This window comes from Coregonus clupeaformis, chromosome 18 (assembly GCF_020615455.1).
Source record: "Coregonus clupeaformis isolate EN_2021a chromosome 18, ASM2061545v1, whole genome shotgun sequence".
In the NCBI taxonomy this organism is placed as follows: Eukaryota; Metazoa; Chordata; class Actinopteri; order Salmoniformes; family Salmonidae; genus Coregonus; species Coregonus clupeaformis.
Window position 1 is genome coordinate 57,537,741 of NC_059209.1, and position 72,089 is coordinate 57,609,829.

Sequence of the window (72,089 nt, forward strand, 5' to 3'; positions counted from 1 at the left end):
GTCACAGCATCTCTTATGGTTTATAAATGTTCTCAACCAGCGTGATTAAGATCAGGCTAACAGTCATTACACTAATGGGAATGTATTTTAATTAATGACATCCTCATTTGCATTGTGTGTTAATTATCTAAATCACTTAGTCTCATCTGCACATTCTAATTAGTACCTACAGCTTCAATGAATTTGACAATTTCTCTTAGATAAAGATACTCCACTCCCTATTTTTGCTGAGTTACATAAGCTTGGCTAAACTGAGTAAAGTCACTTTAATTTTGGAGACAGCAAAAACACTGAGATAACAAATAAATCAGCACTAACAGCCAAGCTGCCAAACATTACAAATTCCCTACAATACTTGGCAAACAATCTGGGCTTACTAATTGAATTACAACAAGGGTGTACTGCAGAAAGTTAATTAAAACAAATATTCACTCTGTAATACAGCATTGCAGAGACACTTTGTATGAAGATATGCACAGGTCTAATGAATAACCTTTAATATAAGAATATGCTAATGTATTGTCTTACCTTAGGGTGAACATTTCCACAGGAGAGAAGGCCGAGGCAGTGATGAAGGCGGAGACAGTGTCCCTCTGCCTCATGGGCGTGGTCGGCACCATGACCAGAAAGTTACTATCCAGCCTGTGTTCAGTCAAGGCCGGGGCGGCAGGGCTCTGGTACAGACGCACACTGCCGATCCTCTTCATGGGGGTGGAGGTGGACGAGCCAAACAGACCCTCCTGATCCGAGCGGATGGAGTTGCCTTTCCGGGCCTCCTCCGAGTGGCACTCCCCTGCCTCTGTTGATTGTAACATGTAGTAGAGCTCCACCGTGGTCCCCTCGGCCAGCTCTATGGTCCTCTGGCGCCCAGGCACCACGCTGGGGGGGCTGAACCAGCTGGCCAGGGGCTCCAGCTCAGCCGCACACAGCCCCAGCTCCCCCTTCAACTGGCAGGTGCCACGCACCTCCTGGGTCTCGTGGAAGGCAAACATGCGTACGCAGGGCAGCTTGTCGATGGTGCTGTAGTCATCCCAGTCCCTGCCCGCCACGTAGAACAGCACCTGGACCCTGGGATTGGACAGGTAGATCCTGTCCTGGATGATGAAAGTCTGCACCTTCCAGTTGAAGGTGAACATGGAAGAGGCCACGAAGGCCCCAGGGTTCTGGATGAGCTCCAGGGGAACAGGCTGCTCCACAAAGAGGGGGCCATAGCTGGCATTTACTGAGGGCATGCTGCGGGCCTGGTAGATGAAGAAGGGCTCTGTCCGCGACAGCAGGCTGGAGTTTCTCATGAACTCCTGGTTGGCCTCCTTCAGGAAGAAGGCAGACTCTGCGTTGATCACTTGGTAGTTGACAGGCAAGTAGGTGGGGATGGATGAAAACCTCTGCAATCCCTCCAAGACTCGACAGTCTGCTACTACAAGACAGAAAAGAAGAGCTGAGTCAGGGCAAGCTCAGTCAGTGCTCACTTGTTGTACAACCTGTACATTTCCTCTAAAACTTCCCTCAGTAAAACTAGAATGGCTGTAATGAGTGACAGCCATTTGGAGTGGAGCTTACCAGACAGACCTGATAGAACTACACACAGTTGTGCACCGGGGCCTCCCACTCCTCTTTCTATTCTGTTTAGAGCCAGTTTGCGCTGTTCTGTGAAGGGAGTAGTACACAGCATTTTACGAGATCTTCAGTTTTTTGGCAATTTCTCGCATGGAATAGCCTTCATTTCTCAGAACATGAATAGACTGACGAGTTTCAGAAGAAAGTTATTTGTTTCTGGCCATTTTGAGCCTGTAATCGAACCCACAATTGCTGATGCTCTAGATATCCAACTAGTCTCAAGAAGGTCAGTTGTATTGCTTCTTTAGTCAGCACAACAGTTTTCAGCTGTGCTAACATAATTGCAAAAGGGTTTTCTAATGATCAACTAGCCTTTTAAAATGATAAACTTGGATTAGCAAACACAACGTGCCATTGGAACACAGGACTGATGGTTGCTGATAATGGGCCTCTGTACGCCTATGTAGATATTCCATTAAAAATCAGCCGTTTCCAGATACAATAGCCATTTACAACATTAACAATGTCTACACTGTATTTCTGATCAATTTGATGTTATTTTAATGGACAAAAAAATAGCTTTTCTTTTGAAAACAAGGACATTTCTAAGTGACCCCAAACTTTTGAACGGTAGTATATATATATATATATATATATATATATATATTTTTTTTTTTTTTAAGAAGATCTAATAATACATATTGATTTCAAATTCACAAAGAGGGAAATGGTCACATTTATGGCAACCACATCTTGAATAACCACATCATAAGTTTTGGTCACTGATATTCAACTTAGTATTAGTAAAAAAAGAAAGAAAAAGCTTTGCTGCCCCCACCCTCGCCATTTTCGCTGCACCTAATACTAAAGATATTCTGCTCTAAAAATTGAATGAGATCCAATTATATTGAACCTCTGGTAAATCTTATCAACAGATGAGCTAAGCTCAGTCTCCAGATGGATGGGAAATATGCAAAACTCTAGTGTGAGGACAAGGAGTACTGCACAAATACAGAGGTTCCAACAGAGAGTAGACGCACCAACAGAGAATACACCTATCATGATGATAAGATTATCATCACAGATTAAGTTGTGATAAAACAAAAACAAGCAAACATGAAATATTTATATAATTCATGAAGAGCTCAGGTATCATTAACATATTGCAACTAATATGAAAGATAACTTAAAGTGGCCTACAATCCACAAGTTGTTCAATAAGACGTACATTAAAGTATGAATGAATGTAATCACTGTATAAACACTTTAACACACTCTGAACATTTACATTTTGTGAACATTTATCACAAATACTCAGGTCTGATAAAGTATGTTCATTTCAATGTGGAGTAATCATGAGTTGTTTCTGATGGGCCATTGCTAACAGGTCCCACTCCACGGTAGCCTGTGTGATGAGGGAGAAAACATTACACGTCCAAATAGGTGTTAATCACCCAAAGAGTGGGCTATGACCTTCCTCTCAAGAGCAATCTGCTGTGTGATTACTTATTACGCTATCTCTCCCTCCCTTCCTGCCTGCCTGCACACCACACTCCCATCTTAGACCCAGCCTTGTAAATCAATGTCCCGAACAATTTACAAATCAGCCAGAGATTTGTGATTCATGATGCCCACTTGACCTCGGCCCTGTCTGTCCCATGGAGGCAGTATGGAGACAGCAAGGGACGCAGCCTGCCTGCCTCCACATCTGAAGGGAACACAACACTCTCTCTCTCTGCTCAGCCCAATCACCCCATAGATTACATTTACATTTTTGTAATTTTAGCAGACGCTCTTATCCAGAGCGACTTACAGTTAGTGAGTGCATAAATTTTTCATACTGGGCCCCCGTAGGAAACGAACCCACAACCCTGGCGTTGCAAGCGCCATGCTCTACCAACTGAGCTACAGGGGACATAGATCGCTATGTATCGCTAACATTTCCACTTAAGCATCACTTAGCTCCTTCAAAGTAAACACCAGCACCCATATGGGGCTTTTACAATAGAGGACAGAAACCATAGAAAAATGCTATACCGCAGTGTAATTTGATATTTTCTCAACAAACTCGAGAAGTGGTATGTACACAAGAAGCATTGTTGCAGATGGTAAGATGGTACAATGACACTGACAAATGAAAAGCTTGATGGTCCACCAAGAGCAATACAAGACAGAAAAATCAGGAACAAAGTCTCATCCTCTGCGGTCCCATGGTGACAATGTTTCTACTCGCATCTCAGGGGCGGTCTCAATCCAGCACACCTTCTAAAACAAAGCACTCGCTCCAAAGGCCTTAGCATTTTTTTGATGTCTCTACTACAATGAGATTTATCATCTGTGCTTTGCAGATTACATAACATTCAATGTCCCTATGTGCCTCACATTCAGTACATACAGTTGAAGTCGGAAGTTTACATACACCTTAGCCAAATACATTTAAACTCAGTTTTTCACAATTCCTGACATTTAATCCTAGTAAAAATTCCCTGTCTTAGGTCAGTTAGGATCACCACTTTATTTTAAGAATTTGAAATGTCAGAATAATAGTAGAGAGAATGATTTATTTCAGCTTTTTTTTATTTCATCACATTCCCAGTGGGTCAGAAGTTTACCTACACTCAATTAGTTTTTGGTAGCATTGCCTTTAAATTGTTTAACTTGGGTCAAACGTTTCGGGTAGCCTTCCACAAGCTTCCCACAATAAGTTGGGTGAATTTTGGCCCATTCCTCCAGACAGAGCTGGTGTAACTGAGTCAGGTTTGTAGGCCTCCTTGCTCTCACACGCTTTTTCACATTTTCTATAGGATTGAGGTCAGGGCTTTGTGATGGCCACTCCAATACCTTGACTTTGTTGTCCTTAAGCCATTTTGCCACAACTTTGGAAGTATGCTTGGGGTCATTGTCCATTTGGAAGACCCATTTGCAACCAAGCTTTAACTTCCTGACTGATGTCTTGAGATGTTGCTTCAATATATCCACATAATTTTCCTTCCTCATGATGCCATCTATTTTGTGAAGTGTACCAGTCCCTCCTGCAGAAAAACACCCCCACAGAATGATGCTGCCACACCCGTGCTTCACGGTTGGGATGGTGTTCTTCGGCTTGCAAGCATCCCCCTTTTTCCTCCAAACATAACGATGGTCATTATGGCCAAACAGTTATATTTTTGTTTCATCAGACCAGAGGACATTTCTCCAAAAAGTACGATCTTTGTCCCTATGTGCAGTTGCAAACCGTAGTCTGGCATTTTTATGGAGGTTTTGGAGCAGTGGCTTCTTCTTTGCTGAGCGGCCTTTCAGGTTATGTCGATATAGGACTCGTTTTACTGTGGATATAGATACTTTTGTACCTGCTTCCTCCAGCACCTTCACAAGGTCCTTTGCTGTTGTTCTGGGATTGATTTGCACTTTTCACACCAAAGTACTTTCATCTCTAGGAGACAGAACGCATCTCCTTCCTGAGCGGTATGACGGCTGCGTGGTCCCATGGTGTTTATACTTGCGTACTATTGTTTGTACAGATGAACGTGGTACCTTCAGGCGTTTGGAAATTGCTCCCAAGGATGAACCTGACTTGTGGAGGTCTAAAATGTTTCTTCTGAGGTCTTGGCTGATTTCTTTTGATATTCCCATGATGTCAAGCAAAGAGGCATTGAGTTTGAAGGTAGGCCTTGAAATACATCCACAGGTACACCTCCAATTGACTAGAATTATGTCAATTAGCCAATCAAGCTTCTAAAGTGAATTATAAGTGAAATAATCTGTCTGTAAACAATTGTTGGAAAAATTACTTGTGTTATGCACAAAGTAGATGTCCTAACCGACTTGCCAAAACTATAGTTTGTTAACAATACATTTGTGGAGTGGTTGAAAAACAAATTTTAATGACTCCAACCTAAGTGTATGTAAACTTCCAACTTCAACTGTAGGCTAAAGGACACACTACAAAGTGCAAGTATAGAAATTTACGAATGGGATAACTATTGTCTTCTTAGTCAATTATGAAAGATTGTTTTTAAAGTCAGTCAAATGTATTCCCTTGTTACGAGCTGTCAAATGGCAATTTTCTAACCGTTAGGCCATTTTCTAACCATGAATGACAGATAACATACACTGCACAGGCAACATTTTGGCATCTATGGAGTCGACATAAGTGTGAGAAATTTTCTGGAGAAGGAAATACAGTGGCTTGCGAAAGTATTCACCCCCCTTGGCATTTTTCCTATTTTGTTGCCTTACAACCTGGAATTAAAATGGATTTTGGGGGGGGGTTGTATCATTTGATTTACACAACATGCCTACCACTTTGAAGATATTTTTTATTGTGAAAAACAAGAAATAAGACAAAAAAACAGAAAACTTGAGCGTGCATAACTATTCACCCCCATCCCCTGACGGCCCCACCCCATCCTCAATCTCGGTCAACAGATACAGTGTCTTCAGAAAGTATTCACACCCCTTGACTTTTTCCACATTTTGTTGTGTTACAGCCTGAATTTAAAATGGATTCAATTGAGATTTAGTGTCACTGGCCTACACACACAACACACAATACCCCATAATGTCAAAGTGGAATTATGTTTTAAGACATTTTCACAAATTAATTTAAAAAATGAATAGCTGAAATCTCTTGAGTCAATAAGTATTTAACCCCTTTGTTATGGCAAGCCTAAATAAGTTCAGGAGTAGAAATTTGCTTAACAAGTCACATAATAAGTTGCATGAATCACTCTGTGTGCATTAATAGTGTTTGACAAATTTTTTAATGACTACCTCATCTCTGTACCCCACACATACAATTATCTGTATGGTCCCTCAGTCGAGCAGGGAATTTCAACCACAGATTCAACCACAAAGACCAGGGAGGTTTTTGGCTGGGTTTCGGTATAAGTACTTTGTGACATCTGCTGATGTAAAAAGGACTTTATAAATACATTTGATTGATTGATTGATTGATTGGCAAGCTAGTTTTTTAGGATAAAAATAAATGGAATAGAGCTAAGCACAGGCAAAATCCTAGAGAAAAATCTGGTTCAGTCTGCTATCCAACAGATACTGGGAGACAAATTCACCTTTCAGCAGGACAATAACCTAACACAAAAGGCCAAATATACACTGGAGTTGCTTACCAAGACGACATTGAATGTTCCTGAGTGGCCTAGTTAAAGTTTTTACTTAATTCTACTTGAAAATCTATGGCAAGACCTGAAAATGGTTGTCTAGCAATGATCAACAACCAATTCAACAGAGATTTAAGAATTTTGAAAATAATAATGGGCAAATATTGCACAATCCAGGTGAGTTGCTTCCCACAGTTGTGTCAAGTTGGTTGGATGTCCTTTTGGTGGTGGACCATTCTTGATACACACGGGAAACTGTTGAGCGCCTGGCACCTACTACTATACCCCGTTCAAAGGCACTTCAATATTTTGTCTTGCTCATTCACCCTCTAAATGGCATACATACACAATTCATTTCTCAATTGTCTCAAGGTTTAAAAATCCTTCTTTAACCTGTCTCCTCCCCTTCATCTACACTGAATGAAGTGGATTTAACAAGTAATAAGGGATTGTAGCTTTCACATACGTTCTTTTACATTTCGTTCTTTTACATTTACAAAAATCATAACAAAGCGCCTATGCAAAGCCCTCACTCTGTCACTCAGAAATGTATTCCAGTGTCTGCCTGCCAGCTGGAAATCTTTGCCAGTGGGTGTGCATGTGTGTGTAGGCTACTTGCCCCTCCCCTCTGAAGCATAGAGTAGGTTACTGTAGCCTACTGACAACGTTACAAGTGTAATTCAGAAATAAGGGAGAAATGTTTAATTAAAGAAGAATGGATTGACTTTTTCAATGCAAGTTAAGGATACTATAGTTATCACGTTTCACATTGGATTTATTAACTACAAAAAGGTAAGACGTGTTTTCAATTGTAGCACACACAAGCTTGTTTACTCTGGTCCGGCGTTAAACCAACTCGAAAATACATTAAAAGTTCCTCCATAAAAGCCGCTCCTCCATAGGTATAATTCAGTGGACCTAATTCAGATAATGCATGTCATAACAAGATGCCCAGCGCTTCAAGGGAAGCTTCCTCCATCCTCTCTCACACTCTCCTCACCCTCAACATTTCAGTTGCATCTCACGCCCTACACTGTGACTGGCAGCACAGTGTGTGTGTGTTTGTCTTTCATTATGATTAAACCATGCTGTTACTGCAAAATACAATTTTCTCTTAACAACTTTCCTATACAGATGAAATCGCTTAACCGCTCCACAGCAAGCTTCTCCATCTGCACTGATTGGTGAAGTCATTTAATGTCGAGCTAAATGTAAACAAAAAAATTATTTCAGAGGTTTAAAAAGGAACAGAAAGGAACAATATAAAGTACCTCTTTGGGGGTGAACTGGTTCAGAACTTGATTTTGCTGGTCATAACAGTGGAACAGAATGAAAAAAACAAAGGTTCTGTTCAGAACTATACTATGGAAAATAATTTTGATTCCAACCCCTGATGCAAATATTGTACATTCCAGGTGTGCAAACCTCTTACAGACTTACCCAGATAGACTCACAGCTGTAATCGCTGCCAAATGTGATTTTAACATGTATTAACTCAGGGGTGTGAATACTTATGTAAATGAGATATTTCTGTATTTCATTTTCAATAACTTTCTAAAAAAAATTATAAAAACAATGTTTTCACTTCGTCATTATGGGGTATTGTGTGTAGATGGGGCAGATTGTTAAAAAAAAATTGTATCCATTTTATTCAGGCTGTAACACAACAAAATGTGAAATAAGTCAAGGGGTATGAATACTTTCTGAAGGCTCTGTATATCTAATAACAAAAACATACAGATCAACAACAAACACTTCAATACTTTAATCTGTTTGTGACTGAATTTAGTAGTATGATTTCTAAACTTAGAGGATAAAAGTTTAAAGGAAGAAAAAAAGGAATGTTATGTATAAATCATTGCAGCTTATTGAATTCCATTCAAAGAACCAGCAACCGATAGAACCCCTGTGTGCACATTAAATCTACCAATAAAGAATAGTTATGAACTTCCTCTGCAATCTTTGTAAGGTAGCCTTGTAGAAAGACGAAGCCTATCTATGCTCATTCTAAAATAATATGTTGAAGATCGAGGAATTGACTTAAGTAATCAATGAGGTTTGAATTGTATGTTTACAACAAAAACATATTGAATTTGTTATTACATCAGAAAATAAGGCTCAAACCTTTTACACTAATGCTTTTTTCATTTGTTTTTTTCAAAGAGCAGCTTGAAACCACCAACCTTTAAGTAGGTAAGTATGTGACAATGTGGTAGAGTAACTGCAGCATAATGCAAGGTACAATATGCTTACACCTGCAGACAACTGTGAAATCAATTTCCCAGACTGTGGGTATTTGTATGCAAATCTCTAATGCAATCAGTCTCTGGAATTGGCTCTGAATTGACAACCTTTAAAAAAAACACCCATCAAGAGTCAAAGGGAAAATAAAGAGAGATGGGAGAACTTTAAACCCAAATCCACAGTAATAAAGAGTCAGCAGTGGATTTGGACATATAAATATCTTCAGGGTTACTGGAATCTTTATATGCTCCCAGTTGTGTCCTGTTTAAGAGGTGAAGGAAGTGGACTGGGGACCACAGTACTGTTATCTTTAGTCTCTTTCAAACCTTTCAGTTTCTCATTCAATGTTGTGCTCCTACATGGAGAAATAGGGCATAACATGGTTTGATGTTATTGTAGAAATAATTTTGCCCACTTCAACTACAGTAAAGATGGAACTGAGTGTTCCTAATGTCCAGACAGACATGGGCCAGAGAGGCCAGCATGTCAGTCAGTGTCCCTCCTCTGAGTCACCAACCAACCTGCCTGCTGTGCCAGGATCATCTTAATGTTAATCTGAAATACGATACAGCATTATGCTGAGTCATAGTTAAATAGGTTCAATTTTTTTTCCGCAGACAACACATCCAGGCACTTATCAGTGAATGTGTGGCAGTTTCATGTGTATTTAGCAACATATTTTCTGGTCAGTGTTATTAGCAAGAGATGGACTAATCATCACATAAGCATTATCATAGTACAGCGTTCTAAAGGAGCGACCATAAAAAGCAAAAGCATGCAAATGATGGTGAGTGTGTATGTTTCTTTTAGAGCGGGACCACTCCAAACGCTTTTGAGGCATTTCTTCTTTCCGAGAAGAGCTGACCACTCATTCTACTGTCGGCATGGGGATGGGTGTGGGGAGAGCTACACAATGTTTGAGCCGTCATGACAGACAGACAGGGCAGGTGGACAGGCTCCCAACAAGAGTGTGCAGCAGAACCCTGACTAACCAAGCAGCACTCCTCATCCACACATGCTCAGCAATGCTATCACACAGGCTCCAGACCAGACCAGTGTGTGTGTACAGCTGAAGCAGGACTGACAGAGCGGGCAGGGAAGAGCAGCAGCCTTCACACATGGATGAGGCTGGGTAAATGACTGGCCACTGGAGAGGACACCAGGAATGGAGACAATGTTCCTGCTGCCCACTACCTTGTCTAATGATATGGGTGGCCACTGGAGGGCCACTGGAGGGAGGGGCTGGCTGGCTGCCTTTCTGCTCCTTGCAAAGGAGACAGTAGGATTAGTATGCCTAATGCAGAGCCAAAAATGGAGCCGGGGTGTAAGAGAGTGGGAGACAAAATTTTAACAGCACAGAAGGAACATTTAGCAAAGAGAAAGAACTCCACAAGATATAAATGTCAAAAGAAAAGTCAGGAAAAGAGCATGAGGATCTGACAGAAACAAACAGAGGGGAGGAGCTCTCTGTAGGTAATAAGAACAAGGCTATAATGGTTGACTTTGAAAGTTCCCCCTCCTCTCTTCTCCTCCTCTCCCTGGGTGTGTACCTCTCTCTGACTCCCACAGTCCCCAGCCCTGACTTTACTCCTAATGGGACATTCCTTAAATATGAAGAATGACAGAAAGCTCTCTCGTCCCTATGTATTACCCACAGCGTATATATCATCATATCTAATTAAGAAGGGTTATTGAATTTGTGTCCAAATGTCAAGAATAATAAATATAGTTGTTATTTCAAGCATCAATTGAAAATGATCTACTGTATGTTGTTGAGTCACCAAGAAATGTAAGAAAGTGGCAAAGGCACTAGTGGACGAATCAATACACAATATAATATGATATTACTTTCTGCTTGTTTATAGTGCATTCAGAAATATTCATACTCCTTGACTTATTCCACATTTTGTTGTGTTACAGCCTGAATTCAAAATGAATTCAATATTTTTGTATTCTTCACCCATCTACACACAATACCCCATAATGACAAAGTGAAAACATGTTTTTAGAAATGTTAGCAAATGTATTGAAAATGAAATACAGAAATATCTCATTTACATAAGTATTCACACCCCTGGCAGTGATTACAGCTGTCTTTCTGAGTAAGTCTCTAAGAACTTTCCACACCTGGATTGTGCAATATTTGCCCATTATTATTTTCAAACTTCTTAAATCTCTGTCGAGTTGGTTGTTGATCATTGCTAGACAACCATTTTCAGGTCTTGCCATAGATTTTCAAGCAAATTTAAGTCAAAACTGTAACCCGTCCACTCAGAAACATTCACTTTCTTCTTGGTAAGCAACTCCAGTGTAGATTTGGCCTTGTGTTTTAGGTTATTGTCCTGCTGAAAGGTGCATTCTCCTCCCAGTGTCTGGTGGAAAGCAGATTGAATCAGGTTTTCCTCTAGGATTTTGCCTGTGTGCTTAGCTCCATTTAGTTTCTTTTTATCCTGAAAAACTCCCCAGTCCATAACAATTACAAGCATACCCATAACATGATGCAGCCACCACTATACTTGAAAATATGGAGAGCGGTACTTAGTAATGTGTTGTATTGGATTTGCCCCAAACATAACACTTTGCAGTATTACTTTAGTGCCTTGTTGCAAACAGGATGCATGTTTTGGAATATTTTTATTCTGTACAGGCTTCCTTCTTTTCATTCTGTCAATTAGGTTAGTATTGTGGAGTAACTACAATGTTGTTGATCCATCCTCAGTTTTTCCCTAACACAGCCATTAAACTCTGTAACTGTTTTAAAGTCACTATTGGCCTCATTGTGAAATCCCTAAGCAGTTTCCTTCCTCTTGGGCAACTGAGTTAGGAAGGATGCCTGTATCTTTGTAGTGACTGGGTGTATTGATACACCATCCAAAGTGTAATTAATAACTTCACCATGCTCAAAGGGACATTCAACGTCTGCTTTTTTAATTTTTACCCATTTACCAATAGGTGCCTTTCTTTGCGAGGCATTGGAAAACCTCCATGGTCGTTGTGGTGGTTGAATGTGTGTTTGAAATTCACTGCTCGACTGAGGGACCTTACAGATAACTGTATGTGTGGGGTACAGAGATGAGGTAGTCATTCAAAAATCATGTTTAACATTATTATTGCACAAAGAGTGAGTCCATGCAACTTATTATTTGACTTGTTAAGCAAAGTTTTACTCCTGGACTTATTAAGGCTTGCCATAACAAAGGGGTTGAATACTTATTGACTCAAGACATTTCATCTTTTCATTTGTAATTAATTTGTAAAAATGTAAAAAAAACAAAAAATAAACATAATTCCACTTTGACTTTATGGGGTATTGTGTGTAGGCCTTTGACAAAAATATATATCTTTAATCCATTTTAAATTCAGGCTGTAACACAACAAAATGTGGAAAAAGTCAAGGGGTCACTTTAAACTGACATTTTCCCTAGGTGCTTTTACCCCTCTCTATCCCTGAGATTAGCTAGATTAAATCTATAATAACTACTCATGAATAAGGGGCAAAAATGCTGTGTGTAGAACAGTTTCCTCTTCAACTATAGTGAGGGACCTGCTGTGGCTGTTTGTTGTCTGACCTCTAATTGATGGCCACCACAGGTGGCTGGTTGCACCTTCATTGGGGAGGAAGGGCTCATAGTAATGACTGGAACGGAATTAATGGAATGGTATCAAACATATCAAACACATGGTTTCCATGTGTTTGATACCATTCCATTCTATTTACTCCATTCCAGACATTACTATGAGCCGTCATCCCCTCAGCAGCCTCCTGTGATTGTTGGCCACAGTTAAGACAGTTAGAGGTAATAAAGAGTAATGGGCCTGTGGCTTCACTAAGGGAAGAGCTATTTTCGAGTTCATGAGAGAAAGCATCATCTTGGGGATTAAAGAGTATCGACCAGGGAAGAGTAAACAACAGCAGCAGTAGCAGCACTCCTTGGATGTGTAAAGCTGTGGGGAGGAGAAGAGAAGAACCCCGGCCACCACATTCTGGTCCCCATGTGGGCCCACCATTAGGGGCTAAAAAGGAACCTTTAGGTGGTGAGGCCTGTGTGTCTGGAACACAGTTATCACAGCAGGGTATCAGTCAGTGAGTGGCCTGGGCTGGGCTGTAGACATTGCTGGTCTCCTGGGTGCAGAGAAGAATGGCTCCATTGTGCCAGAGCAGGCAGCACACACGGCTGTAGGGGAGGAGGACAGGCCAGGCCAGAGAGCTTTTGGCCTGGACAGGGAGAATGAGACAAGCATGGATTTGTGTGCCAATCAGTATTCTCAGAGCCACTCCGGACTTTTCTAAAACATAAACTGTCCGCCTAATGAATGTCTTCCCCTCACACTGCCCTTCATTGCAAAGCGATATCGTAAATCAGGACAAACATAGGGCCTATTGCAGGGTAGAGTGAGTGGGCCTCTTTGTGTGTACTGAGGGACATTTAACAATGAGAGCAGAGCTCCGTCACGACCAAGAGAACAAGTGGACACAAACCCACCAAAGCCCGGTGCAGTGCACAATAGTTGTAAAACAACAAGTATGTAACTGAATAGAAATGTTCCAGTAAACATAATGAGGGATGAGATGAAGAAAATCCAAATTGTGTGAAAAATAGTGGATATACAGTTCTATTCTCCCCAGGTCTCACTACAGGAAACAGCGCATACTGACATTTCTATTCTCATCACATCTGATTAAGCACAGGAAAAAAAAAGGCTGAATACGCTTTCATATCACCCCAAAGGATTGCTCTCAGAACACAACTTGGTTCTCTGTGATATTCAGTCGAGAAGGCTTACGATGCAAAATATAAATAAAAAAAAGATCAGATACTTGCTGTAATATAAGGAATTGTACTGACTGTCGTCATTGGAGCGTTACATTAGTAAAACATAAATAAAAGGAAAGCTCTCTGCTGTCCAAAAGCTGAGGGATGAGGCTGGAGAAATGTAACCAGTCGCACATTTATTGACAGCGCTATGGACGCAAGGACTGACCATCCATGATATCAAAATTATAGTTTTAACCATGATTTGGAGGTATACAGTGTTTGTTTACATTTACTTTATATTTGGGGTTCTGATGAGGTACGAAGGTTGAACTAAGCTCATGAGGCATTTGTAAATTATATTATTCAAGAATCAATGGGTACAAAAATGTATGTAGCAACTGCAGATGTTCCCTTTAATTTGCTGTTGCAGCAACAGTCTTGTCTGTCAAGGATAGTCCTTGCCAGAGTCATATGGAGGGACTCTATATGACTCTGGTTCTTACCAGCTACAAGTGTCCCTGACAATCCCCTTCACTCTCTCTTCATTGGACAGAACAACAGCTCCAGTACAAGTTGACCTCTTGTTCTCTTTTCACCACAAATCAGGAAATGTACAGAACATTGAAAAAACAATGATGTCAATGATGATAAGTAATCAAAGCTACTTTTAACGATTAGGAGTAAGAGGATCTGTGGAACAATGACCTCGCCTGAGAGACCTGAGGACAATAGCTACTTCTCCAGTCAGAGGCTAAGCCTCTAGCTGGGCATGTAACACACATACCCCGGCAGTCTAAAAAGGACATATCCAATAGGTGGCGGTGTGATGTCAGGCAAGAAAGTCATCCGCCACATACCTTCTCAAACCCTCTCATTAGTCATTTCCCTCAACATTCTCAAATCTGTCAAATAGATATGAAAAATTGGAAATATTCAACAGGATATTTCTCCAGTGCTGGTCTCTACATCTGACTATACCAAATACTGCAGTGAAGCAGTAGCAATAATTTGTTATGCATTGTGGTGAAGGGAAGTGTGCAGGTTTGAGGCCAGTGACTGACTGAGCTACAGGCTTCTTTAATGGATGTGAGAGATGGAAGGCAGCTCACATTAGAGGATGGAGGATGTGGAGGCTGGATTCAGCCTCAGGATGTTCTTTAACATCCCGCCACAGTTCAGACACCTCACTGAGATGAGATCCTCCTAGGCTGACAGGGAAGAGAAGCCTACTTTCTCACAACATTTCAAAAAGTACAACTACAGTCAAACATTTGGTACAGAACTACCAAGCTGTGGTCCTCTGTAGCTCAGCTGGTAGAGCACGGCGCTTGTAACGCCAAGGTAGTGGGTTCGATCCCCGGGACCACCCATACACAAAAATGTATGCACGCATGACTGTAAGTCGCTTTGGATAAAAGCGTCTGCTAAATGGCATATTAAGATGACCAGGCCTTCCTTTCATCATTTGTTTCATTTGACTTGAGTTTGTTAATTCCCCAGTACGGTGGCTGTACTGTCCCTGGCCAAGGAACACAGGTATAATACCTGTAAAATAACATTAACCTTTACTGCAGTGGGCTAAATCAGGGTCACACAGAGTGTTTCTTGATAGTCTTAAACAGATCTACTTTGAAACAAAAGTATACACCTCACACACATGGTTATTGGCTTTAAAAATATAAGACACCTGTACAATGTCAGATATAGAGATAAAATGTTGAGTTTGCATCCCAATATTACACTTTATATACATGACAGAAGACTGAAATAGAACAAAACCGCTTGACATAGAAACACCAGATTTTCGGCATTAAAAAAAGAATAATGTTTATTAACTATGAAATTCTGAAAGATATTAATAACATTCCACCCATGAGGCCAATAAAGGGCATTTTGGTCATTTCACTGCAGGAAAGGGCTACCTCAGGTTTTCCTCAAATCTCATTATAACAGCAAGATTTTAAATAGGGAGCTGGAGCATAAAAAGCCTGTGCAGCACGGTGGCTAAATATTATTTTACACTCACACAGGCACTCCTACCCTCCCTAAATATATTGGTATACTTCCCCCAAGGTCAACCATATTACTGGATAATAAATTCTACTTCTACAACCTGACAACACCGCATTTCCACGCAGGGAACCAGACTGCAAAACCATGCATAGCTTTTTCAACTAGATCTTTGTCCTGGCTTAATCTTGATTTTCTTAAATACTGTAGTTTCTGCTAATTTGGCATTTACTGAAAACATAACCTTCCTAACTTAATTGTGTATCTATGGAAATATTGCAATGCTTTGAAGAAATCCACAGATATGTCTTCAATGCGAAAGCCATTACGAAATACACAAATGGCTTTAAATTCTTTATTTTCATGAAAATGTGGCGGAATTTTCTATCTAAAGAGGAAGTGTGCATTCACCTCACTGTGGCCCTTTGCTTTTTTAAAGCCTTTGTTGCGGCTCCAGATGGACCGGCTCTAAATCTGTGGTTTAACCCAAAAGCTGTCAGAGTGAAAACTAACTCCATGGACAAGTAGCTCTATTTTTGTCCAAGAGAAGAAAGCCATTAAGGCAATAAGGGGAGAGGGAGCATTCTATTTCTGTCTTGCTTCCGACAATGTCTCTTAGTTAAAAATACATATTTGTGTGAAGGGCAATGCTGAACACATTTTGTTTTCAAAGCCATCCTGTCTGACTACCAAGATGGACGGTCAAGAAGGCAGGTCTTGAGGAATGCAATCGGTACAAGGCAGATATTTTTCTTCCCCATTCCACAACCATGGTGCTTTTCATGGTAAAGCTAAAGTTAAAAACAGAAAAAAAGAAGACAAATATCAGGTGATGCGATCAGTGATGTGAAATGCTACTTCACCGCAAATCATTTCACTACCATGAAAAGCCTGAGATAGTAGCCTAAAATAGGAAATTACCACTTACTTCAATACCTCAGTTTTTTTTTTTTTTTGTGCCATCAACATCTGAAAATACACACATTATGATACTGCCAATCAAATCCATGAGCTACACATAAACAGCAGAAATTGGTAAACTGTTAAAAAATCTGTTTGTGATTTAAAAAGGGCTTTAAAAGGACAGTTCCTTCTCATGTGGTACCTCAAAAGACAATCTACCTCTTTTCATCTGCGCTCCTTTTATGCAGGGCCAGATAAGGTCTCTGTTCTTAACTCAGGGCCTTTGTATCAGTGGCTGCTGTGGGGCTGAGAGAGAGAGCGAGAACGACAGCGAGAGCGAGAGAGAGAGAACCTTTACAGTATCCAACTCTGCCTCGATATGGGTTACTTACGGTCTCTCTCATCACCATTAGCCTACTATAGCACTGTAGAGAGAGAGGACTGGACTGTAGAAAGGCTAGTAGAGTCATTGCTACTGAAAAGACCTGTACTGTATCCTTCTATTACACTTTCTTCAACATAGCTGATATATGAGATGTTTTTTTGTGGTTCCTGAAGCGCTGTCTATAAGCCGCAGGCACCAACTCATAAGCCCGCAACACGGTAGTTTTAACTGTATCATACTGTAAACTGTCTCTCTTTATCTTTTTGCTCCAGTTCTAACCGGGCCAGCCTCACCTTTAGCCTAGCGGTCCCGCTTGAACGACCTGAAGCAGAAGATAAAGGATCGAATCGGGGCAATGTAAAGGGGGTACGAGCAACCCCTTCCTCCGTCCTGTCCTCCGACTTGGCATCGGAAGGTCTACCCGTCTCCTCTCCTGAAGCCTCCCGCTCCTCATCTTGAAATGAGAGAATTCGCTCTCTCATTAAACCCTCCCTGACTAGCACAAAAAGCTCCGCCTTTAGGGCTTTCTCAGGGACAACAATTCCATAATGGTGAGCAATAGCGAAAAGATCTGTTTTCCGAAACCTCACCAAACTATCAACAGAGGGCGCTTCAATGAACTTGGAGATGGCTGAGGCAGCCATCTTGTATACAGCAGCCTCCTGAATACACACAAACTAAACAAGTCACCCAAACTCACAACCTACTATCACACCTCAATCACAACTCAGAGAGCTCAGTGCAGCAGGGTCCGATGGGTTTAATGAAAACCCGGACGAACCCCCATTATGTTACGCACGCCTCTCGGAAGAGGGAACGCAACACCCTGCTACAACTCAACTCTCCGTGGTGTGAAAGAGGTATGGGACTGTAGGTGTGAGTAAGGATGACAAAAGGCAGAGAATACCATTAACAGGGAATTTATTCCTTCGCACGGTAAGTTTGGGGAAAAGGGGCTGGACGGAACCAAAGCAAAGAAAGTAAATATCAAAGCCCCCTCTCCTACCTTACCTGCCTACCCACTACTTACTTAACTAGCACCACCTGGTGCACTAACCAAAATACAGGGGATGGTCCGCCCAGGTCTTTCCTAGTGTGCATAGACAGTCAACTTCTACGGGTAATGTATGCCCGCGGGCCTCTTGCCTAAGCACTCCCTAGGTGCCTTCCCCTTCCCCCCTTGGGAACAAATGAAACAAAAATAGCATAAACTGGTTCACAACAAAAACCTGAGAAAAAACTAACTCAGGACATTATAGAAACTCTGAGCCACAAACTAACACAAAACATTATAATTGGTTCTCAGAGCAACAACACAGTACATACCAACTCTTAGCATATAACCAACATGCTGTAACTCTCAGCAATTAGTTCCCCTTTTTTCCTCTTCTGAGCAACAGAACTGGGGCTTATATAGCTTCAGAAGGAGTTGGTAATTGGAGACAGCTGCGTCCTGACGAGGGCGCAGGGTCAGCTCTCCAATCATCAATGTTCATTGACCAATCAGCTGCTTGTTGGTGGGGAATTTCAGGAACCCATTTCCTGAAATACATACATGAAAATACACAACCTACAACACAGAAACTGGGGAACGTAACACTTACTCACTTTTCTTATTTTCAGGAGCTGATGCATGCTAGCAATTCTGGATATGTTATCTAGTGATCAATGCAATAGGGCAGCACAATATATTGCAGTTTTAATCTTGGAGTATGGAACTTTTGTTCTTGTACACGGCGGATGATCTATGATTTTGTTCTTAGTGTCAGTGTTCTCCTGGTGTTTACTGTGCAATATCAAAGTAGTGAGAGCACGATATACCATGGTATGACGCCACTTTTACTTGAGGAACCACTATCTCCATTCACAGGGGGCCACTGGCTGGCTGCAGAGTTAGACTGCACACTGCCGCCTCTCTCTCCCTGTCATACCACGTTTTATTTCCAGCCAAAGGTCACCTCTTTGACATGCGGGTCATGGCCTGCATATCGCTCCACTCTTAAGACACTGGGTCCCAACTCTGTCACAAGAGCAGATTATGTATACTTTTCTCATTTACAGAGCAACACCTGCCCTTTTCTGCACAGGAAAATGCTTTATTCATCACTATGGAAGCTGCCAGATGAGAGTCTGTATTTTATCATTAAAGTTCTCTCCTATCTACATCTTCTTTTCTATTCAATTTTTTCCTCTCTTATGTGGAAATAGTCATGAATACTGCATACTGTAGCTAGCTGCTGCAATGGATTGGTCGGCGCTCTGTCTGTCTATTGTGACTGAATGAGTTTGCAGTTTGTGAGTCATGAAAGGTAACTTTAGAGGGAGAAGGTGAACAGGCCGGAGATGGATACCTGCACAGTAGACAAGTGTGTGATGAGGTGTGAATGAAGGAGTCAGGCGCAGGAGGTAAAACACCGAAGTCCAGAGTTTATTCCGTTTACATAAATAAAACGCTCCCAGCGTCAAACGAAACTATCACAAGGGAAATATTCCACCTTGGCAATAACAAATCGAAGAGTAGCTCAACCGAGCTACACGCTCTCACAATGAAACAATCACTCACAAAGACAAGGGGAACAGAGGGAACACTTATACACATACTAATTAGGGGAATGAGCACCAAGTGTGTGTGATTGACAAGACATGACAAGTGGAGTGATGAGAATGGGATCGGCAGTAGCTAGTAAACCAATGACGACAAACGCCGAAACCTGCCCGAACAAGGAGGGGAGGCAGCCTCGGCGGAAGTCGTGACAAAGTGGTTCTCTACACAGTATAGCATTAGATAGGCTAATCCACTTTCACAAAATATCATTGCATTCACAAATCTAAATAGTCTCCATCAAATCAAATCAAATTGTATTGGTTGCATACACATATTTAGCAGGTGTTATTGTGGGTGTAGCGAAATGCTTGTGTTCCTAGCTCCAACAGTGCAGTAATATTCACAACAATACACACATCTAAAAGTAAAATAATATAAATATTAGGACGAGCAATGTCGGAGTCTGGAGTATATATATATATATATGTATGTATATGTAATGGGATGTATAGACATTATGGACAGTATGTGGATAGAATATTTAGTATATCTGTAGAACACATCAGCCTTCCCTAAGCTGAGAACATTATGTAGAGATTGTTTTGGAGTCTGTGAAAGCTTGTATGGTAGACAACAGTATATCTACAGCCTAGTTTGAGTAGCCAAATAAAGAAAAATGCATGTTTTTAGACAAATAGCCTAGACCTCTTTCAACTGACAATTGACATATACTGTAAACATCAACATTTATCATCATGGCAGAGTAGGGGACGTTGCTATTATTGTTTCAAGTGTTTACTTGTTTGTTTATTTGTTGTTTCCTCTCACTTAACAGGTACTATTTGTCTGACATTGTAACTGAAGGATTAGTAACCGTAGCAGCACAGCACCACTCTGACCAAGGCCTCTGTCTCTGTCTGTGGATCACTGCCAGTGGTGAGTGATGATGGTAAACATGGCAAGAGGGCTCTTGCCTTCTTTTGTTTCTGAAGTGTTTTGAGTGAATTCCTGTAGAGCTTTTTGCTGGGTTGTGAGGATTTTGTACATATAGCAGCTGCCAACACCTCAAATATGTTGACACATTTACACCGACATCACCCCAGTATACCGGAGCAAGACGGCAACGCAAAGAAACAACAACACAACATCGTCTCCCCTCTGCATTCAAGCAGCCCTTGGCAGCTGATTCTGACCGGGTCAAAGAAATTACAAGAGCGATAGGTAGGCTATGTTCATATTTTTTACAGTCTTTGGTTTATAGCCGCGGATATGCGCCTTTTCTCTGTGGTTGAGAATAGGGGGTTTCAGCACCTCGTGAAAGTGCTCGAGCTAGGTTACGAATTTCCCTCTTGCACCCATTTCAGCAAACAGGTAGTGTGTTGTTATGTGTTAATAACATTAAGACTATATTGGAATCTGTTGATGAGCAACTTACCGAAGTAAGAGAAATTGAAACTGTACCTGTTGCCCGAGTGTTTCCCGTCATGGATAGTCTTAGTCCTCCTACTCCTATGCAGTTAACAGGCAATTTAGCCGACAATTGGAAATGTTTCAAGCAGAGATTCAATATCTACCTAGCAGCCAGTGGAGCAATGGGAGATGATGACAAATTGAAAGCTTTCATTTTTCTGCATGTTATGGAGAGGATGCATTGGACATTTACAATTGCTTTCAGCTAGACGAGGCAAATTTGACATTGACTGTACTCATGGCTAAATTTGAGGAGTCCTTTGTACCAAGCCATAACATCACGTTTGAGAGATACAGGGTTTTCTCAGGGAGTCAGTTTTGACCAGTACTTGGCTGAGCTGAACACACTGAGCAAAACGTGTGAATTTGAAAATCTGAAAGACTCACTATATCACGCCCTGGCTCTGGGGACTCTTATATGTTGAGCCAGGGTGTGGATTTTCAATGTTTTGTTTTCTATGTTTTTGTTTCTAGTTCGTGTTGATCTATGTTGGCCAGGGTGGTTCCCAATCAGAGACAGCTGTAGCTCGTTGTCTCTGATTGGGGACCATACTTAGGCAGCCTGTTGGCACCAGTTTATTTGTGGGATCTTGTTCCGTAAGGTTTGGTGTATAACCTAGGACTTCACGTATCGTTTTGTTTGTTGTTTTGTTCGTGTGGTGTACTACAAATAAAATGTACGCTTATCACGCTGCGCCTTGGTCCGTGTCTTCCAATAACGATCGTGACACACTAGTGAAAGACAGGATAGTCTGTGGCATACTTGATAATGGACTCAAGGAGAGATTGCTGCGTGAGCAAGATTTAACTTTGTATAAAGCAGTGAATATGTGTGGAGCAGCTGAAACCACCAGAGCACAAGCTAAAGAGCTGCGCAATGATGAGACGTCAGTGCAATAAAAAGAGAGGAGCAACACACACAACATCTAAACACTACATGTGGAAAATGTGGAGTTATCCACAAGCCAAAAATAATTGCCCTGCATTTGGCAAATCATGTAACAACTGTGGGGGAAATAATCATTTCTCAAAATGCTGCAAAGCTGAGGCTACAAAGAAAAAGGTTCACACAGTCAAGTAGGAGACTGAAGAATTATTTGTTGATTCTGTGGAAATATGCAATGCAGTAAAAGCTGAATGGATTGTGCCATTGACTGTGAATGAAACTACAATAGCGTTCAAGCTTGATACTGGAGCTCAGGTAAACCTGTTGTCGCTGGATGACTACAAAACACTGAAAGTGAAGAGCAAAATACACCCTGTGAAAATCAAGGTTACTGGTTATACTGGGGAGAACGTACCAGTCAAAGGAAGCTGCATAGTAACTTTACAGCACAAAGGAAAACAGTTCAAAGCACAGCTGCTGATCGTGGAAAGGAGTGTACAGCCTATCCTAGGAATCAGTGCATGTGAAAAGCTAAATTTGGTGAAAAGAGTGTATGTAGTGACATTACAGACTGAAAATGACCAATAATCACTACTGGCTGAGCACGAGGACGTGTTTGAGGGTTTCTGATGTTTACCTGGAGAACACAAAATATGTACTGATGAAAACATTACTCCAGTTGTGCAGGCATGCAGAAAAGTTCCATTTGCACTGAGGAAAAAGCTCAAGGAGGAACTCGGACGCATGGAAAAGATGGACGTCATCACAAAAATGGATGAACCTACAGATTGGGTAAGCTCACTGGTTATTGTGGTGAAAAGGAACGGCGATCTCAGGATATGTCTAGACCCGAGAGATCTCAACAAAGCCATCAAGGGAGAGCATTTCAAGTTGCCAACCAGAGAAGAGATAATGTCACAGTTTGCTGGAGCAAAGTGATTCAGTAAACTTGATGCCTCATATGAAGCTAGATGATGCAAGCTCAAATTAAGCTAGATGATGCAAGCTCAAGGCTATGCACATGCAACACACCTGAGGGCAGGTACAGATTTCTTCATCTACCATATGGGATTCTCTCAGCGCCAGAGGTCTACCACAAGAAAATCCACATGATCTTCCTGCACATTCCAGGAGTAGAGACCATGATGGACGACATCATCTTCTGGGGGTCCACAAAAGAAGAACACAACGCGAGAGTGAGACAAGTGCTGGACCTGACACGGAAAGTCAACCTGAAACTAAACAAGGACAAATGTGAGTTTGGTGTGAAAACACTTACCTTTATGGGAGATGTACTTTCAGAGGATGGAGTCAAACCAGACCCGAGGAAAACATCAGCCATCAACAACATGGAGCGCCCAAAGAACAAGGACAAATGTGAGTTTGGTGTGAAAACACTTACCTTTGTGGGAGATGTACTTTCAGAGAATGGAGTCAAACCAGACCAGAGGAAAACATCAGCCATCAACAACATGGAGCGCCCAAAGAACAAGGACAAATGTGAGTTTGGTGTGAAAACACTTACCTTTGTGGGAGATGTACTTTCAGAGAATGGAGTCAAACCAGACCCGAGGAAAACATCAGCCATCAACAACATGGAGCGCCCAAAGAACAAGGACGATGTGCGACGCTTCATGGGCATGATCACCTACCTTGCAAAGTTCATACCTCAACTGTCAGCACAGTCCGCTCCACTCAGATGTCTTCTGGAACAGAAAAACGAATGGGAATGGTCCCATGAGCAGGAAAACTGCTTCAAAAACCTGAAGAAGACAATCACAGAAGAGCCAGTGCTCAGGTTCTATGATCTAGAGAAAACCACAAGAATTTCTGCAGACGCGTCACAGTTTGGCCTGGGAGCAGTTCTTCTGCAACAGCATGACGACACATGGCAACCCGTCGCTTATGCGCCCAGAGCCTTGACAGGCGCAAAAACAAGGTATGCACAAATAGAGAAAGTACTACTGGCGAGCACATACGCGTGCGAAAGGTTTCACCAATACGTCTACGGACAAGCCTTCCATGTAGAAACTGACCACAAACCATTGGTGGCCATCATGTCTAAGCCACTGAATGATTGTCCAATGAGAATCCAGAGAATGTTGATCAGACTGCAAAAGTATAATGTGAAGATGATCTAAACCCTGGGAAAGTTCATGTTCGCCGCCGACACTCTTTCTCGAGCAGTCGACAAGAAAGAGAGCGCCGACACACAGAAAGACACTGAGATTCAGGCCTACACCGATATGATCGTAGCATCACTTCCTGTGTCTTCTGAGAGAATGGAGCAGATCAAAAGAGAGACTGCAGCCGACCAAACAATGACAGAGTTGAAAGAAACAATACTGATAGGATGGCCTGCACAGAAAAACAACTGTCTAAGGAGAATACAGGATTACCTGATGTGCAGAGCTCACCGCTGTGGATGACATAGTGTTAAAAGGCAACAACATTGTCATTCCCATGACACTACGCAAAGAAATGCTACAGAAAATACACTAGGGCCACTTGGGTGAGGAAAAATGCAAAACGACGAGCACGAGAAGTAATGTACTGGCCAAGAATGAACCAGGAAATCAGCCAGACCACTGCTTCATGTGAACTGTGTTTGACCTACAGGCCAAAGCAGCAAGCAGAACCGCTAATGCCTCATCCAGTACCCAACCGACCCTACTACAAAGTTGGAGTTGACCTTTTTGACTGCAATGGTAAAAGTCACATTGTTGTGACTGACTACTACTCAAACTACCCTGAAGTAGCAACACTGCCAACTACCTCCAGCAAAGCTGTAATCACCTACCTGAAATCAGTCTTCGCAAGACATGGGGTTGCGTCTGAACTGTACTCTGACAATGGCCCGCAGTTCTCAAGTTCTGAATTCCGATCATTCGCTAACGACTGGGGATTCTGACACAACACCTCTAGCCCCAACTACCCAAGGTCCAACGGCTTAGCAGAGAGTTCAGTCAAAGTTGTCAAAGGTCTGATGAAAAAGGCACACAATGGAAAGGAGGACTTCCTAAAAAGTCTGATGATCTACCGCAGCGCACCGCTGCAGAAGGGACTTTCACCTGCACAGCTGTTGATGGGACATCGCATCAGAACCAACCTACCCATCCATGAGGACTTACTAACACCCAGAGGTGCTCACAAAGTCAAACTTGCAAAGGAAAAACAGAAAGACAAACAAAAACAGCAACACGACTTACCTGAACTAAAACCTGGAGATCATGTACGACTCCGAGACAACACTACAGGAACCTGGATGCAGCAAGGGTGCATGCAGAGAGAAGTTGCACCGCGATCCTATGAGATCCAAACGGAACATGGATCACAACTGAGACGAAACAGAGTGGATCTAAGGCTTCAGCCATTCACTCAAGGGACTGAGGATCATCAGGAGGATACTGCTGAAGCATCAAATGCCTTTAGCAATGGACAATTCAGTCAGAACACCCTGACTGATAACGAACGCTGTCCAACTGCTTCAGTAAGCACTTCAGCAGAACGACCAAAAAGGACTGTCAGAGTTCCTGAAAAGCTTATTTAGAATTGCAAAAAAAAAAAGGGGCACCTGGACTGAATGTTTTGTTTATGTGAAAACAATAGAGCCACAATAGAGTATTGTTGGACAGAGACTGCATTTAGTAAAACAATTAAAATAATTATAATTATCTAAATATGTTTCTTGCCTCTTAAGTGATGAGAGTGAGAAAAAATAATAAAAAATAAAGGGAAAAGAAATGAGTGTTATTAAAAATGTCATGTTATGCAGGTTGAGTCAACAAATGGGAGATTTGATATGTGACGTGTTTAGTTACAGAGAAAAAGTAGTTTTCTTTTAAAGGAAGGAAGATGTGTTGTTATCTGTTAGTAACATTAAGACTACGTTACCCAGCAAGCAATGCGAGGGTGGGGGAGTTGAAGTATGCCTTGCATGGCTACACAAGGAGATTGCTAGCTGAAGTATCTGTTTATTAAAAGAAGTTAAACCTACGCCCCGGTTTGTCATTATACAAGGAACAAACATAACAGGTAGTACCCGCTCTACATAAGCAAACCAAAGCCTACGTTTTCAATGAATTGGCCAATGCACCCTGCGTTGCTCTTACTTAACAGTGACAGCCCATCACATTACCCCAGAGTGGAAGATGTACCATGCTACAAACAAGCCCCCTTTATGAGAGTCACAAGCGCACATCTGGAATTGAAGGAGGCAGTGTCATGGTGCATTAGTAATAAAGTGGGATGTGGGAATGTACCACATACGACTGGGAAAAACCCACCCGAATGGCCCTCAAAATGGTAATTACTAGTGGGAAACTCGTCTATCATCCTGAGCACCCACAGCTCACACATGGTGTCACGATCGTCGGGAAGAGAGGACCAATGCGCAGCGTGGAATGTGAACATACTTAATTTATTATTCACCACACGAACAAAACAACCAACGATACGAAACGTGAAGTCCTTGGTTACAACACAAACCATACGGAACAAGATCCCACACATGACAATGCCCAAACGGCTGCCTAAGTATGGTTCCCAATCAGAGACAACAAGCAACAGCTGATTCATGTTGCCTCTGATTGAGAACCACCCCGGCCAACATAGAAACACAAGCACTAGAATATCACCCTAGCACACAAAACACAAAGAAACAACACACCCTGGCTCAACATAACAGAGTCCCAGAGCCAGGGCGTGACAGTACCCCACCCCAAAGGCGCGGACTGCGACCGCGCCAAACATAAACTGAACAGGGGAGGGCCGGGTGGGCATTCCTCCTCGGAGGCGGTTCCGGCTCCGGGCATGACCCCCACTCCCTCTCTAACCCCCCAAAGCGCCCCTGGTCCGGTCTGGCCCTGCTGGCCGGAGCTGGACTGAACACTGGTGGAGCGGATTGCTCTAGCTCCGGAGTGGAGCAGCTGACCGGTGCCGGACCAGGCACCGGTGGAACAGGCACGGGCTGTGCCGGACTGACGACGCGCACCACAGGCTTGGTGCGGGGAGCAGGGACGGGCCGGACCGGGCTGACGACGCGCACCATTGGCTTGGTGCGGGGAGCAGGGACGGGCCGAACCGGGCTGACGACGCGCACCACAGGCTTGGTGCGGGGAGCAGGGACGGGCCGGACCGGGCTGACGATGCGCACCATTGGCTTGGTGCGGGGAGCAGGGACGGGCCGAACCGGGCTGACGAAGCGCACCACTGGTTTGGTGCGGGGAGCAGGAACAGGCCGGACCGGGCTGACGACGCGCATCATTGGCTTGGTGCGGGGAGCAGGGACGGGCCGAACCGGGCTGACGAAGCGCACCACTGGTTTGTGTTTACAAGCATGATAGCTGTTGACACAGCTTGTTCGCCATTGGCCGATCTGCGTTTCTCAACCAGTTCAAATCACATGAATGCATCCAACTAGTATTTACAACTTCACAACTGGTAAATTCCCGCCTTCCACATGGTTACAAACGCAGCATCAGCGTGGAAACTTGAGAGGCCCAACATAACAATCCGGTCACAACCGACAATGCAAGGAACATTGTGAATACTATTTAATTTTCCCGCAGTACCGAAACCGAGCCGTGACCGCAATACGTACCGAACCGATTTGTGCGCAACTCAGCGAGAGAGAGAGCGAGAGAGAGAGAGAGAGAGAGAGAGAGAGAGAGAGAGAGAGACAGACAGAGACAGACAGAGAGTGACAGAGAGTGTGACAGAGAGAGAGTGACAGAGAGAGAGAGACAGACAGCGAGAGAGAGAGACAGACAGCGAGAGACAGAGACAGAGACAGAGACAGAAACAGAGAGCGAGCCAGAGAGAGAGCCAGAAACAGAGACAGAGAGAGAGAGAGAGAGAGACAGACAGAGAGAGAGCGAGAGAGCGAGAGAGCGAGGACTTGGGTAGACAGCATAGGATTTCTATCCAGAAGTAAATCACCTTTCAGTATCACAGATTATGCATTTTATATTTTAACAATGGATAGGTAGTTGAGCATGAAAATTAAATGAACTGTCTGGTGCAATTAAAATTGTGATAGACAGGGATATTAGAGGCATACAGATTGTAAAAGGAGCAGACAGTGATGCACTAAATCATTCAGCGATACATTAACATCTTCATACATTTTGCATCCAATTTGAATCAATTTTGAATACGTTTCTCTGGCTAATTCTCTGTTATCCTCGGGTTCATTCATTCTCAGCATTTTGTAGAGGCCCCATCCAATTTGTGTTAAAGAGGGGGCCCTGGGGTGATGAGGAAAGGCTGCAGGAGCAGATAGTGGTGCAGGGAAGGGAAGGTCATGTTCAGTGCCATTTCAGCCTCCTCTGCACAGAGCCCACGGAGCTGTGTTGAGCTGGACACTGTGACTGCCAGGGGGTCTCAGACTCACTGATGCCACACGGCCATGGCAGGACAGCCCAGGAGTCACAGGCCATTGGCATGCCAAGGACAGGGCAAATGCTGTGTAGGATCCAACAGGGGCACTCGCAGCAAAGACAGGATGGGAGGGTAGCAGGATGGAAGTGTTGCAAGAAGAAGTAATAATAGAGAAATGTATTTCGAGTTTGAGAGAATGCTCTGGATGTAGCACCTACACCTAGGATTTAGTTGACTAAAATGTAGTCAACAGTACCAGTGCACAGTTCATAGACACTGTTTCTGACTGAGTGCGTCATTGTGGTTTTGGTGTTCTTTATTTAAAAGTGTAGAAAATGTGAACGTTCACTCAGTGGAGTTAATGAAGATGAACCAATTCCTGTTTGAAAGGCAGGTGTACCGATTGAGCTCCGAGGTGGCCATTACCTCTACTCTGATTAGGAGCAGAGGATTCTGGGCACGTTACTTGGAGACAAACAAACACTCTGGCTTTCCAATTACACTCAGCAACTCACTCCTAGTTACAGTTCTCTCCTCAGGCCATTTAAATGACTGATTGGAAGTGGACAAAAACACAATCAATCAGTGAAGGTATTTCTTCTGTATTGTTTCAACAGATGTACAACTGAAATGTAATTCTAAATAAAGGCTGGTTTATAGTACCTTTAGAGTCCCTCAAAGAGCACGTATAAAGCGTATAATTTGTTGACATTGACAACACAGCCACCAGAGAAAGGATAGACAATGTATGGTGCAGATAGATAACGTAGAGGTGAGTCATGGTTTCATATATCCCAGCCTAGTGAGTAAATACCTCCGCTGCACCACTCTGATCCAACCCAAATAAACTAATAGGGAGATGGCAGAAGCTAGAGAGGGGCTGTTTTGGCCAGAGAATAGAGCAATATGATTGAATGTCTTGTAAAATCGCCCACTAAAACAACCTTCAATGTCAGAGGTATCTGAGGGTCCATGTTTGGTTTGATATCAAACTTCAAGCAGAAGAAGGGTAGATTTATTCAGCTCACGTATAAGCCTGTGTATATTATGCAATAAAACATCCATGTCCATCCATTTAGCTTTACAGGGCCTGCCCGTTTCACATCGCCCAAATACCCTTTTTGTCCATCACAACAGACCGACATTTTGACTGTTCTGGCAAGCGGAACTGATGCACCAAGTCTGGAACCATCAGGACCCTGAACAGATTCTACCCCCAAGCCATAAGACTGCTAAATAGTTAGTTAAATAGGTAACCAAATAGCTATCCGGACTATCTGCATTGACCCTTTTTGCACTAACTTTTTTGTCTCATCACATATGCTGCTGCTACTGTTTACTATCAGTCACTTTATTCCTAGTTATATGTACATATGTACCTCAATTACCTCATACCCCTGCACATCGACTCGGTACTGGTACCCCTTGTATATAGCCACGTTATCGTTACTCATTCTGTATCTGTTATTACTTTTATTATTACGTGTTTTACTTTTCTATTATTTCTCTATTTTATTTCTCTCTGCATTGTTGGGAAGCATTTCAGTGTTAGTCCACACCTGTTGTTTACGAAGCACGTGACAAATATTTGATTTCATTTGATAAAATAAAAGGTGCATTCCATCACAGAAAATGATACCCTTGGCATATACTTGGCAGATTTACAGCCTGAGAATGAGAACAACACTAGACGTTAATCAAACCAATACGGCTAACCCTTTCATTTCTAAATGCTCTCTGACTCACTCATCCCCAGCTCAGTAACAGCCTCACTCTGGATAACAGAGAGGTGTCAAGACTCCAGACAGTCTATCCACCTCACCACAAAGAAGTCAATGGGCCTTGAAAATATGCACCTGTCACTTCATTGCCTCCCCTAATGCATTTAGCACTAATTCCTCCAATAGATGCTGACAGTTATTCACAGAGACTCCACTCTGATGCTCTGTGAACCTTTGTCCAGTCACCTGTGCATAATTTCTTCATTCTGAAACGATGCAAAACAAATGTGCATGCCAAACATCTATCCAGCAGTTTTGGGGAGTACAGCTTGCCTTGAAAATACACTATCATCATCACAGTATGTAACAAAGCAGCAGAATATAATAATATAGAGTTAAATGTACTGGTTAACTTAAAAGCCTCCAAGCACGACATATTGCATTAATATCTAATATAATGTTGTGCTGGCTTAGCATTTTCTCCCCGGGCTGCCTGCTCCTGTAATAACATCTCTATTAATGCAGTAATGAAAACATAATACTTTTGCTGCTTCGAAGTAATATTTGAATAACTCATAATTAGATAAGATTCTCATTTTGCTGAAAGTCGATTTTCTGTATGTTGGACCTATACACCAACAGTAAGATCTGTTCTCTGTACAGTAGGAAACCAGTCAAGCAAAACTTGAAATATCTGATATGAAAGTTTGTGAACTTCAATTTGAGTACAGAACATTTTCTTTATAAAGAAAATAAGTCAGTGATAATGTGATTATCCCAATGCTGAGTGTCTGCCTTCTGCAGTCTGTCATGAGATGGGGGTCCCACCCTCAGTTATGAGAGCACAGTTGTGAATGCTGTATGGTAAACCAGAGCATGGAACCCAGACAGATTGATGAGCAAGTGGTCCTCTGTTCTGACATCACACGGCTGGAGAAGCGAGAAGGCACAGACACTGAATCAGCCTCAACATCAATTACTACAATGAATTGCCCTCAGTTAAACTCTCTGAACATATGATTCAATCCCATCAGTAACCATTACAGTAAATTCCATTATCAAATGCAATGAAGGGTCAAACTAAATGAAATGAACTAGTTTAACAGCCGTTACCAAATTAATGGGCATATTGTCGTCAACTTAAGTGTATACTAGCTGCTTGCCAGAACATGCAGGTAGATTTAAAGGTAAACCATGAGGGAATCAAAGACAACCCAGAGTGGAGCCCTTAGTTTGGTATAAACTGCTATACAGTAGATAAGTGGGCAACCTATCAATATCCCCCTTTAGATCTCCCATCTATCTACTGGAGGTTCTAGAGGGGCTGTGCCACTGAGATTACACACAGAGGGAATCATTACTTCCACACTACCAATGGAACCTCAGCTGAAACTCACAGCGAAACAAAGGGGATTTTACAATTGCCTTTTAATCCATTGGCTTTGGCCGTGTTTCCCACTTCCCTCCAGGCAGCTTTTTAAACCATTAAATCTTCTGTTTATATTTCGCTTCCTCATTGCAGGATATGTGCCTGCTGAAAGTGTGCCAGTTGCAACTCTTATCTCCACTGTCAGGGAACAAAGGGGAGTGGATCCCACACTCACTGTATTTAAACATATAGCTCACACTATGACACATTCATTGTTAAGAATCATAACAGACTGAGGTTAATTATGTGATTGTGTACAATTTCTTACTGTCAGAAAAATCCTAGAAGCCTATGGTGATTCCTCGACGGATATAGTTATTATGGGGACAGTCACAGCAGCTGAAGGAGGAGACAGCATGGTTTGTGTGCTAAGTACTTATGAGGCCGATTGTAGACTATCCATGCTTGATCCTCTATTGGATCTTGTTAAGCTGATGGATGAGAGGTAGGGATGGCATATGGGCTATTTTCCCCAGCCAGAAGTCCCATTGGGACACAGTTCAGTTTCAATTAAAAGAGGGGTGAGTTTGAGAGGAGATATTACATTTTCAACTTTGGGAAGAAATTAGAAATCACATTTTATTTAAATAAGTAAAATAATGGATATTTTAGCTCCTAACAATGACTGTTTTATGAGGTAGTAATCTGCCTAGTCTGAATGTGTTTTCTTACAGTACGATTCATTATATTGAGTAAGTGCTTTAATTTCTGTGTGTATGTGCTCTATAATTAATGTGCATAAAATTCACCAATCATTGGCGTAGTGCAGTTTTGCGAGCCCCCCTGCAAGGTCTGAGCATCATGTACCATAGAAGCAAAAATAACTCTCCTTACTGCGATCACACAAAAGTGCTCATTTATGTAATCATTTTGAGGCAATTCGATGTTCTTTTACAGAGATTTTTTTTTCTTTGACAGATTGTTCGTGGAGAGCACTTAGTAACGGTTATCTCAACTGTCCCACTTGGCACAGACGTCAGTTCAACGTCTAGTTTTGATTTACATTTGGTTGAGTTTTCAACTAACTTCAATTCAATGGGAAATCAACAACAACAAAAAATCACCCTGGGTTAAAAGTTGGGTGAAGAAATATACAATTCCCTTACGTAGATAACTAAAGCTCGGGGGCCTCCCGCCTTGCGTGGGTTGCAGGGTTGTATCCTATGCCACTGCCACCAGCATAGAGTATGCGCACCCACACTATCTCGCTCCCGCTCACTTTTTCTCTCTCACTCTCCCTCCTTTACAGCTCTAGCTCTATGAGCAGAGCCGGAAGGCTGATTTTCATCATTAATAGTGGAAATACAATCTCCTAAAAAAAGTCAAATCAGTGAAAATGTCATTTCCAACTACAGTAATGACTTGCTTAAACAGATATAAAAGAAATACACTGACCCCACAGATGATAAGCAAAGAGCTGAAAATGTTCAGACAAAATATGATGTAAAATCCTTTCAGTCCATTAAAGATCAGTCTTCTAATTATTTATTAAATTAAATTAAATGTATTCTTTGTGTTTCCTCTTAAACCGCTCACTGCTCTCACAGACCAAAAGCATATTCCACAGATGGCATTGAAATTACATTTGAAAATCACGTTTTACAAGCGCACACAGAGGGTCGTTTCACATAGCCTTTGAAATACATGTAAAATGTTCTTACATTACATTACCTTATAGTCTACTGAGTGAACTGATCAGAGACCATTAACATTTAGGATTCCAAATCAGGAAGTATAACATCTAGTACAACTCAAGGCAAGGGAGACAGGAGGTTTTTATTGTGTCCTCATTGAACCAATTTGGTAACCAATTATAATTCCATTACTCTCTATAAGGTGTAGTTCACCTTGGAGATACCCCACTGGGCAAAAACTGGTTGAATCAGCGTTGTTTCCACATCATTTCAACAAAACAAATCTATGTGATGACATTGAATCAAGTGGAAAACTGATTGGAGTTACAAAAAGTCATCGTTGCAAGGGAATTTTGTATTTCTTTCACCCAACTTTTAACATAAATCCAATGACTGGGTGACATTTTTTGTTGATTTCACGTTGAATTCAAGTTAGTTGATAACTCAACCAAATGTAAATCAAAACTAGATGTTGAACTGACGTCTGTACCCAGTGGGACAGTTGTGAAAGCCTTTACTAAGTGCTCTCCTCGAACAATCTGGAGGAATACTTTTTTTCTCTGTACAGGAATTGCCTCAAAACGATTACATAAATGAGCACTTTTATGTGATTCCAGTAAGGAGAGTTATTTTTGCTGCTATGGTATAATATAATAATATGCCATTTAGCAGACGCTTTTATCCAAAGTGATTTACAGTCATGCGTGCATACATTTTTGTGTATGGGTGGTCCCGGGGATCGAACCCACTACCTTGGCGTTACAAGCGCCGTGCTCTACCAGCTGAGCTACAGAGGACCACATGGTACATGATGTGACGTAGAGCTTCCATATTACTAGTTCCACCTTTTTCTTGGTTATGACAGGCTCAACCATAGAGAACAATCTGAAGGCTAATTTCAAATGCAGAGGATAACCATCCTCATCGTGTTCTGCCCAGCCACCTTTTGACAGAAAAACTGGCCTGTCATCAAAGAGATGATGACAGAAAGACAGATCTGTGGCTGAGTGACGACAACAGGCCTTTATGCTGCTGAGTTTGATGAAGACTTGAGGAGGTCCACCCGAATAAAACTCAGGTGAATCTCATTCATAATACTGAGTAATTAACAACTTATAGCTACTTAGTAATGAGTATTACTAATTCACTCTGAGATTCAATCTGCTATCTAAAGTTCCAAAGCTATTACCTGTACATTTTCTTAATACACCCACTTCTGTGTTGTAATTGTAAAGATTTTAGGATTCTACAGAATAAAGAAGAGATGAACAACATGCAGAGAGCGACAACAGGGAGAATGTTCGACATGCTCAAGAGAAAGAAATCTTCCAAGGAACAGTCCAGTGTTGCTAATCCAGTGGAGAGGAAGGATTCTCAGTTTGCCATGGGCTCATGTACATACCTCGTACAGCTAAACACTGAGACTTTTCTGGAGCTCTGAACTGAACCATGCAAATATGTCATTTGCAGAGGGATTGGATTCTATACATATGTTTCTACTCTGTAGTGGGAGAAACTGATGGGCAGTGACGATATACAATCTTACACAATATGTACCTCTGAACTCATTTGTGACTAGTTTGAGGAAACTAGGCATTTGTTGCACATCACTACTTCACAGGAGCCGCATTTGAACGTAAACATTCATTTGGGCAGAAATGCCTTCTGGAACTTTCATGTGCCTTAATAACAAACTCGTATTCCATCCATAAACACAAATAAAATTGTTTAATTACTAGACTAGTTGGTTTAGCCATGGAAAAAGACAGGAACCTTCCCGCTAGCCATGATTGGCTGAGATAATGGATGGGCTGGAAATGCCGGGAGATGAGTTTGGATTGGTCTGCCATGTAGCATGCTTCTGTCTATAACGGGAGCTGCTCAGTATGTGTTGACAGTCCTTTCTACCACACCGTTTTTGAAATATATAAAGTTAGCCATCGAGAACAACAAAAGTTTTGCTACTTTTCTCAACAACATTGACGCCCCTAATTTAGCAGGCATAATCGACAGATCAGTTGGAAAAAAGTGATGGGCTACTTTCTGCACATGCCACGGTCAGTGTGAACTGGAGTGACCGGACACAACGCTGGCCAAACAAGATATAGCTACAAACAAAACTGAGTTAAATGGTTCCAGTCTGTCATGAAGCATTCATCCATGTGTACGGATAAGAGTCTGGCTACATTTTCAGATATAACTTTCTAATTTTGTCAGAAAGTCGTTTTTATTGCGAGTTAAAGCGTACTGTTGGTTAGCTAGCAAACATTAGCTTGAAGGCTCGCTAGCTAACGTTACGTGTATGATCTGTATAGTAATATTATTCAAATCAGAAAACCATTTGCATTGCTAGTTATAGCCTAATGTTAGCTAGCTAACATTGAACCTAGTTTGTTAGCTTTAGCTACCTGCAGATTCATACTACAGCTATGACAATGTTTGTATTGGTAGTAGTATGATTTGGGATTATGCCGGTTCATTGTTTAGCTAGCTAGCTACTTAGCTAGCTACATGTCTAAAGAAAAGACTCCACTTCGGCTGGATTATTACATGACCCATCAAATTAGGCAGGTGTGTCTGGGGGTGATTACGGCCATCTATTGTATTTCATGAACATGTGTACATGTCTAGACAATAGTGACCCATCCACTTAGCTAGATGTGGCTGGGGGGTGATTATAGCATTTCCTTCACATGACCCATCAATTTAGACAAGTGTGTTGGGTAAGCTTCATCTAATAATGATAAAATATTTATAAAATATTTTTATCTGGACACTTTCTGTTTTTGATATTGCTACTATGCAAGTAAGTAACAACTTCACTGTACCAATATAGCGTGTGTTTACCACATGGCCTCACATGTCAAACCTTAAAGAGATGGGTGGGGCTAAGGCTTAAGAGGGTGTGAATGATGCTGAATGGGTGTAGACAAAGAAGAGCTCTCCAGTAGGTGTACCAAAACATTCAAGGGCCATTTTCTCAAAAGTGGGGTTACAAGTTCATCAACTTTCAAAGCAGAATTACTTTCCCAATGTTCCTCAACTGTAATGTATGATATACCATTTTCTAGCTCTGAGTCTCTACTTTTATCCAGTGTAAAAAACACAATTTCAAATGTTGCTACATAAGACCGAATCGAGGCGGTCGGTCACATTTATGGATTTCCATCTTGCTTTGACTATTAAGAGAGTCTGGCAGTCATGTTACAGTGAGAAGGCTCTTTGGAGGTCACTGTAACAATTTATTAAAGGTTACACACCTGACATGATGTAAAGTGTGGTGGCATTTCAACTCAAGTCGAAGCTCTTCGCTACAATCCCTATCGTTCAAACACCATTTCAGTATTACTGACTTATATGAACAATAGAAGGCATCACATTTGATGAAGGTATAATATTATGCCTGGATATGACCCTCTTCCTCTTCAACATTAAACTTAAAGATGCAGTCTGGGATCTTAAGCACCTACAAATTTGTAAGACATTAGACTAATTGGAATGCATAACATACAGTATATACTGTTTATCTGAACAAAACTATAAACCCAACATGTAAAGTGTTGGTCCGATGTTTCATGAGCTGAAATAAAAGATCCCAGAAATGTTCCATACGCACAAAAAGCTTATTTCTCTCAAATTTTGTGCGCAAATGTGTTTACATCCCTGTTAGTGAGCATTTTTCCTTTGCCAAGATAATCCATCCACCTTACAGGAGTGGCATATCATGAAAGCTGATTAAACAGCATGATCATTACACAGGTGCACCTTGTGCTGGGGACAATAAAAAGCCACTCTATAATGTGCAGTTTTGTCACACAACACAATGCCACAGATGTCTCACATTTTGAGGGACCGTGCAATTGGCATGCTGACTGCAGGAATGTCCACCAGAGGTGTTGCCAGATAATTTAATGTTCATTTCTCTACCATACGCCGCCTCCAATGTCGTTTTAGAGAATTTGGCATTACGTCCAACAGGCCTCACAACCGCAGACCACATGCCCTCCACATCAGGCTTCTTCACCTGTGGGATCATCTGAGATCAGCCACACGGACAGCTGATGAAACTGAGGAGTATTTCTATCTGTAATAAAGCCCTTACGTGGGGGAAAAACTGATTCTGATTGGCTGGGCCTGGCTCCCCAGTGGGTTGGCATGGCTCCCAAGTGGGTGGGCCTATGCCCTCCCAGGCCCACCAATGGCTGTGCCCCTGCACAGTCATGTCAAAATCCAGTACCAGTACATACAGTGGCTTGCGAAAGTATTCACCCCCCTTGGCATTTTTCCTATTTTGTTGCCTTACAACCTGGAAAGTCTCTCTTGGCAGGTTTGTTGTGGTGCTCCGTGGGATGTTCAAAGTTTCAGATTTTTTTTTATAACCCAACCCTGATCTGTACTTCTCCACAACTTTGTGCCTGACCTGTTTGGAGAGCTCCTTGGTCTTCATGGTGCCGCTTGCTTGGTGGTGCCCCTTGCTTAGTGCTGTTGCAGAATCTGGGGCCTTTCAGAAAAGGTGTATATACAGTATACTGAGATCATGTGACAGATCATGTGACACTTAGATTGCACACAGATGGACTTTATTTAACTAATTATGTGACTTCTGAAGGTAATTGGTTGCACCAGATCTTATTTAGGGGCAAAGGGGGTGAATACATATGCACGCACCCCTTTTCCGTTATTTATTGTTTAGAATCTTTTGAAACAAGTTATTTTTTTCATTCCACTTCACCAATTTGGACTATTTTGTGTATGTCCATTACATGAAATCCAAATAAAAATCCATTTAAATTACAGGTTGTAATGCAACAAAATAGGAAAAACGCCAAGTGGGATGAATACTTTTGCAAGGCATTGTATATATACAGTACCAGTCAAAGGTTTGGACAAACCTACTCATTCCAGGGTTTTTCTTTATTTTTACTATTTTCTAGATTGTAGAATAATAGTGAAAACATCAAAACTATGAAATAACACATATGGAATCACATAGTAATCAAAAAAGTGTTAAACAAATCAAAATATATTTTATATTTGAGATTTTTCAAAGTAGCCACCCTTTGCCTTGATGACAGCATTGCACACTATTGGCATTCTCTCAACCAGATTCATGAGGTAGTCTCCTGGAATTACATTTTACATTTTAGTCATTTAGCAGACGCTCTTATCCAGAGCGACTTTACAGTTAGTGAGTGCATACATTTTTTTCTTCTCCATACTGGAATGCATTTCAATTAACAGGTGTGCCTTGTTAAAAGTTAATTTCTGGAATTTCTTTCCTTCTTAATGCGTTTGAGCCAATCAGTTGTGTTGTGACAAGGTAGGGTTGGTATACAGAAGATAGCCCTATTTGGTAAAAGACCAAGTCCATATTAGGGCAAGAACAGCTCAAATAAGCAAAGAGAAACGACAGCCCATCATTACTTTAAGACATGAAGGTCAGTCAATCCGGAAAATGTCAAGAACTTTGAAAGTTTCTTCAACTGCAGTTGCAAAAAGCGCCATGTCTTTGTGAGATACAGAGTAGGTGAACGGATGATCTCCGCATGTGTGGTTCCCACCGTGAAGCATGGAGGAGGAGGTGTGATGGTGTGGGGGTGTTTTGCTGGTGACACTGTCTGTGATTTATTTAGAATTCAAGGCACACTTAACCAGCATGGCTACCACAGCATTCTGCAGCAATACGCCATCCCATCTGGTTTGTTGGGTCATTGTCCTCAACAGGACAATGACCCAACACACCTCCAGGCGGTGTAAGGGCTATTTGACCAAGAAGGAGAGTAATGGAGTGCTGCATCAGATGACCTGGCCTCCACAATCACCTGACCTTAAACCAATTGAGATGGTTTGGGATGAGTTGGACCGCAGAGTGAAGGAAAAGCAGCCATCAAGTGCTCAGCATATGTGGGAACTCCTTCAAGACTGTTGGAAAAGCATTCCAGGTGAAGCTGGTTGAGAGAATGCCAAGAGTGTGCAAAGCTGTCATCAAGGCAAAGGGTGGCTACTTTGAAGAATCTCAAATATAAAATATATTTTGATTTGTTTAACACTTTTATGGTTACTACATGATTCCATATGTGTATTTCATAGTTTTGATGTCTTCACTATTATTCTACAAGGTAGAAAAGAAAGCCATATCTCAGACTGCACATTTTAATATTTTCTTTTTATTCGCCAGTCTGAGATATGGCTTTTTCTTTGCAACTCTGCCTAGAAGGTCAGCATCCCGGAGTCGCCTCTTCACTGTTGACGTTGAGACTGGTGTTTTGCGGGTACTATTTAATGAAGCTGCCAGTTGAGGACCTGTGAGGCGCCTGTTTCTCAAACTAGACACTCTAATGTATTTGTCCTCTTGCTTAGTTGTGCACCGGGGCCTCCCACTCCTCTTTCTATTCTGGTTAGAGCCAGTTTGCGCTGTTCTGTGAAGGGAGTAGTACACAGCTATGTACGAGATCTTCAGTTTCTAGGCAATTTCTCACATAGAATAGCCTTCATTTCTCAGAACAAGAACAGACTGACAAGTTTCAGAAGAAAGTTATTTGTTTCTGGCCATTTTGAGCCTGTAATCGAACTCACAATTGCTGATGCTCCAGATACTCAACTAGTCTCAAGAAGGCCAGTTTTATTGCTTCTCTAATCAGCACAACAGTTTTCAGCTATGCTAACATAATTGTAAAAGGGTTTTCTAATGATCAATTAGCCTTTTAAAATGATAAACTTGGATTAGCAAACACAACGTGCCATTGGAACACAGGACTGATGGTTGCTGATAATGGGCCTCTGTACGCCTATGTAGATATTCCATTAAAAACCAGACGTTTCCAGCTACAATAGCCATTTACAACATTAACAATGTCTACACTGTATTTCTGATCAATTTGATGTTATTTTAATGGCCAAAAAAATTGCTTTTCTTTCAAAAATAAGAGACCCCAAACATTTGAACGCTAGTGTATATATATATATATATATATATATATATATATATATATATATATATATATATATATATTGTGATGTCACGAGAGGCTGTGTCCTGGAGGGACGTTACATCCCCTGAGATGGCTGCAAACCCAGACAGCTATGGCTCCATCTGCTGGTATGGTCGGGAACTCCACCCCTCTATGGCCAATCTTCCCACGCAGCTGAAACAGATCAGGAGCTGATGAGCTGGAGGTTTTTGAAAGGGAAGAGACACACTGAGAGTGAGTGTGTGGGTTGTGAAGTAACACAGTCTCCAACCTGGGCTCTCTGGAGGACAAGAGTGCTGCACGTCCACTTCCATGAGGAATATAAGGATTTGGAGATACTTACCTTTGGGAAAGACTCACCTTTGGATATATGCACCTGTGGAAATACGTGTGGGACATTTGGAAGGACGTTTTGCTGGGTTGGCCACTAGCTGCAACGTGGAATACAGTAAGACTGGGGAAAAGTTATTTGAGCGAGGGAGAGTTATGATTTTGGATGTGGAAGAGACATCCCTGAACTGTTAACCCTTAAAGAGCCACCAGAGAACAGAATTGTGTTATACTTTCGTTAGTTTCCCAAGACCTTTAATAAAATCCTTGTTTTGGTTGAACCTGGTCTCCTTGCACTACTTGAGCAATCCCGCTGAAAGCTGTGTAGCCTCTCGTGACATCACAGATGGTGGAGAATACAGGCACGCTCAAGCGTTAATAGTGCATGTCAGAGGAGGATACCGAAGGTTTGATCACCCAGTTTTCCAAGTTGGCCGTAGGCTCCCCCGCCGACTGAAATGGAGGACATATTGAAAGCCCTTGTTGCTGGCCAGCAAGCCCAGATGCAAGCAACCGTGGCTCTCTTGGAGGAGCAAAAGAAAGCCAACCTTCTGAAGGCAGAGGAATTGCAGTTGCAGAGACAGAGGGTTGTCCAAAATACCCGCCCAATAAAGGCAAGTGACTTTATATCTAAGATGGGAGCTACCGATGACATTGAGGCATACCTGCATGCATTTGAGGCCACGGCCACTAGGGAAGCCTGGCCCAAGCAACAGTGGGTTGGTCTGTTAGCCCCCTTCCTAACCGGGGAATCGCTGAATGCTGTCCGGGACCTGGGCCCTGACCAGGTTACTGACTATGATGCCCTGAAGTCTGAGATCCTCAGCAGATATGGACTCACAAAGTTTGGTATGGCCCAGCGCTTTCACAGCTGGACCTTCCAACCAGACCAACCTCCTCGGGCGCAGATGCATGAACTTGTCCGAATCGCAAGGAAATGGCTGGATCCGCAGAGGAATACAGCAGCGGCGGTGGTGGAGGCCGTTGTGGTGGATCGTTACCTCACGCGCCCTGCCTTATGAGGCAAAACGGTTCATCAGTCAACAGGCCTTGACCACGGCTGATCTGACCGTGGAAGCTGTGGAAAAGTACCAGGCCACAGCGGAGATGCTGAATGCTTCCCGAAAAGACCCCAGGAGTGCGGCCCCACCACAAATGGGAAGAACCCGTCCAAAGGACCCCAAGGTCTCGAACCCAGCCACGTCAGGACTTATCCCGGCTCCAGGGGGAGCCAGAAACCAGGCGGGTCCAAGAAGAGTACACCAGGAGGGGGAAACTCGACAGTGTTACCGGTGTGGGGAGATGGGACATATCTCCTGGCAGTGTGGGAAACCAGCCGATGAACCTATGCCCACTGCGGAGTCCTCCAGCTCAGCACCCACACACCGTTTTGCCTCGCTCTTGGGAGTCGTAGATGGCGGCCCAGATCGACCCCCCCACCTGCCCGGTAACTGTGAATCACCATGATGTGGAGGCCTTACTGGATTCTGGTAGCCGGGCCACCCTGGTGCGTAAGGATTTGGTGGGCCCAACGTGTCTGACCCCGGGAAAGTCCTCCCAGTTTCCTGTGTCCATGGGGACACCAGAGAATACCCCATTACTGAACTTACAATGACCAGCACACGGGGAACCATACACACGACGGCGGGGGTGGTTGATTCCCTCCCCGTCCCTGTCCTAATTGGACGAGACTGCCCAGCCTTTTACCCACTCTGGAGAGAGTCTCAGGAGAGGATAACCCGAGTACCTCGGAAACGGAGAGGCAAGACTCATCCTGGGAAGGCTCCGGTGCAATCCTCCGAGTTACTCACTCCCGCCCCGGGCTCTGATAGGGATGGCAGGTGCCCAGACCGACACAGAGACGGAGCTACAGAATCTGGACAAAGAACTGTCTGGTCTGAAGGGGACCGCTGAGAGGTATCGTTTGTTAAAGCAACAGTTAGACATGAAGACAGAAGAGTTAGATATCCTCCAGGCTAAACTCCAACAGAGCTCCTTCCCTAAGCAACAGGAGGAGCTGGAGAGGCTGCGCAGGACCATCGAGGAGTGTGAGGAGACCCTGCGCAGTAGTAAGGAGGTCCAGAAGAAGGCAGAGGAGAAGTACAAGGTGTTGGAGAACAAGATGAAGAATGCGGAGGCAGAGAGAGAGAAGGAACTGAAAGCTGCTCAACAGAAGCTAAACTCTGCTAAAACCAAGGCTGATGCGTTCAGTAAGAAACTCAAGGAGAGACAACAGGAGGCTGAGTCCCTGGTCCTAGAGTTGGAGGAGTTGAAGAGAGAGCAGTCTGGGAAGCACCACGGCAATGCGGACGCCCTCTCCCGGCGTGATGCCTTCTTCGCTGCCTTTACCCCGACGAGGACGTCGGTCCCGAGGAGGGGGATGTGTGATGTCACGAGAGGCTGTGTCCTGGAGGGACGTTACATCCCCCTGAGATGGCTGCAAACCCAGACAGCTATGGCTCCATCTGCTGGTATGGTCGGGAACTCCACCCCTCTATGGCCAATCTTCCCACGCAGCTGAAACAGATCAGGAGCTGATGAGCTGGAGGTTTTTGAAAGGGAAGAGACACACTGAGAGTGAGTGTGTGGGTTGTGAAGTAACACAGTCTCCAACCTGGGCTCTCTGGAGGACAAGAGTGCTGCACGTCCACTTCCATGAGGAATATAAGGATTTGGAGATACTTACCTTTGGGAAAGACTCACCTTTGGATATATGCACCTGTGGAAATACGTGTGGGACATTTGGAAGGACGTTTTGCTGGGTTGGCCACTAGCTGCAACGTGGAATACAGTAAGACTGGGGAAAAGTTATTTGAGCGAGGGAGAGTTATGATTTTGGATGTGGAAGAGACATCCCTGAACTGTTAACCCTTAAAGAGCCACCAGAGAACAGAATTGTGTTATACTTTCGTTAGTTTCCCAAGACCTTTAATAAAATCCTTGTTTTGGTTGAACCTGGTCTCCTTGCACTACTTGAGCAATCCCGCTGAAAGCTGTGTAGCCTCTCGTGACATCACAATATATATATATATATATATATATATATATATATATATATATATATATATATATACAGTGAGGGAAATAAAGTATTTGATCCCCTGTTGATTTTGTACGTTTGCCCACTGACAAAGAAATTATCAGTCTATAATTGCAATGGTAGGGTTATTTGAATAGTGAGAGACAGAATAACAACAAAAAAATCCAGAAAAACGCATGTCACAAATGTTATACATTTTTTTTTCATTTTAATGAGGGAAATAAGTATTTGACCCCCTCTCAATCAGAAAGATTTCTGGCTCCCAGGTGTCTTTTATACAGGTAACGAGCTAAGATTAGGAGCACACTCTTAAAGGGAGTGCTCCTAATCTCAGCTTGTTACCTGTATAAAAGATACCTGTCCACAGAAGCAATCAATCAGTCAGATTCCAAACTCTCCACCATGGCCAAGACCAAAGAGCTCTCCAAGGATGTCAGGGACAAGATTGTAGACCTACACAAGAATGGAATGGGCTACAAGACCATCGCCAAGCAGCTTGGTGAGAAGGTAACAATAGTTTGTGCGATTATTTGCAAATGGAAGAAACACAAAATAACTGTCAATCTCCCTCGGCCTGGGGCTCCATGCAAGATCTCACCTCGTGGAGTTGCAATGATCATGAGAACGGTGAGGAATCAGCCCAGAACTACACGGGAGGATCTTGTCAATGATCTCAAGGCAGCTGGGACCATAGTCACCAAGAAAACAATTGGTAACACATTACGCCGTGAAGGACTGAAATCCTGCAGCGCCCACAAGGTCCCCCTGCTCAAGAAAGCACATATACAGGGCCGTCTGAAGTTTGCCAATGAACATCTGAATGATTCAGAGGAGAACTGGGTGAAAGTGTTGTGGTCAGATGAGACCAAAATTGAGCTCTTTGGCATCAACTCAACTCGCCGTGTTTGGAGGAGGAGGAATGCAGCCTATGACCCCAAGGACACCATCCCCACCGTCAAACATGGAGGTGGAAACATTATGCTTTGGGGGTGTTCTTCTGCTAAGGGGACAGGACAACTTCACCGCATCAAAGGGACGATGGACGGGGCCATGTTCCGTCAAATCTCTGGTGAGAACCTCCTTCCCTCAGCCAGGGCATTGAAAATGGGTCGTGGATGGATATTCCAGCATGACAATGACCCAAAACACACGGCCAAGGCAACAAAGGAGTGGCTCAAGAAGAAGCTCATTAAGGTCCTGGAGTGGCCTAGCCAATCTCCAGACCTTAATCCCATAGAAAATCTGTGGAGGGAGCTGAAGGTTCGAGTTGCCAAACGTCAGCCTCGAAACCTGAATGACTTGGAGAAGATCTGCAAAGAGGAGTGGGATAAAATCCCTCCTGAGATGTGTGCAAACCTGGTGGCCAACTACATGAAACGTCTGACCTCTGTGATTGCCAACAAGGGTTTTGCCACCAAGTACTAAGTCATGTTTTGCAGAGGGGTCAAATACTTATTTACCTCATTAAAATGCAAATCAATTTATAACATTTTTGACATGCGTTTTTCTGGATTTTTTTGTTGTTATTCTGTCTCTCACTGTTCAAATAAACCTACCATTAAAATTTTAGACTGATAATTTCTTTGTCAGTGGACAAACGTCCAAAATCAGCAGGGGATCAAATACTTTTTTCCCTCACTGTATATATATATATATATATATTTTTTTTTTTTGCAGGACCTAACATATCATACAAAATGAATGACATAGTGCACCATTTTCAGGGTCCCGTTTTGAGCACTACATTCAAAACTGCTGGCTGAATTAATACCAAAGCTCTGGAGCATCACTTTAATTTCCTTCTACCTCTGCATCTTAACTATGGTATCAGCAGCTTGAGTATCAATAGGCCTATAGGTTAGGTTGACTCTCACAATAGGCGTGTTCACACTGCACCTTAGCCTGGGACTAAGAACAATGCAGTGTGAAAAGGTCTATGTGGTCACAGACTGCAACCGGAAAAATGTTTTAGACACAAATCCAGTAGACCACTTGCCTTGACTCCATATGCTGAATGCAAACTTGATTCACTGAACAAACTCCTATGAACTGTTGTTTGAGATAGGTACTTCTGCAACATGTAGCTGGGTATGAGAATATGCTGTAGAGAACTGTTCTGAAAGGAATGGACAAAGCCATGCTGACACATTAAAATCAGCAGGTACTTTCGTTGGAAGCCTTGAGATGATGAAAGATTCCCATGAGGTAGCTATCCGTATAAGGCGTTATCATGATCAGTAATAATTCACTACATGAACAAGCAATAAAACATATATTTATGATTCGAGAGGCATAAAATGGCACAACACCAATGCACAGTTTAAGAATCCCAGAATTAATAAAATATCAAATTATTCAAATATCAAAACCATACAGCTGAGGTGCACGCGTAATGATAACAAAAAACAATTGTTTAAAATAATGTCACACTTACCCCCTAAAAGTACCATGATTGATTGCAGCGCACGGAGATGCAACATGTTTCTTTTCGCCTCTTTAAAAAAATCTATGTAGATTTAGTGTTAATGGTTAATTCAAAAAGGGAGGCGAATCATATACTTGGATGCATCAAAACTGACTGCCAGATGTTTACTAATGTCCATTAACCATCCAAAAGATAGCTTATTAAGTTCCAAAAGTCATGCGTTTCTCTCATCCAATGTGAACAACCCTCAGCAAAATGTGCCCATTGCTGAATATCGAATGTAAATGAAAACGTGGCAATATGTAGGTAATAAATATTAAGTCATAAAAATACTTGTTAAAATTAGCAAATTACATGCTCAGCGCTATCTAGCGTTTGGTGACTTTAGCGCTTCGTTCCGCTTTGTCGAACAAGCTTATTAGGGAGAGTTCTCTTCTGCTACATGGGATCATGAATCACCATGGAAGCAGTTAGAAAAATTTCAATTTCTAATGAGGTTTGAAGTAGATTTTTTTATCCCCTTTCTTCACCCGTTTTTCATCCCTGTCTCCTCTGCATCCTTTGCTGAGAGATGTGACTCCGGATGCTGAAGTTTCTTGGCGTAAGGGCTCTTATCGTCGAATCCCAATGATTTCACTGAGAGTCACTGATACTTTAGCTGCAGAAGACCCAAGTTGTGATCGAATTGCACACGATATGTTTTCATATAGTTATTCAGGTGTCCTGTTACACCCGTAGAAATAAAACGTTTAAAATCACGCATAACTCCAACACAGGTTGTTTACAGCGGGAACAAAAATTAAGAATCCCATGTCGGACACAGAACAACGTAGTGGTTAGGCTAGTTCTTGTTTTATATCCGTTTTCATCAAACTTCGGCACTCCGTGTGGACGCTGACTATACAGCATGGAGTAATTATTTGCATTTGCCTCCGCTGGTATCCATGTTCCTTGCTGCATATATAGCCAAGTTATAAAGACATGACATTCCGCCCGCTTAAATCCATCCTCCTGGTACAGTGCACTGTCAACATCCTTTGTATAAATTGAAGAGGGAATTAAAACCAGAAGTCACCATTTAGATAGCCAAATTCTGGTCTAGGGGGAGTGTAGTGTGAAGTAAAGGCGGACGTACTACTCAGCACCCCACGCAGGCACTTTACAGCGCAGATGTGATGGGGTCCTAATGAAGATAACAGGTTTTGTGATTTTTTTTGACATGGTGACGTTTTTTGTTGAATTCACGTTAGTTGACATCTCAACCAAATGTAAATCAAAACTAGACCTTGAAATGACGTCTCTGCCCAGTGGGAACTCACTGAGGTAGCCAAGATCTAAATTATAATGCAGATATCTAAGAATACGTTTATTGACATATTTAACCCATTCTTTATGAACTTATATTCAAAAGGAAATTGCCAATTTATGTTGCCAAATTGTTCAGGAGTCTTAAATTGGACATATTGATTAGCGTTCATAGCAATCAGTGTCTGGGGTCCCCTGTCCACTTCCCAGATGCTGCTGATTGACAAGCAACAGTGACACCTTGTGGATTACTATACGTAAGTCTTATCTCACATGGCCGGCTGATGACACACGGAACCGGACGCACGGACGATCTCCATAGTCGCTATAGTAGATGAAACGGCGACCAAATATTAGACCAGCCTTTAGCCTACCTCCACTCCTTCTCATTTAATGGTTCTTTGATTCTTTACCTTCATGCAGTCACTGTTATAGCCGTTATTAGGCCCTACCAGTTCTAACCTTTTCTCAGCTAGGACAATTCTTATGCTTAATTAAACAACCAAATTAGGGACTGACTATGTTATTTATAATGAGGGATACCTGGAGAAAATCAGATCTCTCTGAAATGAAAATGGATGGCCCTCCCTTTAGTAAAATATTTATACCTGACACTCCCTGAATGCTTGAAAAAAAAAAGTGACCCTCCCCTATACTCAAAATAATAATACAAAATATGAAATGGATGGTAGAGAACATGCCTACCCTTTACCCTCACTCCTAGGACAGTCCAGAGCCTTAGATATGCAGTTTTAGAAACTGTGCTTCGTTTTGTAAACATTACATGACAAAGTAGCCAGAAGGTTGTGGATTTGTGGACCACCACAGACAAAGGTGAAAAGACATAGCCTACAGTACCAGTCAAAAGTTTGGATACACCTACTCATTCCAGGTTTCTTAAAAAAAACTATTTTCTACACTGTAGAATAATAGTGAAGACATCAAAACTATGAAATAACACATATGGAATCATGTAGTAACGAAAAAAGTGTTAAACAAATCAAACTATATTTTATATTTGAGATTCTTCAAATAGCCACCCTTTGCCTCGATGACAGCTTTGCACACTCTTGGCATTCTCTCAACCAGCTTCACCTGCAATGCATTTCAATTAACAGGTGTGCCTTCTTAAAAGTTAATTTGTGGAATTTCTTTCCTTCTTAATGCGTTTGAGCCAATCAGTTGTGTTGTGACAAGGTATACAGAAGATAGCTCTATTTGGTAAAAGACCAAGTCCATATTATGGCAAGAACAACTCAAATAAGCAAAGAGAAACGACAGTCCATCATTACTTTTAAGACATGAAGTACAGTCAATACGGACAATTTCAAGAACTTTGAAAGTATCTTCAAGTGCAGTCGCAAAAACCATCAAGCGCTATGATGAAACTAGTTCTCATGAGGACCGCCACAGGAATGGAAGACCCAGAGTTACCTCTGCTGCAGAGGATAAGTTCACAGAGTTACCAGCCTCAGAAATTACAGCCCAAATAAATGCTTCACAGAGTTCAAGTAACAGACACATCTCAACATCAACTGTTCAGAGGGGACTGTGTGAATCAGGCCTTCATGGTCTAATTGCTGCAAAGAAACCACTACTAAAGGACACCAATAAGAAGAAGAGACTTGCTTGGGCCAAGAAACACGAGCAATGGACATTAGACCGGTGGAAATTTGTCCTTTGGTCTGGAGTCCAAATTGGAGATTTTTGGTTCCAACCGCCGTGTCTTTGTGAGACACGGTGTGGGTGAACGGATGATCTCTGCATGTGTATTTCCCACCGTAAAGTATGGAAGAGCAGGTGTTATGGTGTAGGGGTGCTTTGCTGGTGACACTGTCTGTGATTTATTTAGAATTAAAGGCACACTTAACCATTATGGCTACCACAGCATTCTGCAGCGATACGCCATCCCATCTGGTTTGGGCTTAGTAGGACTATCATTTGTTTTTCAACAGGACAATGATCCAACACACCTCCAGGCTTTGTAAGGGCTATTTTCCCAAGAAGGAGAGTGATGGAGTGCTTCATCAGATGACCTGGCCTCCACAATTCAGGTGAAGCTGGTTGAGAGAATGCCAAGAGTGTGCAAAGCTTCGCCATCTCTGCCTACTGTCTATCCTGCACTGCACCTGGGCCACACCTCACACCAACCCTTACAGTACTGTACATTATAATAAAAGCACTGCATGAATCTATCATCTTATTTGTGGTCTGCGAAAACATTCATAAAAACATTTATAAAGGCATTTCATGACTGGAGACAAGCAGCATCTTTTTTAATACCACAACAGAGCATGACAATGAATGAGCAGATGCTGCTGCACCTGAGACATTTTGATTTCTAAACAGGCTATTAATTGTTAAAAAGGATAGTCTCCGTTTGGAACAGTGCTAAAGCTGTCTATCAACTGTAAAACATTTGCGAAACAGAACCAGTTACAACTGAAGTATCTGATCATCAATGATTTCGAGAAAAAACATTAATTGTTTAACACAGCAGCCACATATCATCAGGTATGCACTTCTAACTTTCTTTCATTTGAGAAACTATCATTTTCTAATTTATTCTATTGTATTCCATGATATTGTTGTTACAAAATAGATTTGTGTTGACTGTGATTAGGGCATGGTAATATAAGAGCCAGGCTAAATTAACAAACTAGGTCACCAGATGATAGTTCACGAGATGATCCTCAAACCAAAGACTGGCCAAACTTGTTTCTAAAAGTGAATTCAATGGCACTTTTCGTTTCATTATTATTTAATTATAAGTAATTATTTACATTTATTTTTATTCAGCATTAACACTAACAGTATATGCATGTTGTTGAAGAGCTGTTGATGTGTTGTTGAAATGCGGAGCACTCCTGTCAGCCTGTAGCGTGTCACAAATGCTTCACAATTGCTATAGCCTTGTCGGTGATTTGTTTAGAATTCAAGGCACACTTAACCAGCATGGCTACCACAGCATTCTGCAGCGACACACCATCCCATCTGGTTTGCGCTTAGTGGGACAATCATTTGTTTTTCAACAGGACAATTCCCAAAACACATCTCCAGGCTGTGTAAGGGCTATTTGACCAAGAATGAGAGTGATGGAGTGCTGCATCAGATGACCTGGCCTCCACAATCACCCGACCTCAACCCAATTGAGATGGTTTGGGATGAGTTGGACTGCAGAGTGAAGGAAAAGCAGCCAACAAGTGCTCAGTATATGTGGGAACTCCTTCAAGACTGTTGGAAAAGCATTCCTGTGCATGTGTGCAAAGCTGTCATCAAGGCAAAGGGCACATTTGTTTAACACTTTTTTGGTTACTACATGATTATATATGTGTTATTTCATAGTTTTGATGTCTTCACTATTATTCTACAATGTAGAAATACTGTATATATGTGACTCGTTTCACAAAACTAGGCGTATGTCGCGCGTCACTACTTCACAGGAGAGCCATTTGATGTTTTTTGGGAGAAATGCATTTTGGAACATGTGAACTGTCATGTGCCTTAATAACACACTTGTTTGCCATCTGTAAATACAAATACAATTGTTAAATTAGTTGGTTTAGCTACGGGAAAAGACAGGAACCTTCCCGCTAGCCATGATTGGCTGAGATAATGGGTGGGCTGGACATGCCGAGAGATGAGTTTGGATTGGTCTTTCATGTAGCACGCTTCTGTCTATAACATGAGCTGGTCAGTATGTGTACGTAATCCTTTCTAACGCATCTTTTTTGAAAGATATCACATAGTAGAACTGCAAAAGTGTTGCTCTCCACTTTCTGGAGGACCAAGATTTGAAATCAGTAGAATGCCCGGTGGAATTAGAGTATGATAGCTAAGGAGATGGAGAAAATGCTGCCGTTTGATTGGTAATATGCAGAGGGAGTTGAAAAAGAGAACACACAGAAGGCTGTTGTATAAAACACCTGTCTCTGGATTACATCTTCAAACTAAGGGCAACCATGGCATCCGTGACAGGGAGGGAGAAGAGTCCATCCATGTATACGTGTAAGATAGTCCAGCTAGCTACATTTTCAGATATTGTAATTTTGTCAGAAAGCCGTTTTCATTTCAAGTGAAAGTGTACTGTTAGCGAGCTATCTAATGTTAGCTGGCTGGCTCACTGGTTTGGGCTCAGTAGGACTATCATTTGTTTTTCAACAGGACAATGATCCAACACACCTCCAGGCTTTGTAAGGGCTATTTTCCCAAGAAGGAGAGTGATGGAGTGCTTCATCAGATGACCTGGCCTCCACAATTCAGGTGAAGCTGGTTGAGAGAATGCCAAGAGTGTGCAAAGCTTCGCCATCTCTGCCTACTGTCTATCCTGCACTGCACCTGGGCCACACCTCACACCAACCCTTACAGTACTGTACATTATAATAAAAGCACTGCATGAATCTATCATCTTATTTGTGGTCTGCGAAAACATTCATAAAAACATTTATAAAGGCATTTCATGACTGGAGACAAGCAGCATCTTTTTAATACCACAACAGAGCATGACAATGAATGAGCAGATGCTGCTGCACCTGAGACATTTTGATTTCTAAACAGGCTATTAATTGTTAAAAAGGATAGTCTCCGTTTGGAACAGTGCTAAAGCTGTCTATCAACTGTAAAACATTTGCGAAACAGAACCAGTTACAACTGAAGTATCTGATCATCAATGATTTCGAGAAAAACATTAATTGTTTAACACAGCAGCCACATATCATCAGGTATGCACTTCTAACTTTCTTTCATTTGAGAAACTATCATTTTCTAATTTATTCTATTGTATTCCATGATATTGTTGTTACAAAATAGATTTGTGTTGACTGTGATTAGGGCATGGTAATATAAGAGCCAGGCTAAATTAACAAACTAGGTCACCAGATGATAGTTCACGAGATGATCCTCAAACCAAAGACTGGCCAAACTTGTTTCTAAAAGTGAATTCAATGGCACTTTTCGTTTCATTATTATTTAATTATAAGTAATTATTTACATTTATTTTTATTCAGCATTAACACTAACAGTATATGCATGTTGTTGAAGAGCTGTTGATGTGTTGTTGAAATGCGGAGCACTCCTGTCAGCCTGTAGCGTGTCACAAATGCTTCACAATTGCTATAGCCTTGTCGGTGATTTGTTTAGAATTCAAGGCACACTTAACCAGCATGGCTACCACAGCATTCTGCAGCGACACACCATCCCATCTGGTTTGCGCTTGGTGGGACAATCATTTGTTTTTCAACAGGACAATTCCCAAAACACATCTCCAGGCTGTGTAAGGGCTATTTGACCAAGAATGAGAGTGATGGAGTGCTGCATCAGATGACCTGGGCTCCACAATCACCCGACCTCAACCCAATTGAGATGGTTTGGGATGAGTTGGACCGCAGAGTGAAGGAAAAGCAGCCAACAAGTGCTCAGTATATGTGGGAACTCCTTCAAGACTGTTGGAAAAGCATTCCTGTGCATGTGTGCAAAGCTGTCATCAAGGCAAAGGGCACATTTGTTTAACACTTTTTTGGTTACTACATGATTATATATGTGTTATTTCATAGTTTTGATGTCTTCACTATTATTCTACAATGTAGAAATACTGTATATATGTGACTCGTTTCACAAAACTAGGCGTATGTCGCGCGTCACTACTTCACAGGAGAGCCATTTGATGTTTTTTGGGAGAAATGCATTTTGGAACATGTGAACTGTCATGTGCCTTAATAACACACTTGTTTGCCATCTGTAAATACAAATACAATTGTTAAATTAGTTGGTTTAGCTACGGGAAAAGACAGGAACCTTCCCGCTAGCCATGATTGGCTGAGATAATGGGTGGGCTGGACATGCCGAGAGATGAGTTTGGATTGGTCTTTCATGTCGATCAGGAGCTCTCCCGGGGCAGTCCCGTTAGATCTCTTTTATATACAGACAAGTTATATTTGCACGATTTAGCTTATTCATCATTCATAATTAATTAATCATTAACGTTTGCTTCATTCATGTGACCGACCAATACTGGGTCATGCATGTGACAGACCAATACCTCACGAGGCTTCTTCTTTCTAAGCGGAGACCTTGAAACTGAGATATCCCTTTCTCAAAACAAGGTACCAAATTGCAGATACTGATAGTGAAGATTCGTTCAATCAGTCACTTGAACATGAACACAGAAATTGGTTATTAGAAAAGCACATGTTGCTTGTTTTGCATGTTATTTTGGCATTAATATGTATCACATATCAGTTTGCAAACAATGTAAAAATTATAATAATAATTGAGTTAATAAAGCCGCATACAAACATGGTCTAAAATGCAGGTGTTTCAGCCTAGCTCAGTGTTTTCTGTGGTGGTGGGGCAGCCAGTGGAAAATACGGAGCGTAGGGATTGGTAATGTTCTCTAGTTGCGCCATGATTGGTTCAGTGTTCTGTCACTCATGGGGACACTACATCATCGCAAAATGTACGGGTAGAGCTAAAAAATTCAAGCCCCTTGGGTGCTGCCATAGAGTTGCATCAGAAGTGCCCATTCAAGAAGGCTCAAAGTCATTGGCCACAGATAAAATGACATCAAATCACGTTATACAGTGGGGAGAACAAGTATTTGATACACTGCCAATTTTGCAGGTTGCTGTAATTTTTATCATAGGTACACTTCAACTGTGAGAGACGGAATCTAAAACAAAAATCCAGAAAATCACATTGTAGGATTTTTAAGTAATTAATTTGCATTTTATTGCATGACATAAGTATTTGATCACCTACCAACCAGTAAGAATTCCGGCTCTCACAGACCTGTTAGTTTTTCTTTAAGAAGCCCTCCTGTTCTCCACTCATTACCTGTATTAACTGCACCTGTTTGAACTCGTTACCTGTATAAAAGACACCTGTCCACACACTCAATCAAACAGACTCCAACCTCTCCACAATGGCCAAGACCAGAGAGCTGTGTAAGGACATCAGGGATAAAATTGTAGACCTGCACAAAGCTGGGATGGGCTACAGGACAAAAGGCAAGCAGCTTGGTGAGAAGGCAACAACTGTTGGCGCAATTATTAGAAAATGGAAGAAGTTCAAGATGACGGTCAATCACCCTCGGTCTGGGGCTCCATGCAAGATCTCACCTCGTGGGGCATCAATGATCATGAGGAAGGTGAGGGATCAGCCCAGAATTACACGGCAGGACCTGGTCAATGACCTGAAGAGAGCTGGGACCACAGTCTCAAAGAAAACCATTAGTAACACACTACACCGTCATGGATTAAAATCCTGCAGCGCACGCAAGGTCCCCCTGCTCAAGCCAGCGCATGTCCAGGCCCGTCTGAAGTTTGCCAATGACCATCTGGATGATCCAGAGGAGGAATGGGAGAAGGTCATGTGGTCTGATGAGACAAAAATAGAGCTTTTTGGTCTAAACTCCACTTGCCGTGTTTGGAGGAAGAAGAAGGATGAGTACAACCCCAAGAACACCATACCAACCGTGAAGCATGGAGGTGGAAACATCATTCTTTGGGGATGCTTTTCTGCAAAGGGGACAGGACGACTGCACCGTATTGAGGGGAGGATGGATGGGGCCATGTATCGCGAGATCTTGGCCAACAACCTCCTTCCCTCAGTAAGAGCATTGAAGATGGGTCATGGCTGGGTCTTCCAGCATGACAACAACCCCAAACACACAGCCAGGGCAACTAAGGAGTGGCTCCGTAAGAAGCATCTCAAGGTCCTGGAGTGGCCTAGCCAGTCTCCAGACCTGAACCCAATAGAACATCTTTGGAGGGAGCTGAAAGTCCATATTGCCCAGCAACAGCCCCGAAACCTGAAGGATCTGGAGAAGGTCTGTATGGAGGAGTGGGCCAAAATCCCTGCTGCAGTGTGTGCAAACCTGGTCAAGACCTACAGGAAATGTATGATCTCTGTAATTGCAAACAAAGGTTTCTGTACCAAATATTAAGTTCTGCTTTTCTGATGTATCAAATACTTATGTCATGCAATAAAATGCAAATTAATTACTTAAATCTCATACAATGTGATTTTCTGGATTTTTTTAGATTCCGTCTCTCACAGTTGAAGTGTACCTATGATAAAAATTACAGACCTCTACATGCTTTGTAAGAACGAAAACCTGCAAAATCGGCAGTGTATCAAATACTTGTTCACCCCACTGTATATACCGTAGCTTTGATTGGACTGATCATGTCAACATCATACTTTCAAAATCATAGCTAGCAGTCATCATCATGAATCAAGTCGACAATCTACTGGCAAATCCTTCTCAATCCTTGTCATATGAAGAGAAATAATGAAGAGAAATTATAGATAAAACATATCGGTGCTCATCGGCCATTGGACATAAACATTACACAACAAGTTGGAAATCACAAATTCAACAATGAGTGGGTCGAAGGAATCAGAGGCTAACTGCAAGCATTGCAAAGCAATCACTAACCTGCTATTCAGTGGAGTGGGTGTGTGGTCCAAGTCTGGGTTTAAGGGGCGGCAGGTAGCTTGTGCCAGTAACCGAATGGTCGCTGGTTCTAATCCCCGAGCCGACTAGGTGAAAAATCTGTCAATGTGCCCTTGAGCAAGGTACTTAACTCTAATTGCTCCTGTAAGTCGCTCTGGATAAGAACGTCTGTAAAATGTAAGGGTCTCTTTTCCAAGCTTAAAAGGATAAACATTCAACATTGGCCATGCTGTCAATCCAGCATGACTTCTGCCGCGCTCAAAACAACTGGAAACTGGGAAATCTCAGACTTCAGTGAGTTTAAGAACTCTGAAAAAAACGAGCTCCTGGGAAAATACATTTTGAACGGTCATCCACCTCGGAATTGCAAGTCGGGAACACGGGCCTCATTCTAGAGCTCCGACCTGAAGATCACTGACGTCATCATGATTCAATCTTGTTCCCAGTTGTCCTGAAAGCACCATAAATCCAGAGAATGTCTGACTATGATTACAAAGTTTGATGACAAAGTTTGCCCATGAAGGACCGCCGCGCCACCTTCCTGTTCAAGTGAGCACAGCACAACAAGGTGAGTCCAAAAATGTATTGTATGCTGCTGCATAAATTATGTAATATGCCAGGGAGATATGTATACTGTAGCTAAGAAAGTAATACTAAGTGTATGTTGTGTAGCTGTTAGTAACCCATGTGCCTCACCCTAATAATTTGGTCCCTTTTCCCCTCATAACTTAGCCTACTGTTCTGACTTGGTTTTAGAGGAATGTCATCATTGAACATTGTAAGACCTTTCGTTGTCTGCTTACATGCCCCCTTTATTTATCCTACAGTTCTGACTTGGTGTACAGGGAGAATACTGTAAGAACGGCCCATGTTCTGAATTCTATCGCTGTACATTTTAAAAGTGCTGAACAAATAGTTATATACGTCCGTCCTAGCTCGCTCATTAATGTCTTCATTGAAATTACGGATTGCCTCTTATCCGCTCATCGTCTCCTTGTGCCATAGTTTGTACATCTCAATTGTCAGCAGAAACCACATTTGTTTAAGCAAGTCAGCCATATCAGCTATGTTTAAAAAAAATGAGTAAATGAGGCTGAATGAACTGTTTTGCTGCCAGACAAGGCTCAGCTGATAGCCAGGTGTAGCAGTGATAAGGTGTTGGGACTGCTGTTGGGACTCTGCTGTTGGAACAGCTTTATGTAGGCCCTAACAATTTGTAGCCATCGTTTGTCACCGTTATAGTGCAATTAATGTATTGTTTAGTGTTGTGTTGTGTAGTGGCTTTGCTGGCATGCATCAAAAACATTTTTGGGGTGTTTGCCCACCAAAATGTACATGCTAAAATCCCCGTTGCCTAGGCCTACAGCCTATAGCCTTCAAACTCAACTCTGGACCTCGAAACCAGTACCACTGCATTTTGAAAGGGGATTAACATCTTCACTGCCATCTCGCAGAGTTGCGGGTACTCTCCACTGCTGAACAGCCAGAATGTGGACAGGCGCACAGTCCTTGGTCACAGGACAGCTCCAATATCATCAAGAACTGGTGACAAGCTGTGAGTCTCTTCAGTGCTGGTGAACGGATTATGCATCCACTGCTTTTCCGGGCGTAGATCAGATTGTGAGGGGAATTAATCCTCGAATTTGAGTTTTGCTCAGATGTGACCACATCATTTTACGACATCCATGTCTACATCACCCACATTAGCCAGAGTTAAGAATATGGGGAATATATAAAAAATGACTCTATCTACTCGGTCTCTCCAGACGGCCAGCTTTTTCTTGAAATCGGCAATTTTATATTTTGCTTGGAAAATGTCACTTGCATGTTCCTGCATGGATAGGTTGAGCAGCAGTCTCTTGGGTAGGCCTACAGACCCCGATACAACGGTCCCATCATAATCCATTTCCCATTATGTACTCTTACAGAACACAGAATATTTCACCTGCAGTTGTATTCTGAGGCAAATCTTCGCAACAAATAAATTATTCATATACAGTTTGTAGCGAATATATATAAGAAGTAGACATTTTAAATGTCAGTTGTCTCATCTAATTGGATTGCAAACCAATTTGATGTGCGGCTCTGTCTAAAACCTGCATGTGATTTAATATCATCTGCCATATCCTGGATTCTACGTGTGACTGTGTCATTTGAAAGTGGGATTTCACTGATCTTTGTAGCAGCAATTGGGCCTAAAACCACTCGGCAAGCATCAATGACTGAGGGCATGACCAGCTTTTCAACTATAGTGAAAGGAGCCTGACAATTGGAAATGTTATGAGAGAGTAAGTATGAAGCCTTCAGCAAACTCTCATTGTCTGTGAAATTATTGTGCAGCATTTTCGTTTTGTTGGTCATCTCTTTTTTGTTAAAATAAATAGTCTGGTTTATCCTTGAGATGTGGATGCTTTGTTTCTACATTTTCAATGACTTAATAGCATCATTGCTGAGGCAAGTGTTACATATCACACAGACCGGTTTTGGCGGGCAGCTGTTATTTGAAACAAATCAGGGAGCGCAAGAGAATGTGCAGGCTGCACAACAGGGCTAGCTTGTGTGTGTGTATTTGGTGTAGCTATACTTAGTCATGGCAACACAATTTGTTTACTGCAGTATGCATAGTAAAGCGCATTGCACAAGTAGGCCTAAGGCAAGTATTTATTCGAGTCAAATATGCCGCAGACCACAAAAACAAAAAACTAATTAAAGACAAATATCGTGCAGATGGCAAGCATTCCTCCATGGACCACCGCCGGTGGACGAGGTTTTGAGAAAGGCTGGGATAGGGTATGAATCATTTTATTGTGACCACATTAGGCGCACTTGATATTGCGCGCCCAGCAGAGAATCAGGGATCGGGGCATCATCGGGCACACAAAATATACTATAATAAGCAACTAATTCCTGAGCAACATGACATTTAATTGATTACAAATTACATGACCCTTTCCTGGACTAAATAACAAAAATACTAAACACTCCCCCAGACTGAAATGTAAAAAGCATGATCCTCCCCCATTTCCCCCCGGGTAACTATTGTGTAAATTTCGACCTCTCCCTTAGCCTACAATAATTAATATAGCCTATTCTGCACATCAATGGGCAGGCCGAATCATCTCTGATGATATGCCATTGTAGAGCAACTTGGATATGCTAAAGGTCCAATGCAGCCATTTTTATCTCAATATCAAATCATTCCTGGGTAACAATTAAGTACCTTACTGTAATTGTTTTCCATTAAAATGGTCAAAAATAAACAGAAATAGCTTCTTAGCAAAGAGCAATTTCTCAAGTAAGAGTGATGTAACCAGGCAGGCCAAAACTCCCTCCCAACAAAACAGGTTGAAATTTCAGGCAGTCTTTTCAAACAGCTCTTACACTAAAAGGGCATTATCATCATTTTCACAATTTCGAAGTATTATTCCCAGTGGTGTTAAGTACTTAAGTAAAAATACTTTAAAGTACTACTTACAGTGCCTGAAAAAAGTATTCATCCCCCTTGGCGTTTTTTCTATTTTGTTGCATTACAACCTGTAATTTAAATATATTTTTATTTGGATTTCATGTAATGTACATGTCACGCAGCTATCAATATAATGTGTTGTCAGCCCTACTGCCTTTGATCTGGCGGACTCACTAAACACAAATACTGTGCTTGTAAATTATGCTGTAAATTAAAGTGTTGGAGTGTGCCCTTGTCTGTCTGTAAATTAAAAGTACAAGACATTTGTGCCAGATGGTTTGCTTAATATAAGGAATTTGATGCAGCTTTTACTTTTACTCAAGACAATTGAGTACTTTTTCCACCACTGTACTTAAGTACATTTAAAACCAGATACTTTTAGACTTTTACTCAAGTAGTATTTAACTGGGTGACTTTCACTTTAACTTGATTCATTTTCTATTATGGTATCTTTAGTTTTACTCAAGTATGACAATTTAGCAATTTTTCCACCACTGCAGACCCGATACCTTTATTTTAAGATAGTCATTCGTGCTTACCAAATTGTAAGCCTATTAAGCTTGGTTGAATAATGGTTTATATGAACTTAAAAGGGTCATAGGATAAACTCTTATTCCATTATGTAACTATAACGACACAGGATGAGACCCAGATGCAGACACAGGAGGCAGATGGTTCGAGTCTCTGATATTTATTAATAGACAAACAGAAAACACTGGTATAAATACACAGGGGATAATGGGGACAAATGGGAGACACCTGGTGGGGGGTGGAGACAAGCACAAGACAGGTGAAACAGATCAGAGTGTGACAGTACCCCCCCTCTAGGGCGCCACCTTGCGTCCTACCCGGGCGCATACCCGGTTGACTGGGGTGCCGGCGGTGAAAGTCAGCGATGAGGGCTGGGTCCAGGATGTCCTTAGCGGAGACCCAGCACCTCTCCTCCGGGCCATAACCCTCCCAGTCAACCAGGTACTGGAAACTCCTGCCCCGAGGTCGAACACTCAGGAGGCGTCTCACCGTGTAGGCCGGATGGCCGTCGATGAGACAGGGAGGGGGGGTGGGGGGGGTGGGCCTGGAAACAGGAGACAAAGGGCTGTGAGACACAGGTTTAATCTTAGACACATGAAAAGTGGGATGTATACGGAGGGTGCGGGGCAACAGAAGACGAACAGCAGTGGGACTAAGGATTTTAGAGATGGGAAAAGGGCAGATAAAGCGGGGGTAAGGTTTACGGGATTCCACTCTGAGGGGCAGATCCCGAGTAGCGAGCCATACCCTCTGCCCGAGACTATAGCGGGGAGCCGGGGTCCAGTGGTGGACCGCCTGTCGCCGATACCTGGAGGTGGTCTTAAGAAGAGTGGACCGGGCTCTCTTCCAGGTACGCCGACAGCGACAGACGAACATCTGGTCTTGCTCTGGGAAGAGCAGAGGCTGGTAACCCAGGGAACACTCGAAAGGCGAGAGCCCAGTGGCCGAGCAGGGTAGGGTGTACCGTGCGTACTCCACCCACACGAGTTGCTGGCTCCAGGTGGTGGGGTTGGCCGAGACGAGGTACCGAAGAGTCATCTCCAGTTCATGATAGGCACGCTCCAACTAGATGAAACCCGGAGGACAGGCTGGCTGACGACCCAATGAGGGTGCAGAACGCCTTCCAGAATCGGGACGAGAACTGAGGACCATGATCGGAGACCATGTCGACCGGAAGTCCATGGATTCGGAAGACGTGCTGCACCATGAGCTGGGCCGTCTCCTTGGCTGAAGGTAACTTAGGGAGGGGAATGAAATGGGCGGCTTTAGAAAACCTATCCACCACTGTAAAGATGGTGGTGTTGCCATCAGACGGAGGGAGACCAGTGACAAAATCCAGGGATATATGGGACCAGGGGCGATGAGGCACAGGGAGGGGGCGCAAGCCTTGCTGAAAACCTCCAGGAGGTCCTGATACTCCGTGGGAATGGTGGAGAAATCCGAGGCTTTTCCAGAGCCTACAGGAGGATGTCCCAGGGAAGGCTGCACTGCCTTAAGGCAATGTGAGTGGCAGAACTGGCTCCAACCCAGGATAGAACCAGTGGTCCAGTCAATCAGGGAGTTATGCCTCTATTTATGTAAGTCTCTTCACAGTACCTGCCGTTCCATAAGGTGTATTGTTATCTGTTAACTACTCTTGCATCAGTTATCTGATGTGGGATAGAGTTCCATGTAGTCATGGCTCTATGTAGTACTGTGCACCTCCCATAGTCTGTTCTGGACTTGGGGATTGTGAAGATACCTCTGGTGGCATGTCTTGTGGGGTATGCATGGGTGTCTGAGCTGTGTGCTAGTAGTATAAACAGACAGCTCGGTGCATTCAGCTTGTCAACCCTTCTTACAAAAACAAGTAGTGAAGAAGTCAATCTCTCCTCCACTTTGAGCCATGAAAGATTGACATGCATATTATTAATGTTAGCTCTCCATGTACATTTAAGGGCCAGCCGTACTGCCCTGTTCTGTGCCAATTGTAATTTTCCTAAGTCCGTCTTTGTGGCACCTGACCACACAACTGAATAGTAGTCCAGGTGCGACAAAACTAGGGCCTGTAGGACCTGCCTTGTTGATAGTGTTGTTAAGAAGGCAGAGCAGTGCTTTATTATGGACAGACTTCTCCCCATCTTAGCTGCTGTTGTATCAACATGTTTGACCATGACAGTTTACGCTCCAGGGTTACTCCAAGCAGTTTAGCTTTTAGTTTTTGAAATATTTAGGACTAACTTATTTATTGCCACCCATTGTGAAACTAACTGCAGCTCTTTGTTAAGTGTTGCAGTCAATTCAGTCGCTGTAGTAGCTGACGTGTTTAGTGTTGAGTCATCCGCATACATAGACACACTGGCTTTACTCAAAGACAGAGGCATGTCGTTAGTAAAGATTTTAAAAAGTAAGGGGCCTAAACAGCTGCCCTGGGGAATTCCTGATTCTACCTGGATTATGTTGGAGAGGCTTCCATTAAAGAACACCCTCTGTGTTCTTTTAGACAGGTACAGTGGGGGAAAAAAGTATTTAGTCAGCCACCAATTGTGCAAGTTCTCCCACTTAAAAAGATGAGAGAGGCCTGTAATTTTCATCATAGGTACACGTCAACTATGACAGACAAAAAGAGAAACAAATTTCAAGAAAATCACATTGTAGGATTTTTAATGAATTTATTTGCAAATTATGGTGGAAAATAAGTATTTGGTCAATAACAAAGGTTTCTCAATACTTTGTTATATACCCTTTGTTGGCAATGACACAGGTCAAACGTTTTCTGTAAGTCTTCACAAGGTTTTCACACACTGTTGCTGGTATTTTGGCCCATTCTTCCATGCAGATCTCCTCTAGAGCAGTGATGTTTTGGGGCTGTCGCTGGGCAACACGGACTTTCAACTCCCTCCAAAGATTTTCTATGGGGTTGAGATCTGGAGACTGGCTAGGCCACTCCAGGACCTTGAAATGCTTCTTACGAAGCCACTCCTTCGTTGCCCGGGCGGTGTGTTTGGGATCATTGTCATGCTGAAAGACCCAGCCACGTTTCATCTTCAATGCCCTTGCTGATGGAAGGAGGTTTTCACTCAAAATCTCACGATACATGGCCCCATTCATTCTTTCCTTTACACGGATCAGTCGTCCTGGTCCCTTTGCAGAAAAACAGCCCCAAAGCATGATGTTTCCACCCCCATGCTTCACAGTAGGTATGGTGTTCTTTGGATGCAACTCAGCATTCTTTGTCCTCCAAACACGACGAGTTGAGTTTTTACCAAAAAGTTATATTTTGGTTTCATCTGACCATATGACATTCTCCCAATCCTCTTCTGGATCATCCAAATGCACTCTAGCAAACTTCAGACGGGCCTGGACATGTACTGGCTTAAGCAGAGGGACACGACTGGCACTGCAGGATTTTAGTCCCTGGCGGCGTAGTGTGTTACTGATGGTAGGCTTTGTTACTTTGGTCCCAGCTCTCTGCAGGTCATTCACTAGGTCCCCCCGTGTGGTTCTGGGATTTTTGCTCACCGTTCTTGTGATCATTTTGACCCCACGGGGTGAGATCTTGCGTGGAGCCCCAGATCGAGGGAGATTATCAGTGGTCTTGTATGTCTTCCATTTCCTAATAATTGCTCCCACAGTTGATTTCTTCAAACCAAGCTGCTTACCTATTGCAGATTCAGTCTTCCCAGCCTGGTGCAGGTCTACAATTTTGTTTCTGGTGTCCTTTGACAGCTTTGGTCTTGGCCATAGTAGAGTTTGGAGTGTGACTGTTTGAGGTTGTGGACAGGTGTATTTTATACTGATAACAAGTTCAAACAGGTGCCATTAATACAGGTAACGAGTGGAGGACAGAGGAGTCTCTTAAAGAAGAAGTTACAGGTCTGTGAGAGCCAGAAATCTTGCTTGTTTGTAGGTGACCAAATACTTATTTTCCACCATAATTTGCAAATAAATTCATAAAAAATCCTACAATGTGATTTTCTGGAGAAAAAAAATCTCAATTTGTCTGTCATAGTTGACGTGTAGCTATGATGAAAATTACAGGCCTCTCTAATCTTTTTAAGTGGGAGAACTTGCACAATTGGTGGCTGACTAAATACTTTTTTCCCCCACTGTATTTGCAAAGAAATATATGGGGGATTGGAAGTGATGGGGGATTGGAAGGTACAATCTATCTGCAATATTAAAGCTGATCTACCCCCTAAAAATTAAAGAGACAGTTGTCGATTTCCATTTTTACTTGTAATGTTAAAAAGGGAAGAAAAAGACACATCACATTTTTTTTTATTAGCTATCTAGGCTACTCACCACTATGGGCTAAATATTTGAGTCACCACTAGAATCATTATTTGTATGTTATTGAGTAGGCCTACAGTGAGGGAAAAAAGTATTTGATCCCCTGCTGATTTTGTATGTTTGCCCACTGACAAAGACATGATCAGTCTATAATTTTAATGGTAGGTTTATTTGAACAGTGAGAGACAGAATAACAACAACAAAAACCAGAAAAACACATGTTAAAAATGTTATAAATTGATTTGCATTTTAATGAGGGAAATAAATATTTGACCCCTCTGCAAAACATGACTTAGTACTTGGTGGCAAAACCTTTGTTGGCAATCACAGAGGTCAGACGTTTCTTGTAGTTGGCCACCAGGTTTGCACACATCTCAGGAGGGATTTTGTTCCACTCCTCTTTGCAGATCTTCTCCAAGTCATTAAGGTTTCGAGGCCCTGGCTGAGGGAAGTGTCACGATCGTCGGGAACAGAGGACCAATGCACAGCGTTATTTGCGAACATATTCATTAAATAAAGATCACACGAACAAAAACAACAAAACGATAACGTGACGTCCTTGGATCAAACACAACCTACTTGGAACAAGATCCCACAAACACTGTGGGAAAACTGGCTGCTTAAGTATGGTTCCCAATCAGAGACAACAAGCAACAGCTGATACACGTTGCCTCTGATTGAGAACCACACTGGCCAACATAGAAATACTACACTAGAATGGAAAACACATGAAAACTCACACCCTGGCTCAACATACTAGAGTCCCCAGAGCCAGGGCGTGACAGTACCCCCCCCCAAAGGCGCGGACTCCGACCGCGCCAACCAAACACCACAGGGGAGGGACCGGGTGGGCACTCCGCCTTTGGAGGCGGATCCGGCTCCGGGCATGATCCCCACTCCCTCTCTAACCCCCCAAAGTACCCCTGGTCCGGTCTGGCCCTGCTGGCCGGAGCTGGACTGAACACTGGTGGAGCGGATTGCTCTAGCTCCGGCGTGGAGCAGCTGACCGGTCCACGGCGTGAGCCCCCCCCTAAAGAATTTCTGGGTGTCTCTCCTCCCCGTGGACCAAGCCTCCCTATCTCTCGCCAGACTCTTCCTCCACTGCTCCCAAGTCCAACCTCTCTGCTCTTCATTTGTCTTGACCCAGTCGAGACTCTTCCTCCACTGCTCCCAAGTCCACCCTCTCTGCTCTTCACTAGGCTTGACCCAGTCGAGGTTGCCACGGAGATCCGCTAGCGATTCCCCTGGCGATGGCTCCTGGACACGCTGATTGGTCCAGTTTTGGTGGGATCTTCTGTCACGATCGTCGGGAACAGAGGACCAATGCGCAGCGTTATTTGCGAACATATTTATTAAATAAAGATCACACGAACAAAAACAACAAAACGATAACGTGACGTCCTTGGATCAAACACAACCTACTTGGAACAAGATCCCACAAACACTGTGGGAAAACTGGCTGCTTAAGTATGGTTCTCAATCAGAGACAACAAGCAACAGCTGATACACGTTGCCTCTGATTGAGAACCACACTGGCCAACATAGAAATACTACACTAGAATGGAAAACACATGAAAACTCACACCCTGGCTCAACATACTAGAGTCCCCAGAGCCAGGGCGTGACAGGAAGGAGGTTCTCACCCAAGATTTGACGGTACATGGCCCCGTCCATCGTCCCTTTGATGCGGTGAAGTTGTCCTGTCCCCTTAGCAGAAAGTCTTAGTTTGGAATCTGATTGATTGATTGCTTCTGTGGACAGGTGTCTTTTATACAGGTAACAAACTGAGATCATGAGCACTCCCTTTAAGAGTGTGCTCCTAATCTCAGCTAGTTACCTGTATAAAAGACACCTGGGAGCCAGAAATCTTTCTGATTGAGAGGGGGTCAAATACTTATTTCCCTCATTAAAATGCAAATCAATTTATAACATTTTTGACATGCGTTTTTCTGGATTTTTGTTGTTGTTATTCTGTCTCTCACTGTTCAATAAACCTACCATTAAAATTATAGACTGATCATGTCTTTGTCAGTGGGCAAACGTACAAAATCAGCAGGGGATCAAATACTTTTTTCCCTCACTGTATATCTTTGTTAAATCGAATGAATCAAATTATTAATCTAACAATAAAAATAATTATTTTGTAAGAAATGTAAGGTTTATTTACATGTTGCAATAAAGTTAACAAAAGTAGAAGCTCATGTTTTGTTTGTAGGTATTTTCAGTTGGTAATGAGTAATAAGTAATTATATAGAAATTGAGCATAGCTAACTATAAAGTTACACTTCTCTTCAAATAGCTAAATCCTGTGTAACAACTAGTGACAACCTTGTACTTTACAGCTATGTACTTTGTGGTGTATTGGTGTGTTTATTTTTTCACTTGGATGGCGCTTTCAAATCAAATCAAATCAAATCAAATTTTATTGGTCACATGCGCCGAATACAACAGGTGCAGAAATCACAGTGAAATGCTTACTTACAGCCCTTAACCAACAGTGCATTTATTTTTAACAAAAAAAGTAAAAATAAAACAACAACAAAAAAAGTGTTGAGAAAAAAAAGAGCAGAAGTAAAATAAAATAATAGTAGGGAGGCTATATATACAGGGGGGTACCGTTGCAGAGTCAATGTGCGGGGGCACCGGCTAGTTGAGGTAGTTGAGGTAATATGTACATGTGGGTAGAGTTAAAGTGACTATGCATAAATAATTAACAGAGTAGCAGCAGCGTAAAAAGGATGGGGTGGGGGGGCAGTGCAAATAGTCCGGGTAGCCATGATTAGCTGTTCAGGAGTCTTATGGCTTGGGGGTAGAAGCTGTTGAGAAGTCTTTTGGACCTAGACTTGGCACTCCGGTACCGCTTGCCGTGCGGTAGCAGAGAGAACAGTCTATGACTAGGGTGGCTGGAGTCTTTGACAATTTTGAGGGCCTTCCTCTGACACCGCCTGGTATAGAGGTCCTGGATGGCAGGAAGCTTGGCCCCAGTGATGTACTGGGCCGTACGCACTACTCTCTGTAGTGCCTTGCGGTCGGAGGCCAAGCAGTTGCCATACCAGGCGGTGATGCAACCAGTCAGGATGCTCTCGATGGTGCAGCTGTATAATTTTTTGAGGATCTGAGGACCCATGCCAAATATTTTCAGTCTCCTGAGGGGGAATAGGCTTTGTCGTGCCCTCTTCACGACTGTCTTGGTGTGTTTGGACCATGATAGTTCGTTGGTGATGTGGACACCAAGGAACTTGAAGCTCTCAACCTGTTCCACTACAGTCCTCTTTTTTTCCCCTGTAGTCCACAATCATCTCCTTTGTCTTGGTCACGTTGAGGGAGAGGTTGTTGTCCTGGCACCACACGGCCAAGTCTCTGACCTCCTCCCTATAGGCTGTCTCATCGTTGTCGGTGATCAGGCCTACCACTGTTGTGTCGTCGGCAAACTTAATGATTCCGAAGCTGATGATGAAATTGTCAGTATTGGTAACGTACTTTGTAGGTACACAATAATTACAAGTAATTACCCCTCAAATCCTGTGTAACACCTAGTAATTACATTGTACTTATGCAGATATTACATGTACTCTGTGATGTACTAGTTTATCCTCTCACTTGGATGGCGCTTCCAGAAGCCTTAAAATGAGGGCCAGGATGTCAGGATGGGTAATGTACTATAGAAGTACACATTCATTACAAGTAAATATCATTGAAGACACACTTCATTTTAACTTGCTAAATCTTGTGTAGCACCTAGTAATTACATTGTACTTATGCAAATATTACATGTAGTCTGTGATGTACTTGTGGGTTTATCCTCTCACTTGGATGGCAAGGAGGTACAGGTTGTCATAATGGGTAATGTTCACATTAATAATATGTTCTTTAAAAAATATATATAATCTGGGATGACACCTACAGTATATATCTGATCTGTTTTTGTAAACTCAACCAAGCTAACCAAGATGTTACACTTTTGGGGGGCAAGTGCTAGCAACAACATTGAGTGGAGCTTTGAAGAGTGCACATACACAGGTAGGTAATTAGAGCCTATTGAGCCTCCAACCTTTGTAATCTGGGACAGCCAGCGAATCTGTCGACAAGACATTACAACCTTGTGACATTTATTACATTACATTACATTTTACATTTTAGTCATTTAGCAGACACTCTTATCCAGAGCGACTTACAGTTAGTGAGTGCATAAATTTTTCATACTGGCCCCCCGTGGGAAACGAACCCGCAACCCTGGCGTTGCAAGCGCCATGCTCTACCAACTGAGCTACAGGAGGCCTATTATTATTATTATTACTGAATCGGATGCAGCTGAGAAGAAACTAAATTGTTGAATTTAGTGGAAACTTGTAACAAGCATGGTAACAAGCATTTGGTGTTACACCGCTATAGTTACAGACTGCAATAACCACCAGTTAGTTGCATGTTGTTATTAAAGTGTAACTATGAGTCATTACAATTAACTACAATACTGGTTAGTGTATTTACACTATATTATGGACCCCTTAAAAAGTGCTACTGAATACGAACACTAAATGCAATTAAAATCAGCCGACTCATCTACAGCACAATTGTTATTTTCATGTAGGTCTTTTGCTGCTCCATTTGTTTCTGAGTGCTTTGATGTCTTTTTTCAAGCCCAACACGAGGTGAGGATGACATCCACAGGGCATCCTGAATCTATTCTGTCCCCGTAGGTAGGAAAGATACATGAAACATGAAACAAACCCACATTATAAGAGTTTTGATCATGTATTGATCATCAATCTGCAATCTATTCAGATGTAAGTCAGAATAGTAGAGTAAACTCAAGCTGGCATCCTCAGTACCTTGTGATGGTGTTCACATATCTAGGATCCAGTATGAAATTACATTGACCAGCATTGATTTATAGTTGGCACCACCACTGCATTTCAATCAGCTGTAGGCTACTCATTTTACAATGCTCTCACACTATATATATTTTTTTATGCTGTATATTATGCTTTTGGGTTCTATCTAACATTCCATCCCTCCCATGTGGAACCTATGTTTTGGTTACCTAAATGTGATCTCTGGGAGGGAAGGTTACACTGTCTGTGGCTTCAAGTCATTTTGAAAGACAATAATACACCTTAAAATCCCCACACCTGCTAAATATATTAGTACTCAGGTCTATTGGTTAACAGAATGTTTTTGTACATGTGGTTAAGTTTTCAACATAGACATTGGCAGCAGCTGCATGAATGTGCACTGCATCAACTTACTTCAGACTTGATGTGAGGAAACATGATATTAAGACAGATGGGAAGGTTTGAAGACAAAGGAACCTAGGAGAGATTTGTAGATAAAGACATTGAATGAACATTCTATTATGAATCTAAGTGACAGAAGTTGACAGAAGTTTGTTCCCCCTCTGACCTTTAGCGTAATGTGGTGAGTAGATCCCTTGGGGCCACCCTGAGGTGGCATCCTTTATCCATGACCTTAGCCAGGCTCCCCTGCCAACCGGCCCTGACAGCTCCACACAAGTAGACTGGAGCCCCAAATTCATAATCACACTTCATTCTCCTCCTCTATCTGATCTATGCTAGCGCTAATAATAACCTGGCACTGCAGATTGTACCTTGTCTCTTCTGTGCCCTGTACACCTTGAGCCTGTGCAGATTACAACCACCCGTTCATAGGTCATTACAATTGTTTTATTTACTTATCATCTTCGCTCTGTGTGCCAGGCAGATGCCCACAGGGGAAGAATAAAGTGACCTTCCTCTGGCCCTCAGTAAGTCACAGGAGGGTACACTATACTACTGCTCCTCTCCTGGTGATTTGTTCTTGTTGCCTAACCTTTAAAATAAATATGACTCGCATAGACACAGCACAAAATAACCTATTCTGTTCATCTAACATACACAGACCTAAAGTGGCTTTGTCTAGGGTAATTGTTGTAAACATTTCCCAGCCAGAAGAACATGAAAAATATCTCCTCCTGAGAGTGAGTTGTGATAAGACCAGGTGATTGTCATTTTGAGTGACAGTTCAGCAATGTCGATAGCACAAATGGGACAAGGTGATATTTTTTCCTCATTCTGCCTTACATGGGCAGTTATTTCTTATCAGGGAGGAAGAGGCATGACCTGCTTAGGGCATGCTTAACTTTCCCTGACCTTTCATACAGCTGATAATTTCCACTCAATATTCTTCTCTCTTCAATATGCTGCCAGCACAAGAGGATATTACCCACTGGACTAATAAATCCACCACTCAGAGTGCCAAGCAATGGGGAAACCTTCCCAAATCTTCCCCTCACTTGATTCAGTCTGCCACCACTGTCATCTTGCCAAGGGCACTCTATTACCTTGCAACTGTAGTCTGTGGCTATGTATGAGCAAATAGTTTAATATGTGAATACATGTAAAATATTTTAATCATATTTAATTCATTACATGTTAATATTATATTCTTCATTCACATTTATTCTCGTCTTTTACGCATTGCCCTCTAGAGGCAAATTACACCCAGCTTTACATAACCTAATGTCACATAACCTTAAAATAATGTTTCCTAATGTCCTGGGAATGCTCTCAGTTTGCTGGGTATGGCATTAGTCTTCTCTGTGTCTCTGGTCTCCCTGGTAGCACCATTTGATGAAAGAGAGAGAATTGGAAAGGGGCCCCAGCAGCACTAAATGATTGTCTAATGGATTGCTGCTTTACTGCTGGGAATCTGGTAATCAGAGGTTCAGAGGGAGCACATTATCACTGAGGGAACAAATACAAGTCTTAATATGTCCTGCTTCCTCTCACACCAGGAGTAAATGTGGACCAGATAAATGACGGCCTTGTTTCAGGAGAGACGGGATCTATTGCCATCGATTTGTGGCAAACAAAGTAATTTCGATACCAGTCCATGTATTGATAGATGGAGCCTAAATGTAATAAATTGATCAATTTACTGGCAGTTGGTATAGAAATGGAATTGCATTTACAGTGCCTTACAAAAGTATTCATCCCCCTTGGCGTTTTTCCTATTTTGTTGCATTACAACCTGTAATTTAAATTGATTTTTATTTGGATTTCATGTAATGGACATACACAAAATAGTCCAAATTTGTGAATTGTAATGAAAAAAATAACTAGTTACAAACATTTTAAAAAATCAATAACGGAAAAGTGGTGCGTGCATATGTATTCACCCCCTTTGCTATGAAGCCCCTAAATAAGATCTGGTGCAACCAATTACCTTCAGAAGTCACATAATTAGTTAAATAAAGTCCACCTGTGTGCAATCTAAGTGTCACATGATCTGTCACATGATCTCAGTGTATATATACACCTGTTCTGAAAGGCCCCAGAGTCTGCAACACCACTAAGCAAGGGGCACCACCAAGCAAGCGGCACAATGAAGACCAAGGAGCTCTCCAAACAGGTCAGGGACAAAGTTGTGGAGAAGTACAGATCAGGGTTGGGTTAGAAAAAAATTGCTGAATCTTTGAACATCCCACGGAGCACCATACATTTTTTTGAAAGAATATGGCACCACAACAAACCTGCCAAGAGAGGACCGCCCACCAAAACTCACGGACCAGGCAAGGAGGGCATTAATCAGAGAGGCAACAAAGAGACCAAAGATAACCCTGCTTTATCTTAGCCAGGTCGCAGTTGTAAATGAGAACTTGTTCTCAACTGGCTTACCTGGTTAAATAAAGGTGAAATAAAATAAATAAAATAAAATAAAAAACCCGGAAGGAGCTGCAAAGCTCCACAGCGGAGATTGGAGTATCTGTCCATAGGACAACTTTAAGCCGTACACTCCACAGAGCTGGGCTTTACGGAAGAGTGGCCAGAAAAAAGCCATTGCTTAAAGAAAAAAATTAGCAAACACGTTTGGTGTTCGCCAAAAGGCACGTGGGAGACTCCCCAAACATATGGAAGAAGGTACTCTGGTCAGATGAGACTAAAATTTAGCTTTTTGGCCATCAAGGAAAACTCATTGTCTGGCGCAAACCCAACACCTCTCATCATCCCGAGAACACCATCCTCACAGTGAAGCATGGTGGTGGCAGCATCATGCTGTGGGGTTGTTTTTCATCGGCAGGGACTGGGAAACTGGTCAGAATTGAAGGAATGACAGATGGCGCTAAATACAGGGAAATTCTTGAGGGAAACATGTTTCAGTCTTCCAGAAATTTGAGACTGAGACGGAGGTTCACCTTCCAGCAGGACAATGACCCTAAGCATACTGCTAAAGCAACACTCGAGTGGTTTAAGGGG

At 42.4% G+C, this 72,089-nt stretch overlaps 1 protein-coding gene across 1 annotated transcript; it reads right to left on the bottom strand.

The window, feature by feature from the left end:
* Positions 1–524: 524 nt before the first annotated feature.
* Positions 525–46,944, bottom strand: LOC121550656 (transmembrane protein 132C-like). Its single transcript, XM_041863002.1, has 2 exons — positions 45,818–46,944; positions 525–1,417 (listed from the first exon to the last, which is right to left on the bottom strand). The coding sequence occupies exons 1-2, from the start codon at positions 45,861–45,863 to the stop codon at positions 525–527; spliced, it is 939 nt and encodes a 312-aa protein (XP_041718936.1). The 5' UTR covers positions 45,864–46,944.
* Positions 46,945–72,089: the final 25,145 nt, after the last annotated feature.

Bases quoted from the DNA above. Each gene is read 5' to 3' on its own strand.
- LOC121550656 (XM_041863002.1), bottom strand. From the start codon at position 45,863: ATGTTGCATCTCCGTGCGCTGCAATCAATCATGGTACTTTTAGGGG. The intron at 1,418-45,817 runs GTAAGTGTGACA...TCTGTCTTGTAG, and splicing joins AATCATGGTACTTTTAGGGG to TAGCAGACTGTCGAGTCTTG.